The 64451-nt window shown below is 34.4% G+C and overlaps 2 protein-coding genes across 16 annotated transcripts in view; both read left to right on the plus strand.

Annotated features, from left to right (window-relative positions):
- Positions 1-13965, plus strand: part of LOC145266567 (RUN and FYVE domain-containing protein 2-like) — a 328450-nt gene extending 314485 nt beyond the window's left edge. For 8 of the 15 annotated variants that reach the window (XM_080122395.1, XM_080122403.1, XM_080122390.1 and 5 more), the window contains 3 exons: positions 9525-9619; positions 10579-10705; positions 13475-13965. In XM_080122395.1, coding sequence (XP_079978521.1) covers positions 9525-9619; positions 10579-10705; positions 13475-13612 — 360 coding nt within the window. In that variant the 3' untranslated portion in view covers positions 13613-13965. The remainder of the gene's footprint in view (positions 1-9524; positions 9620-10578; positions 10706-13474) is intronic. The other 7 variants (XM_080122393.1, XM_080122400.1, XM_080122389.1 and 4 more) reach the window with 1 other exon arrangement.
- A 13258-nt stretch (positions 13966-27223) lies between these two features.
- On the plus strand, positions 27224-53275 carry LOC145266569 (uncharacterized). Its single transcript, XM_080122407.1, has 10 exons — positions 27224-27356; positions 31487-32077; positions 36339-36485; positions 37266-37379; positions 40428-40562; positions 44226-44351; positions 46411-46484; positions 46660-46785; positions 48788-48999; positions 52579-53275. The coding sequence occupies exons 1-8, from the start codon at positions 27320-27322 to the stop codon at positions 46720-46722; spliced, it is 1287 nt and encodes a 428-aa protein (XP_079978533.1). The 5' UTR covers positions 27224-27319; the 3' UTR covers positions 46723-46785; positions 48788-48999; positions 52579-53275.
- The last annotated feature ends 11176 nt before the right edge of the window (positions 53276-64451 follow it).

A 64451-nucleotide genomic window follows, 5' to 3' on the forward strand; every position in this document is an offset into this window, starting at 1 on the left:
TGCAGGATTTGCACAATGTTTCGAATTGTGTTGTGACTTGCACTATCTCTTCCATGAAAATGTCATCGATAAGCTCTTTAAGTCAAAACAATTGACCCCTGATTTTGGTAAAATAATTTCACAACTTGTGTACATTGTTCAGTGCTATACTTATCCACAGTTAATTTTCTAAAATATTGTCTGCAAAATATCTGAAATAGAGAAAAAAAATAATCATTAATGGTAAAGTGACAGATTTTCAACACTTCAGAGACTTTTTGGACACCCTATATATATGATTACGTCAGCCCATTTAAGAACTCTGTTCTTATTGTTGAGCACTCTAAGTTGAAATTAAAAGTTGGTCACTTAAGCTCACATGCGCAGATCCTGAGGTTATAATGATAAAATCACTCTCGCTGTCTTGATTTCTCGCGGTTAATGTTGGTTGTGTAGTTTGTTCCTTGCTAATCGAGTTAGAAATCGCTTCGTGGCTGGTTTCGAATCTCCCGACCAGATATAATCATAATTCCTTTCACTGATGATTCTCGAATTGATGAAATATTAATGTCTGTAAATATTAAAATATATACATATATATATATATATATATATATATATATATATATAATTATAAAGAAGTGAACCATAGCGGAAATTCAATCGACTAAAATAAGATGGAAAACGGGGTGAGGAAAAGGAAAAAAATGGCGGAAGTTACATGTAACAAATGTACAATTCAATAAAATAAATAAGTCGATTAAAAACAAGATTGTTAAAATACACACGAAGCGCTTTTCGTTCAGACTAACTTTACATATAACTTCCTCCATTTTTTTTCCTTTTCCTCACCCCGTTTTCCATCTTATTTTAGTCGATTGAATTTCCGCTATGGTTCACTTCTTTATAAATATATATATATATATATATATATATATATATATATATATATATATATATATATATATATATATATATATATTTAAAGCCCCCCTCTTTGAGTAGACCACTGTCGTAAATAATCTCACCCGCTACTTAATTGGCTGAAAAATGCGAGGCTCACTGTTTGTTTATAAATAAGCGGTTTGAGCACTATAAAAGTGGTGGATGAATGCTTGTTTAAAATAGACATTTGGTGAGGTTATTTGCAGGCACCGCTCGCATGGGTCGATCAGTAGAACTGCTGACTATCAATGCGATGGTTCAAGGTTCAATCTTCGGCTTGGGAGTGGTGCTAGTCTAGTGGCACTGATGAGTTGTGATACAACGAAACAGGACTGTATGTCGATGACTACAAATATATATATATATATATATATATATATATATATATATATATATATAACTTTATTATATCATCAGTTCAATAAAGAAAGAATGAGAGAGAAAAACCTTTAGGCTGTGACATTTCGAAGCTAAATGCTTCTCATTAAAAGTATTACATATATATTAGTTAACATATCAGTAAAGTTAATATTCACAGAATAAAACTCCAGTGAATCCTTATCGTGTTTATTAAATAAAAGTGTTCACTACTAAGTCGAGCTGTTTATTTATTATCAAATTTTTTTTTTTTATATACAAACATAACATGGCTCTGTATTTGCAGACCTGTTTCAGTCAATTATTAAGTAAAAATATAGAATAATTACACAACGCCATCCCTGCCCCATGTTAAGAATGGATTTCTAAATAATAAAGTTATTTCAGCACGGTCTTCAAACTAAAAATTAAATAAATTTTTTTTTTTTTTTTTATAAAGTGAATTTGGAAAGTTGAAGCAGTACATAACCAAAAACTTTTAAATTGAGTTAAGAATTCATTCAAGATGTTGCAGATCTTACTTTTTTTTATTTTATTTTACTTTGTATAAAAATAACATCACTAATTAACTAAAAAGAAAAAAATTACTCTGAATTAATTAATTTCAAAATTGTTTAATTGTTTAAAATAAAATATTAAGTTGAAAGTAATCTTCTGCTATTTATCTAAAATAATCACACAGGGTATTTCAATTCTTATGGAATCAGTTTCAAGTATTGAAATAAACTTCTGAGTGTCCCAGTAATTGTGGAAACAGTTTACATCTGAAAACCATTTTTGTTCATTTTTCGTTTTTTTTTTTTTTTTTTTTTTTCTAACTTTAGGTACGTATGCAAAATGGTGCTCGGTAAAATGGCAAAAGTTTACAAGTGCTTCAGTTTTCTTTATAATAAACTACTGATAAACGTTTTCTTAAATAATGTTGGCTGCTGCAATTTTGGCACCTTTCAGTGTTTTACGTAAACTGTCTGGAAATTTGAATGATAGCGCAATCCTTATTCTGCATAACTACCTTTTGTTTTTTTTAACCAAGAATACCCTTTAATGAAAATATCTGTTTTTGTTTTTATTCATTATTAATGCTAGTGCATTTTGTGAACCAGATGTTTGTAAATGTTTATTCGGGTTTGCCCAGCACACGACACAAACCGCCGGAATATGCCGAGTGTCATTGAGCAAATCTTAAAAACGCTATGAAACAAAAAATAACAGCATTCATCGAATATGAATTACAATTAAAAAGAAAAAAATGGAAAAACAATAAAATAAAATATAACAGTTTTATGAATAAATGTTGTTTTAGGTTTTTGTTTTAAATAGATAGAAACATTTTTTTCTTGTGAGATTAAAAACTAAATTGGAAAGCGGGGGACGGGTTATGGTTTAGGTTTAAAAGTAGGGTTAGAGTTAGGCTTAGTTCCTCCAATCACTAATGGTATGTTCTGAGCTCACCTCACATTCTCTTCCTCAGATTTTTTTTTTTTTTTTTGTGACCATGTCCTGCACCTCATTTTAGATACTATCAGTTTGTTATAATAAAAATACTCTACAATTTTCTCCAACAACTGTACTAACTTGTCCAGCTTAGTTAGATTAATTGACATGTGCTACACTATGATTTAAAATTAATAACTATGGCTATGACAACAGCATATTTTTTCATTGTTTTTACTCTCGAGTATATATCCGACACAGTTATACACGGTTAATCAACCGAGAACCACATAATTCTATATAAAAAGCATATAAAATATCAATGGATACACATTGGAGAGTCAAAACAATGAAAAGAATATGCTGTCGTCCTAGCCCTATTAATAACTAAAAGTTTTTTTTATTTTTCCTTTTCTTCCAATTTATCAAAAACCGTTTGCTAATTTTGTGGCTTCTCATTGGGTAATCACATTTGCTGTCGCTTTCTGATTGGCTGATCAATTTGAACAATGCTCGGCATAATCTAGCGGTTTGCGTAAGTTTCTGGCCCAGCCCTACTGAGCATTTATGAGAATCCGGTCTGCAAATTGCACTAATACCTCATTAATGTATGGTTAACTAACAATGGTGCATGCATCAATTTTAACACAAATAGCAGCATAATGTTGAAGAACACAACAAAATTGCCACCAGAACAGTAGCAGAAGCTCGCCATGAAGCAAGCGGATGGTAGAAAATATTGTGTTTTGAAAGAAACAACTTACTACCTTGTACGCTTGTATATAATCATGTTTTTCAGTTGTTTTCACTTGTGAAGTATTCCATTTTCAACTTCCAATTAATGTTGGTTATCAGGAGAGAAAGCAGGCCGTTTCAGGGCTTTCTTCTTAGTTTATTTTCTCATAGACTTGTCTATAATCGTGTTTATAGTTTGTTTCTTTTTTTTTCCTGATAATGTTGGGTTGTCAGGATAGAATACACACCGTTTCGGGGCTTCCCTCTTGACGCCTTTTTCACGTATCGCCCCCCCCCCTCATGATGTGGTGCCTGATTATCTCAATTGCATTTGATTGAACTGTTTGATACAATAAAAATTGATGTTTAATAAATTAGCATTGCCTATTATGAGCAACGTCTTTGCGCATATCGTTTAAATGTTCAAAGGCTGCGTCTAACATATTCGTTAAGATGCGCTCATATCAAAAAGACAGAAAAGAAAACAGAAGAAAAAAAAATGTTTAGTGATAATGTCAAGTTTCATAATAAACAACATTCAAAAGTAAACATTTTAACGATTGTTTCCCGTAATCCCGTACACGACTGAGGCTTTGGGCTTTTTTTTTAACAAAATTTTAAGAGTTACGAGGGTCGTTCCAAAAGTAAAGCCTCCTATTATTTTTTAACTCAAAGGTCTATGAAGACCGAAATGGTATAATTAAAACAAACCTGAAAGAGTTTATGATGGTTGTAAAAAGAAGGGAGTATTTAGGTTTATCTTGAATATAAATTGTTTTCGACAGATAGCGAGAAATATAGAAGAAGCCTTTTCCTTGCTTAATTGTATTAGTAGTTTCTAGTGTTGGGACGATTAATCATGAATCAAAAAAATCGTACATCACGTACATCAAATCTGTTGCCAGAGGCGCTGGGAAAATGGTGGGATCCTTTTACCGCTCCAGAAGATATCTCACTACTGATGCAATTCTCTATCTGTATAAAAGCCAAGTACGTCCAAGGATGGAGTACTGCTGCCACATCTGGGCAGGAGCTGCTAAAAACAGCCTATCCTGCCTTGACAGAGTACAAAATAGACTTCGTGGTTTAGTGGGAGATGCCCTTTTCTCTTCCCTGCAACCTCTTTCCCACAGAAGAGACGTTGCAAGCCTGTCTTTGTTTTATCGTTATTTCCATGGCATTTTCCAATCCCTCATCCCCCCTCGCCAATCTTTCACGAGAAACATCCGTCTGGCTGAAACTACTGTCAATAATTTTCCCTACTCTTTATCTGTGCCTAAATCCAAGCGTAGATTCCATGAGCAAAGCTTCTTTCTTAGAACTGCACGCCTGTGGAACTCTGCCGCTTGCCAGTTTCCCACCTGACTACAACTTGGACGTCTTCAAATCCAACATAAACAAATTCTTGACAAACCGCCTTCTTAAGTAAGACACTCTATCTAAACACCCAATACTAATGATTACTACAATACTATCTCATTGATTACTGTACATGCAATAACCATTATCCCTGAGTGGCCTTCGGGCCTTGATAAGTGGTGAACCCCATGTAAAAAAAAATCGGAACTTTTGTGGGGTATCGGAATCGGAAAAATTTGTGCCTAATTTCCGATTCCAAAATCGATTCTTTTTATATCTTTTAAACTTAGTTTTCCATTGCTTGTACTGATAATAAATCTTTATTGTTTTTAAACTATTAGTAAGACTAAACTCTATAGATCATAATAACATCCAAATAAGATGTAATTTTTTTTTTTTGCATAAAATAAGCAAAACAAAACTTGAAACTTTGCGAAAATACACTAGGTAACCTCTACAAGAATGCAGTTTATTTACAAGGTATCAAAAAATTGTTAAAGATACAAGAAATATTGTGTCAAGAAAAATAATATCAAGCATTATTGCTAATTAAATGAACATAGAATATTTAATCCTTAATTTATTTATTTTATGGGTTTATGGTTTTGTCCAGTTTTTATGGCAGGTTTTTGTCTGCTTCCCTACTCAGCATGGACAAATATGACAAGAAATGGACAAAACGTTATGAAAAAAGCTTGCTTTGAATTGAATTTGAAATGAATTGTGAAGTTTCATGCTTTCGTGTGAAAAACTTTTAGCATCAAATTTTCTTCTTGAAATTGATTCTGCCTGTATCATTTATTTATGCTTAGACTTAGGATGGCGCTAGCTATCTGAAGCCTGATCAAATGTTCAAGTATTTTTTCGCATCTACTTGCCAAATATCTAGATGACAGTTCTCAAAGAGTCCACAGTTAAAATATTTCAAACGAAACCGGCAAGTTTTATTTTCACTGTGTCCTCTGAAATTGTTAATAGTTTATTGTATCTTTCTCGGTTTTTTTTTTTTTTTTACAAGGGTGTCACCACTTATCAAGGCCCAGAGGCCACTCGAGGATAAGGGTTAATAGGTATACATTAGTCATTGTGATTTTAGCATAGTAAACAGTGGGAATTTTGAAACTTGGATTACTTAGGGAGACGATTCAATTAGAACTTGTTCACATTGGACTTCTTTTTTTTTTTTCATAGGTATCAACTCATTATCAAGGCCAAGAGGCCACTCAAGGATAAGGGTTAAAGAGTGTACAGTAGAAATTGGACAATATAATAATCATTAGTAATGAAAATTTGTTTCGGTTTCGAAAAAGTTAAAAATATACTTGAATATCTCACAATACATATATTATTCCTTAATTGGAATTCATTTTTGAGATGAGCATTATATATATTAATTTATTTTTATTTCGGACTACTAGTCTCATCTTTATTAGTTGTTTTTTTTCATCTTTTATTGGATTGTTTATTCACAACGTTTCGGCCAACTAATTCCTCTGGCCTTCGTCAGGTGGTAACTGCTACGGATAGGAACTTCGAATCTCCTAACTGCATTCTCAGCCATCACTGCCATCTGTAGTTGTTGTTGTCTCACCACATTTTTTAGTTGGCCGAAACGTTGTGAATAAACAATCCAATAAAAGATGAAAAACAACAACTAACAAAGATGAGACTAGTAGTCCAAAATAAAAATGAATTAATATATCTCACAATACATTTATCAAAATCTTGGATAAAACACATAAAGGGAAAACATTTACAAGTTTGTCAAATTTAAAAAGAAATTATATCTACATTTAAAAGTACACCCCCACCCCCAATGATAATCTACTTTTTTGGGCAACATTTGGAAACCCACGAAAAACAAAATTATTTTAGAGTTTAGGATGGAGGGTTAGTAGCGCATATAAATTTAGCACAACTATTGAATAAATATCGATTGAAAATAGCTCGCTGTTCAATAGTCTTTTTAAAAAGCGGCTACGCTTTCCCCTAAATTATATTAAAAAAATATCTTAAAATGTTAAGGGTGCTTTAAAACCAAAGAAAATCGATTTTTATAAGTTAAGAACACGCTTCGTACTACTGCTCTCATAGAGGGTAAAGTTAGACACAAGGTCGTTTTTTAATGTGGGGAATATCCAGCTCCAAATGAAGTGTCACTCTGAGTCGGAACAAAAGTAAAAATTGCCTCAGTCTAGTCTGAATTTGATTATTTAAGGGAACAGCTCAACAAGAACTTGTTTACATTGGACTTGAAGATAACCATATTGTAGTTAGATAGAAAAGCAGATCTGTGGTACAGAGTCGTACAGACAGGCAGAAAGAAACTTTGATAAGCCAAGATTGTGTTCGAAATGAATGTTGACTTTTGCATTTTTAAACTTTAATTCAAGACATTATATGAAAATAAACTTATAAAATTAACAGTAGATTCTCTACAGTGCAATGTAGACTACAATGTATTGTGGACCACATCACTGCAGGAAGGCATGTGAAATTTCTTCTGTGCACCGCAGTGGATCCCCAACTAGAGCAGGCAATCAAGTGATTTAATTGAAAATAAAATGGGCAATTTCAATGATTTTGATAACAATAAAAGTACCTGGGAACATTTGTTTATCCCCATTCAATCCCAAGCAACTTCAGGTCTCCCTGCTAGTATATATATATATATATTACCAGGGAGTTATAACTTCACATCTCTCTATATAAAAGCATAGAAGATATCAACGGATACACACTCGAGAGTCAAAACAATGAAAAGAATATGCTGTTGTCCTAGCCCTAGTTATAACTTCATAAGGCCTGAAGACCACTTGAAGATGAAGATTAATCCGTGGAAGGTGGTCAGTGAGATAATAGCATAGTGACCAATAGTGGCGGAAAGTGCGTAAGCATTTGATTATTTAAAGGAACGGCTTAACAAGAACTTGTTTATATTGGACTTGAAGACGACTATGTTGTAGTCAGCTTGAATGTAAAAACTTTAAAAAAACAATAAGATTCCAGTTCTTTTAACTCGAAAAACTTTTCAGCACTGTACAAATAAGAGATATCAAATTTCCCTAAAAACATTTGTACTGAACTGGAAAATCGAAAACATTCTACAAGACAAAAAGGTTTCACAAACCAGAAACGCATTTACATTTTTCTTATCTTGTATTTATCTCAGAATAAATATTGCACCAGTGATCAGTCGCCCTGGCATAAAACCAAACTGTTTGGCCTTAAAATGACACTAGAGTTGGTGAAGAGGCTGTTAAACAACAAATAAACAAATAAGCAGTTCTTCCAGGTAAATAATCTAGAAAAACTTTTCAGCACTGTACAAATAAAAGATATATTAAATGTTCCTAAAAACAATTCTACTGGACTGGAAAATCTAAAAAATAGAATAATAACCGCCTCTATCCTACAAGACAAAAAGTTTTCACAAACCAGAAACACGGTCCTGGATATGACCTAAAACTATATCCGATGGCGAGGCCCCACCTTGCGGGCCTTGGGGAGTGTGGAGCCACCCTTTAATTGCCATTGCTCCCAGGTCTACTCTGACCCGGAGTGGTAGTACCTGTTAGGGTCCCAACTATGGGTTAAATAGAATCTGACGTAAAAAAAAAAATATACTCCATTAAAAATTGTTCCTCAAAATAACTAGATTCGGCATTAAATAACCTGAAAAAGGTTGATATGCCGTAAAACAAAAACAACCAACCAACAAACCAAAAAAAAAATATATATATATACTCCATTAAAAATTGTTCCTCAAAATTCAAGATTCGGCATTAAATAACCTGAAAAAGGTTGATATGCCGTAAAACAAAAACAACCAACCAACAAACCAGAAACGCATTTACAATTTTCTCATCTTGTACTTGTCTCAGAATAAATATAGCACCAGTGATTATCATCAAAAACTTATTTTTTATTAAACACATTGTTGGAGACGCACCCCTATTACTAGGAATAATGAACTATTCCATGACGTCACTTCCAGCAGTAGAGAGTCGGTGACAGACGCGCAAAGCAGATGGACAGTCACAACTAGTCCTGCTATGAGCAAAGATATTGTTCCAGTGCATTTTTATGTATTTTTGTGAATACATTTTTATTTAATTGTTACTGTGTCTTTCTCATTGTTTATCCAACCAATAGCACCAAAACACACATACTAATTGAATATAAAGACTTCGAAGCAGTAAGATCCCAGTTCTTTGAACTAAACAAGCCAGAAAAAACCTTTTAGCACTGTACAAATAAAAGATATATTAAATTTCCCTAAAAACATTTGTACTGAACTGGAAAATCTAAAAATAGAATAATAGCCACCTTTAGTCTACAAGACAAAAAAGGTTTCGCAAACCAGAAACGCATCTACAATTTTCTCATTTTGTATTTGTCTCAAAATAAATATTACACCAGTGATCTGTCGGCCTTGCATAAAATCAAACTGTATTTCATATATACTGATTTAAAAAAAAAAAAAAAATCTATTTGGTCTTAAAATGACCCCAGAGTAGTTGACGATGCCATTAAGCACCAAAGTTCCACAGGTGCGCAATTCTAGAAAAGAAACTTTTGTTCATGAAATTTGCGTTTAGATAGAGAGTGGGGGGGAAATATACACAAAATGTCTACTTTCTTCTTTTCTTTTTAAACTTTGGATTTTTTTTTTTTTTTTCTCTATTTATCAGGAATACCAATATTTAGAACAATCCCACATGAATTTGCAGCAAACGGTTGAAGAACAGGAAGCCACGCTTGCAGAACTTGGAACTCACTTAAGTCAGTAAGTATCAGTTCAACTTTATTCCTAACAGTCTTATAACATTATCATTCAATCACAAAAAAAACATTTTTCCAATTTTGTTGAAATTAAAATAAAAAAAATCTTTTTCTTTTTTTCATCGAATTAATTTTTTTTATATTTAAATCCAAACAAATTAATTTGCGATGAAAATAATTTGAAAACAAAATTTTTTCATTAAAAAAATCAAAACGAATGCAGGAATTAAATGAATTTAATAATGGATAAAAATTTGTTTCAATTTGAAAAACGTTTAATTTTTCACATTTTTTGAAAATAAATGGATTTGAAATTTTGAATCCAAAACAAAAATTTGTTCGTTTTTTTTTTCAAACAAAATTAACCATTTTTTAATGGCTGGTGACCTTGCTTCTGTCAGTTCTTTGGCTTTATGCTGTTTTTTTTTTTCTTTCTTAAACCACCAACTTTATTACAGAGTGTAACAATAAAATTGTCACCCTAGAAAAGACTGCATGATTCCATTTCCGTTTGACTTTCAAGCCAAGTTCGAAGATGTGAGGTGGCATGATGTGACCCTCACTTGAAATCATACCAAAGACCGTAATCATTCATGGCCAGAAACTTCATTGACCTGTCCTCAAGCATTGAACCGTCCGGATTTGTATTTTGAGGGTGCTGGCAATGGTCCTGTTGTCATAACTTGGATCTGTAGAGAGCATACAACAGCATACAGCGATCCATCTCCGATTTTGCTCGTTGAACATTGTGTCACTTTCAGACTTGATAGAATGCTCCTATCGCTCTTGGGATTTGTACAAAATTGGCCAACTAGTAGATGGTCTGCAGCAAAAAAAGAAAGCCAGTTTATATCAAATGGAAATGGAATCATGCTGTCTTTTCTAGGGCGGCAATTTTATCGTTTATCATTCCACCTTGTAATGTCTTCCATATATTGGTAATTTTGTCTGCTTTTGTTCTAGGTCCAAGCTAAAAGTTGAGGACATGAAAGAAGCCCAATCCGCAGTTCGTGAAACTCAGTGGGCGAGCGATCGTGAAAGCAAACAGTGTAAACAGTGCAATAAACAATTTTCAGTTTCAAGAAGAAAGGTGAGTCGGAAGGTCAGGGTTATGCCCCTTCTTGAATCTGATCCAAGGTCGGGTCGGCATCTTCCGGCAGTTTACAGTAAGCGTCCGGAAAAGAACTAACGCAAACACTGCCAGGCAATAAATTAAAAAAAAAAAAAAAATGAAAATAAAACTTTAACACAGAAGATAAGACTTGTCATAAGTCTTATTACGAGATTTCTATCAATTTAATGAATGTTTCGTTATTTAATGTTTTCTGTTGTTATATGAGGAGCTTTCAATAAGTTTCCAGACTGTTTTTGTACAAGCATTTAAAATCGTCATAGACTCTTGAAAATTCACTATGTTATTGCTATACATCTTATCAGATGACTGGCCAATTTTTATGATTTCAGTTTCAAATGAACAGCTACAGCAGGGATTGGAATACACCCTACTAAAGCCTGATTGTTGCAGCTGGTGAATTTAAAAAATGCAGTCTAGACGTGAGGACACTTTAGAAGAACGATATGCAATAAAATTCTGTTTTAAACTTGGAAAAAATGCCACAAAAACACATGAAATAAAATAAAATAAAAAACACGAGGTGCCTTCAATAAGTTTCCAGACTTTTTGTACAGGCATTTAAAATTGTCATAGACTCTTGAAAATTCAGTATGTTATTGCTATACATCCTATCAGATGACTGACCAATTTTTATGATTTCAGGTACAGCAGGGATTGGAATACACCCTACTAAAGCCCGATTGTCACAGTTATGAGACAATTGAGGAGATGAATGAGGCTAAGATGAAGAGGACTAGAGTTTTATGTGTGTACTTATTTAAGGCATCTCGGCACTTCTACACTATTGGAACGAAACTTCTGAAATCGTAAAACTGAATTTCACATGAAAAAAATGGTATCTACGTATTCCTCGTATTTTTAAGATGATTGTATCCAAAAGTTACGAAAATCGATAAGGTAGAAAATTATTTTTTAAAGAAAATAAAAAATAGAATTTGATGAAAACGATCGTAAGAAACAGGAGAGTTCAAAAGGGAGGTAATTTTTCACTTTGATTTAAACAGGATGGCGGCAATTTTTTTCACCTGCTAACATGATTAAAGTTTTTTTTTTTTTTAATAATTCAGTAATATTCGTGTAATTTCGACTTCATAATTTGAAAGCTACCATTGTAACTTATTAGAATTGACAAAAAAAAAATCAGTTGAAACCATTGTTTTTTTTTATCTGATTACAAAATCTCGTTCCAATTCTGTAGAAGTGCCGGCATCTCAAAGTAGCATATAAAAACAGTGCTTTTATTGAGACTTCATCTCAAGGCTAAGGAGTTCTTTAACTTGAACAAATGATTGTTAATATTTTGAGAGGATTGTATTGCCATAAGAAAAGAAAATATTGAATCAAATTTTATAAAGGTTTTTTTTTAAAGCCTTATGTATTTTTTATTATTTCCAAAAAATATTAAACTCTGTAAAAATACATTTAAAAGCAAATATACTCTTATGTTTGTGAATTTTTGAGATGAGGATTGATTATCAGTATTATTTGGATTATTCGGACTATTGTTCTCATCTTGAGTGTTATATTCACACAACGTTTCGTTCGATGTAACCTCCGATTTTCTTCAAGTGTATCTTGTCAAACTCAGGAATCTTCCTATCAAACTTTGGGATCTGCGCAGAGTTTCAAACAAAACCCTTTATTTAATCCGTAGGAGTTACATGCTCCTGTTTTGTCAATCATAATTGGGAAGAAGTCTGAAGTAATTTGTGATTGTATTTTGAGTGTTGCCCACACTGAGGATTGAACCTTCAACTTCTGTAGCAAAACGCGTATGAGCACATGGGAAAATATCAGCAGGAGTTGTAGGACAGCTGGCTTGCGAAGATATTAGCAGCCGTAGCCAAAAAAGCACATATGTAAATTAGGAAGTGTACAGGGGCTTGTGTGACAAGAAAAAGAAAAAAAAAAGGACTGCACATGGTCGAAGAGAAGCAAAGTCTGCGGCGGAAAAGATGAACATGTAAAGTCGAAGGCAAGAAATGGTTGGCTGATGCTAGCATGAGGCAAGATGGACGTGTGGTCCTGTGGTGGCGGCGAGAGACTTTTAAGCTGGTGTTGAGACGGCAGGATTTTGTTAATCTCATGGCAGACAAAATGAACAGTAAAGCTTTTTTCTTAGAACTGCAAACCTGTGAAACTCTTTTCCATTTGCCTGCTTTCGTCTTCCAGTCCACTGTAAACAAGTTCTTGATGAGCCGTTCCCCTTAAGTAATCCAATTTACCAAATTTCCACTATTAACAATTACTACGGCACTGTCCCATTGACCACTGTACACTTATTAACCCTTATCCTCGAATGGCTTCTGGGCCTTGATAAGTGGCGACTCCTTTGTAAAAAAAGAAAAAACAGCAAGAAGCATTGTTTGGAAAGTAACGGTAATAAATGCCTTTTGCTAAAACAGAAGAAAAAAAAGCCGAGTCAGATTAATTTATTTCAAACGGAATCTTTTATTTAATCCATCGGGTAGCATTAGTCTCGTTCCATCAACCATGACTGGGTAGAAATCCTAAGTAACTTGCAATTGTATTTTGAGTGCCGCCCGCACTGAGAATTGAACCTTCAACCTCCAAAATAGTGTAACTTACAACTGAATTTTACCAAATACTTATTCACTATGCCACAGGTACGAGTTTGGTAAGATACACCTGAAGAAGGTTAGAAGTTATATCACTCGAAACACAAGATTAAATTAACATGTTTTTCTCTTTTCTTTTTTCTAGCATCATTGTCGACATTGCGGCTACATCTTCTGTAACGAGTGTTCCGATAACAAAATGCCCTTGCCATCATCTTCGAAGCCTGGAAGAGTGTGCGATCCTTGCCACATGTATCTTCTACAGCGGTACTCGGCAACCTAGCTTATGTTTCGAGTATTGTCGGCCTTCAAAATCTATGGAGAAGAAAATAAAAAAAATAAAAAAAAATATAAACGAGACACCTCCCCACCCCCCAAAATTTGCCTCACAAAATTTTAAACTTGAGAAAAAAATGGCGATGGTGTGGTATAGTTAACAGCTGAGAAATCAAAAAAAAAAAAAAAAAAAAAACTATATATACAACGGATAACTTCCACCAAAAGCAAAAAAATTAAATTTTCTACTGACCTGCATAGTTTTGCAGCTCTGAAACTGTTTGTAAATTTTGTTGTTTCAGAATTGTTCTGTTGCTTGCTTTCACTTATTCAAATTCGTTAATAAAATGTGATGGTTGGTTATTTTTTGAAGTGGTCAACAATTTCAAACTTAAATATTAAACAAGTTACTCCTGATCCAACTGGAAACTAACCCCGGCTTAGACTTAGGGTTAGTAATATCATAAGCCTGTTTTTTCATCTTTTGAGCCTGAAATAAGTGACTGCACAAAAACAAAAATATCGACACCCATCTTTGATGAATTCAACCATGTGAAAGTAAAGGAGCCAATTTTTTCAAATAAGAAAATTTTCAAACAGTTTCAGAAGGTTTTTTTAAACTATGCATGTCTATAGAAAAGTACATTTTATTGCGTTTGGTAACAGTTATTCGTTTTATTTATTTTTTTCTCCCTGATTTCTACTCTGTTAACTATACAAAATGATTACCGTGTTTCTAAATCTACAACAACAAAAAATGGAAGAGAGAAATAAAAACTAATTTAAATCAATGAAAAAAAAATGATTGAATAAAAACGGTTCTTATTTGGAATTCAACTCAATTTAACAAAAAAAGAACAAGAATTACAGAAAAAATCTTTGACACACCTATCTGTCATGAAACGAAAATATCATATTCCAAAAATCATGTAAATTGATCAAGTAGTTTGTGTATATATATATATATATATATAAAATCATTTTTTTATGATTTTTAGCAATTAATAGTGTATTGTAGCCATTAGAAAACTGATTTTTCAATCTCGGCAATTCGAATTAAGTTGTCTCCCTTTATTAAAAATGGCAAATTAAACACAATTCTCGCTCTCATTAAAATTTGATTTTCTTAGTTGAAAAAAAAAAAAGAAATCTATTTGATCAATTTACATGATTTTTTAAATATGGCATTTTTATTCCGTGACGGGTTCGTATGTCAAAAGGATTTTTTTTTTTTTAATTAGGTTGAATATTGGATTTGCACCAAAAAAATTTGTAAAGTATGAATGATTAAAAAAAAAGAAAAAGAAAGAAAATGGCTATGACATGACTTCATATTTCTTGAACAAAAAAAAAAAAGAAAAAAACTTATGGATAAATCTATAGTCTATTTATTCTTTTTTTTTTTTTTTCCTTGATATGATTCTAAAAAGAACAAAAGTAGCATCCCCCTCCCTCATTTCCCCTCCTTCGAAGCAATTTAGAAAGAAAGATAAACATTCCTTCTTGGCTTATTTACTGTCATCTCTAAAAAAAAAGCCGAACAAGTTCACATGATTTCGGATCAGCGTCATGACTATGCTCGTATGATAGGCGGGATTTGAATTGTGAATGTTGTATACTGATTATTTTTTGTTCGTTTGTGCCCCTTTGCCCCAATTCTTCCTCTGTTTTTCTCTGCTTGTTTTGAATATTTGTTTTTGAACATTTCAAAAAAAAGATATACTGAAGAAGAAAAAAAACGACCAAGAAAAATTAAAATCTACTTATAAAACTTGAAAATTGTGTTCTTGTTTTTAATTAAATTTTGAATGGGACAAAATTTGAAAATAATTCATAAAATTTGAAGGATTTTATTAAATGCCATTAATTATTCTGAAAGGTCTCATTAGATGCCATTAATTATTATGAAAGATTTCATTAAATGCCATTAATTATTCTAAAAGATTTCATTAGATGCCATTAATTATTTTGAAAGATTTCATTAGATGCCATTAATAATTTTGAAAGATTTCGTTAGATGCCATTAATTATTTTGAAAGATTTCATTATTAGATGCCATTAATAATTTTGAAAGATTTCGTTAGATGCCATTAATTATTTTGAAAGATTTTATTAAATATCATTAATTATCTTGAAAGATTTTATTAAATATCATTCATTATTTTGAAAGATTTTATTAAATGTCATTAATTATTTTGAAAGATTTTATTAAATGCCATTAATAATTTTGAAAGATTTTATTAAATGCCATTAATAATTTTAAAAGATTTCATTATTAGATGCCATTAACTATTTTGAAAGATTTCATTATTAGATGCCATTAATTATTTTGAAAGATTTCATTAGATGTCATTAATTATTTTGAAAGATTTCATTAGATGTCATTAATTATTTTCATTAGATGTGACGTATTTTGAGTGTTTTTAACGTTTTCTGTCTCATCTCTCTCTTTCCCGGCATAAGTTTTGGCTCGCTAAGCATCCCAATCTCGGGATAGTGCTGTCCATTGCTCACATTCTACACAGAAATCCCTGAGATCTCGCTTTAGCACATCCTTGAATCTGAGACGTTGACGACTAACAGGCTGAGTACCCTCTTTCAAAACACCATTGTGAGGTAGTTCACATGACATTTGGTTTACATGGCCTGCCCACCGAAGTCTCATAAACTTGAGGAAAGTGCACCCGCACCTGTCCGTCTGAAGAGCTATTCGGTTGTCATTCTGTCCTCCCATGACATGCCAATAATTGATCGGAGACATCTTGTATGGAAGGCACTAACCTTGGACTCTTGAGGACGATATGCAGATAACGTCTCAGCCCCATAGAGAAGGACACTCAACACACACATTTCATACACATGGACTCTCGTCTTAATGGTCAGATGCTTGTTCTAAACATTTTGCGTGAGCCTCTAAAATGTGGTAGAGGCTAGGCCAAGTCACGTGCTAAGTTTGGAGTCAAGAGTAATTTTTTTGGCAAAGGTATTTGATTTGATTTGGGGTTGTATTATCTATTGTAAAATTAACACTCTCTGATGATTGGGAGAGGATGACGGTTTTCTTAAGACTTATTGTTAGTCCAAAATGTCTACATGAGTTTGAGAAAGAATCTAGAAGATGTTCAGTGGAAGATGTGCAAAGAGCATCAGCGTAGAGGAGTTTGCGGGCAACTAGTTCCTGAACTCTCAACTTGGCTTTGTATCGTGAGAGGATAAAGAAATTCCCATCGTCACAGATTTATCAACGTTCTGATATGCTAGTTAGAAAACAAAGAAGTACATCCCGAACAGGGCTGGGGCAAGCACGCAGCCCTGTTTGACTCCGGAAACTGGTCAGACAAGTCTCCCCCATACTGAATTTGTCCATGCATGTTCTTGTGAAAAGCTTTGATGAGTGACAGCCTGCTTTTTCAAGGACGAGGAATAGAGCTCCTCTGTCGACCAGGTCAAATGTTTTCTCAGGTCTGTGAGAGCTATATGTAGTGGTTGTTGCTGTTCTCGTGCCTTCTCCTTCTCGTAGTTGACTGACCTGCCCTAAAACCACATTGCGATTCAGGATGCACAGTTTCGGCAATTTTCTGTAGACATGAGAGGAGCAGGTTGGCCATCACTTTCCCAGTTACACTGAGAAGTGAGATGCCACACTAATTGTTGCAATCCCCTCCTGAACCTTTGTTTTTGAAAAGTGTTGTAATTTTTGTATCTTTGAAATCTTGTGGAACAGTTTTGTGGGCCCAGCAGTTGAGGATACACCGATGGATGTGTTCGATAAGAACCTCTGAGCCTGCTTTGAGGAACTCAACGGATATTACGTACTCACCTGCAGCTTTATTGTTGCGGAGAGTGAATATTACTTTGGCTATCTCTTGAATGGTTGGTTCTTCATATAGTTCATTTAGGGTTGGGAAAGGATTGATTGACTGAATGACTTGATGAGACACGTTGCTGTCACCATTATACAAGTCAGTGTAATACTCAATCCATCGATCTAATTTCTCAGAATTATCCATGATTGTCGTACCATCTTTACGCTGAAGAATACTGAGTGATTTCTTGGAGGGCCCTAACCCTAACCCTAATGCAGACTTTATTCCAGTGTACATTTCTCAAATCTCTCCTGCATCATGGACTGTTTCAATTGCAGAGCAAAGAGAATCCCAATTCTGCTTCACACATTTTCAACTGACCCTTTGAGCTTCAGAATGGCATTTCCTGTGGTATTCTTTATTTTTTCTAGTTAGTCTGATTTTATGAGAGAGGAAGGCATGTCTTTTTTTTTTTTTCGGGAACTGGATCGTCGGAAGTGAAGCAGAAAACCAATCTGGGTTTCTCCTGGCCTGTCTCCCAAAAACATCAACAGCACAGTCTTGGATTGATTTCTTCATTGTAGTCCAGGACTGTTCTGGATCGGTCACCCTGTCTCTGGCTGTTTTCAACTTTTCAGACATTTGGAGGGAATGTTGGTTTTGGAGAGGTCAATCTTAAGCGATTTAATAACTCTCTTATGGTAGAACTTTGGTTTAAGCACTATTCGAAACACCATAGTGCTATGATTTGTGTCACAGTCTGCACTACGGTATGTTTGTGTGTTGTGTACTTTGCTCTTGTTATTTATTTTGGTTATGACGAAGTCAAGTTGATACCAGCGGGATGATCTTGGATGACACCAGGACACCTTATGAAAAGGGTTACCTGGGAATAGCATGTTTGTGGTGATTAGGTTGTTTCTGCAGCAGAGCTCAATTAATTGCTCATAGAAAACATCTTTCACTGATGCTTCGGCATCAAGAGTTGGTGCGTAGGCAGATAAGACAAGAACACTACCCTGCTCTGTGTTGAGCCTCAGATGGGAGAGCCTGTCAAATGTTGCTGATGTGGTCTGAATGCTCAGAATGAGACTGTTCCTCACAGCAAACCCAGTGCCGTACATTCTTACTTCTCCTTCCGGTCTACCAAACCAGTAAAACGTATAATTTTCCTCTTTGATAGTGCCACTTCCAGAGAGCCTCACTTCTTGCAGTGCTGCAATATCAATAGTACGCTTGAGCAGTTCTTAATCAATCACGGCATCATGATCAGTATTCATTCCAGTGGTCATTGTCTGGACATTTCACGTAGCAAAGGTAAGCTTAGATTTCTTGGGTGAATAACTGAACGCTGTGACCTGCACACCCATGCAGTTAGTGTGTGGTGGAGTGATAGCAGAGGCTGCCTGACTTGGCAGCTTATCATGAGACTAAACAGTCTCTCCCACTGTTGATTGCAGTCCCTAGCGCCTGGCTATATCACCATTAGCCATAGCTTATAACCGGTAACTACTGTAACCCTGTTTACTTCAACAGTTATGACTGTGAGGCAATTGGCTCTGCTTGGTAGACGCGATGTTGTTGGTCATAGTTTAGATCTCTGCCAGAACTGTTAAGCTTGCTTGGATGGTCCTTGCATTGATCAAGCGCTTCTTTCGCTAGAACTCTCCCTGTATCAGAGGAAAGGCTATGCCAGTACATCTAAGAGAGAACAGGTGCAGGGGCTGCCACAAAAGAAATCCATGATTATCTCAAGTGCCTTAATGGGGCCCCCACTCCATTTAGTGGCTGGCTGTTGACTGCTTAGGTAGCTTATCCGCGCTTTAGTATTACACAAAAGGGACTACCCACCCTCGAAAGGTCCAGTGCAGCACTGGGTACCAGGCCAGTATTAATGAAGAGGACAACACTGCTGGTATGTCATGACACAAGTAATACCGGGTTACATGGTACCGGTAGCAGGAGTGAGACTCCTGACCTGACGTATATATATATATATATATATATATATATATATATATATATATGAGGGGCGTGCAATAAGTAATGCCCCAATTCACTTCTAGTTGTCTAATCTAGCTGAAATTTTGCATGTGCAATGATCTATATCTCTACGAGTTATGTGGCAAATTACAGCTCTGAACTAATTGTGGTTTCTGTTTTACAGGTGTTTGAACTGAGTCAGGTGTGAAATGGAGCCTATTGAATATCGAGCAGTGATCCGGTTTTTGTATTTGAAAGGACGCACACCACAGGAGACTTTTGATAAAATGAAAGAAACTTATGCTGATAATGCCCCATCATATGACCTTGTAAAACGCTGGCATCGTGAATTCAAACATGGCAGGAAGTCTGTGGAAACAGCTCCCAGACCTGGTCGCCCCCCCCCCAGATGGATTCCCAGGTTGCTCACACTATTCCAGAAGCGAGAACACGTTCAGTGCTCGAGGATGAATTTGGAGATGTGCCAAGAAGATGAGTCAAAGTTTTTCAAAAGACTGATTACATAGGATGAAACCTGGGTTCATCACTATGATCCAGAGACCAAAGCCCAGTCAATGCAGTGGAAGCACTTGGACTCACCCCCTCCAAAGAAGGCAAAGGTGCAGCCCTCTGCTGGCAAGGTCATGCTCACATTCTTCTGGGACCAGGCCGGAGTAGTGATGACAGATTTCCTGGCAAAGGGTACCACAATTACAGGAGCCTATTATGCTTCACTTTTGAGGAAATTAAGGGAAGCTATCAAAATCAAGAGGCAGGGCAAGAAAGAGGTGGTTCGTTAAATTTAATGCATCTAAAACCAAGCTTCTATCTTTACATCATCAACGTTCTGATCTCTGTCTGGCATCAATTGAAATGAATGGCTCTCGTCTTGAGGAGGCTCCAATGTTTTGACAAGCTCCTGGGCTTGACCTTTACTGCTGATCTAAAATGGAACATGTACATCAAATCCAAGCAAGGCTGTTGGAAAAATGATGGGATCCTTCTACCGCTCCAGTAGATATCTCACTGCTGATGCAATTCTTTACCTATATAAGAGTCAGGTACATCCAAGGATGGAGTATTGTTACCACATCTGGGAGGAGCTGCTAGAAGCAGCTTATCCTGCCTTGACAGAGTTCAAAATAGACTTTGAAGCCTAGTGGGGGATACTCTTTTCTCTTCCCTTCAACCTCTCCCCCACGGAAAAGACATTGCAAGCCTGTCTCTGCTTTATCGTTATTTTTATGGCAAGTGCTTGTCTGAGTTCCAATCTATGGTCCACCCTCGCCAAACTTTCACGAGAAACACTCGTCTAGCTGAAACCACTATGAATAATTTCCCCCAACCTTTATCTGTGCCTAAATCTAAACATAGATTCCATAAACAAAGCTTCTTTCTTAGAACTGCACACCTGTGTAACTCTCTTCTATTTGTCTGCTTTCCAGCTGACTACAATATGGTTGTCTTCAAGTTCAATGTAAACAAGTTCTTGATGAGCCGTTCGCCTTAAGTAATTCTATTTACCCAATTCCCATTACTAACGATTACTACAATATTGTCCAATTGACTACTATACACTCATTAACCCTTATACTCGAGTGATCCCTGGGCCTTAATAATTGGTGACTTTTATGCAAAAGAAAAAAATGTGTTCAGCATCTTGGCAATCTTCAATTATCTTCTCACAATGATTATCTTTCCTCAGCTGTGCTGCTTTGATGTTAGTTCTGACAGTAATTCTTTCAACACATTAAACGACTATGCCTGGTTGCTTTAGTGTTAGAATTTGGAAGAATGGTTCACAAACAAATGAATCAGCATCATTGTTCAGCCATCGCTTCTGTCTAAAACGACCATTCTGTTTCTGCTCCCTGGAATAATTGTGACAATGCCTACAATATCCAAGTTTAAAGTGTCCTTGGACAGACAATATAGATGTAAATTTTGTAGTTTGCTTGAGGCATAGTGTATTACATGAAAGGAACTGTCTTTGAAGGCTATAGCAATGCAGTTTGTGTGTGGAGGGGGGAACACTGTGGACACAAGTTTATGTAATAAAAGAATAATAATGAGATATATTCTCCAAATTTTGGGGAAATTCACAACAGCTACCATCTTGTATAGCACATTACGTTGGTAAATAAATATATTATGATTAAAAATTATTGAAATTCCTTTAATATTGTCATTATTCTTTTACTACATTTACTTGTCTCCACAGTGTTTCCCACAAACTGCATTGTCATAGCCCCCAAACACTGATCTTTTATCTTCTATATGTCTCTTTACATGGCTTCTTGCTCTTTTTGCAATAGATTGGATGTGATTTCATTGAAACATCCTTAATATAATAGATAAACGATGTCAAATTTTAAAAAAATCAGAGACGAACCAAGAGAAGATAACTGTTGGTTTACTTTGTGAAAAAAGGGAGACAACGATGATCATCGAATGAGATATTGCTCTTCCTTGTTGGCCTCTAAAGCATTTTCTCAGAGTTGATTGAAGTAAATTGCAATTGTACTTTTAATTAAAATCATGTGCGGAGATGCTGAAAGATTCAATTCTAGTTTCTGATTGGTTGCTAGCAGAACATAACTCCATCTGATTGGTTAGTTCCTATAGCCAGTGTGTATAAATAGAGCCTCCTAATTTTCTTTAATCATACTCTCTAATTATAATAAAAATATTGCAACAGTTTGCGATTTAAGTAAAAATTTCTTTTATCAGGTTTATAGCTATCTATACCAATAGTTAGCCAATCCGTCAAGTTGAATGCTATAGAGGACACATCATTTTTAAACATAGAGCTTAGGGGTGTATCTGATATGCATGTATAGAAACTGTCCCAGTCAGCCAAAGAGTGACAGAACCTCCCTTTATAATCTGTCTTATTTGAGTGGATTAGCCATTCAATGTTGTGGTCGTTGAAGTCTCCACAGATGTGAATGTTGGTTGAGGGATAGGCAGTAAGAATGTGGTCAATTTGTTCCACAATACTCTCAAAGATGGTAACATCATTATTGTGGGGACAGTATAGAGCAAATAGAAAAGCAGTGCTGTGTGTAAGTGCTACTCTGAAGCCGATGCAGAGTAGTTTTGAATCTTCTTTGAAGATGTTCTTTCTGCAGGGGAACCATATCTAATGTAGGCATATATTCCATGTCCGTGGCGGTCATGAAGATCAGGTTTGGAGGTCAAGTTAGAATAACCTTGGATCGCGAAGTCGTTGAAACAGTTGAGCCAATGCCAGTTTCACAAAGGAACAGCAAGTCAGGTTTGGTCTCCTGCAATTGAATTTCAACCTCTGGACAGTTTGCAATGTAGACTCCTGATGTTGAAGAAAGAGACCTGATAGTAGGGGTGTACGTCAGAGGTTGTGGTTCTGAGTTTAAACTTTTTAAAATTGTTTCTTCTGTTCATAGTGAGGTTGGGATATATTTTGGAAAGATGTATTTATTTAGGTAACCATCTTATTTAGGCAGCTATCTTGGAAAAAATATGTTTATTTAGGTAGTCATTTTGGAAAAACCAAGATGGCTCCCTAAATAAATACATGATGCTTAGTCTTCTATGAAACTTCTTTCTAACATTAGATTGCCATGCGTATTTAATTCTAAGCAAAAAAAATCCTACATTTCTGATGAGTATAAGCATGAAAAGATTTGATATTGACATAATATTGATTGTTTCTGTGTAACGAAACATCTGTACAAAATGTACTGGGGTTATATATGCTGAAAAGAACTGTTTGGTAAGAAAACTAAATATTTGGAATTTGAAATGTAGCTATACTGTGATTCTTTATATATATAGCATTATAAACAAGACAATACATAGTACACACATAAAACTTTAGTCCCTTTCGAAGTAATCTCCTCTGGCTGCAATGCACTTGGTATACCATTCCAACAACTTCTGGGAGGCCCCTTGGGAGTCCTCTTGTGTGAGCGTGTCAATGATCCTCGTCATAGCCTCTTTCATCTCCTCAGTTGTCTCATAACGACAGCCACTAAGGTTTTCCTTGAGCTTAGGGAATAGCCAAAAGTCACAGGGAGCAAGGTCTGGACTATAGGGAGAGTGAGGAACTGTCTTGATGTTCGTCTTGGTCAAATAGTCTGTGACAAGGATGGAACACCTTTGGGACAAACTAGAGATTTTTATATATGTTTTTTTTTCTTTGTTTTTTTTTTCTTTTTTAATATCTTTGCTAAACTGCATAAGTATGAAAAAAAGCAACAGATTTCTGATTAACTATTTTAAACTATATTAAAAGAATCGGGATCAGTAATTTAGAAGACTAATTACTAATTGTATTGGAATCGGGAAAAATTTTAGAATCGTCCCATCACTTTTTTGAATTTTTGAGATGAGGATTGGTTATTCGGATTATTTTGATTTATCAGACTACTGTTCTCATCTTCAGTGTCATTTTTCACAATGTTTCAATCGATGCAATCTCCAGCCTTCTTCAGGTGTATCTTGTTAAACTCTGGAATGTTTCTGTTGAACTCAAAAATTTGGATGGAATTTCAAACGGAACCCTTTATTTACTTCACGGTGGTAACATGCTCTTGTTCTGTCAGCCATGAATGGATAGAGGTCTTAAGTAATTCGCAACGCACTTGTAGCGCAGTGGTTAGAGTACTTGGAAAAATCAATCGTAAAAGTGATATTCTCCTGAAGATTGAAGGTTCAATTCTCAGGGTGGGCAACTGAAAAATACAATTGTGAATTACTTAGGACCTCTATCCAGTCATGGCTGATGGGACAAGAGCATGCTACCCCCGTGAAGTAAGTAAAGTATAATAAGTAAGAGGGGGGGGTCTTTTTATTCTTGAAAACTTTAAAAGATTTCCATTTACTTTTATCAACATTTTTCGTTCCTCACATTCTTTTTTATTCATATCTGTCTCTGATGAGTTGTTTGGTGAACTTCCGCTATTCAACGAAACACATGTAAGACATACTACATAGTATTTTAGGTAAAATACTATCATTGCGAAATAAATACATCTTCTGGTTTTAGAATGATAACTAGCAATACGCACACACACACGCACACACACACACACACACATATATAAATATGGAATTTTTTTTTAAAATTATATTTCACCTTTTATTTATATCAATCCTTTAATTTATGAAGTTCAATGTAATAAATGGTAAGATGGATAGCATCTTGAAATTTGGAATGTAGGCTTTTGTTATTTATTTGTTATATATTTATATACATAGATATACATCAAATGGGATTAAAGAATATGGATATATTCTTTATATAGAGACTTATCAAGATGTACGAAACTCAACTTGAGCATAAATATAGAAAGAGATGACTTTCACGAAAAACACTCATCTAGCTGAAACCACTATCAATAATTTTCTCCACTCTTTATCTGTGCCTAAACCTAAACGTAGATTCCATGAACAAAGCTTCTTTCTTAGAACTGCACGCCTGTGGAACTCTGTTCCGTTTTCCTGCTTTCCGACTAACTACAGTATGATTGTCTTCAAGTCCAATATAAACAAATTCTTGATGAGCTGTTCATAATCCAATTTACCCAATTCCCACCACTAACGATTACTACAACATTTTCCCATTGACAACTGTACACTCATTAACCCTTAACCTCGAGTGGCCTCTGGGCTTGGATAAGTAGTGACTCCTTTGTAAAAAAAAAAAAAAAAAAAATTATAGATAAGATAAAATAAATATAGGCATTTATTTGTCCGTTTAATAAGAAAAAAAAACATTAATGGGAAGAGAGATAATAAATTCAAGATAAAATAAATATACGTATGTATGAATTTATCCGGCAGTTCAATAAGGAAAAAAAAAACGTTGTATAAAAACTGGTTACAAAAACTCTTTATACTATGACATTTCAAAGCCTAATGCTTCTCATCAGAAGAGGAGAAAAGAGCTAGGTAGCAGTTATCCCCTGTTATATTATGTATATAATAAACGTAAAAAATTAATAATTAATTATTTAAGCTCGTTTTTCAAAGGAATATGCAAATTACTTAACCATCATGTAGTCGCTCGTATATCTATGACTGAGTATATTAAGAACCCCAACATCAATATATTACATATGAAAGAGTCAAGTGTGGAATTTCCACAGGTCCTGCTAGTATAATTTAATTTTGTATATATTTTTAATAACCACTATAATCTAACATATAAAAGGCGATATGTCTGTCTGTCAGTCTCCATATTTTCAAACTCCATCTCCTCCGAAACTAAAAGTCACAGAGCAGTGCTAGGGGCCTCAAATGATTGGATTCTTTACGGACTGTTTTTTTATGGGTCTTTAGCTGGTTAAAATAATTTTTAAGGGGTCAAAAATGGGTCAAACTTTAAAAAATCGTTATACATTTTGTACATTCATCTTGGTTTATTTTAAATTTTTTAATTTTTAATCAACTCATATGTATGTCAAGTTGGTAACGTCACCAGCTTTGAATGCTACAGTTTTGGTTTTGGTTTCGATTCTTGCTGATGGCACCTAAATACTTTTTTTTTTTTTTTTTTTTTTTTTTACTTTTGAAATCACGACTCTATATATACGAAATCTGGACAAATTAAAATATCATATTTCAGCGTATTTTATGCCCCCCCCGTTTGTAAATATAAAAAATATTTGAATTGATAGAAAATTGACTCTTATAATAATATATACAGAATTTGCCTACATTAAAACATCATATTTAAGCATAAACAAATAGCTACAGGCCTTTTGGCTAATATCAAAGTGTAGTATCTGTTCTTCAGATGCGGCACTTCCATTTCTCGTTCTCTTTCAGTGGAGGAGAAATCCTTCACGACTGAGACAATTTTTATTTTTGTACCTTTTCTCCACATTAAAAAACGACCCTGGTGTCTAACTCTGTCCCGTGGGGAGGCATTGTAAATAGGTACAATAATGTCAGGGTATCTCCATTTGCGCTGAACATTCACAGAATGCCAACATCAATATATTACATATGAAAGGTCCTGCTAGTATAATTTAATGTTGCATATATTTTTAATAGAAACTATAATAAATATAAAAATATTATGAAGAAATAATAATGTAAATACATAAAAATGTAAATAACTTAAAACAGGAGGTGATAAGTAGTATAATCATGGATTCGTCTGAAGTCTATAAAAATAAAATTAATTTGGTGCAGAACGGTTTTATTTATTTCTAGGGTAGGTGGTGTTTGATCAATACTGCTGAGGTGCCATGATATAAAATAAAATACTGTTTTGTCTTCAAATTCCCGAAACAGCTTTTCATGGTAATCAACTGATGATCCCTAAAGCAAAATTTGAGTAAATTCTTGAGTGGCCTCCAGGCCTTGATTAGTGTCGACCTTTCAAGTAAACAAAAAGAAAATATTCTTGCGAAAACAATAGTGCAGACTGGACTGGGCAGTGGGCAGCGAGGGCAGCGTCGCAGCGATTGGAAGGGTTTAATTAGCTTACAAACAAAAGAATTTTCCCAACGAAGGACTTTTGAATTAACACGAACGTGTTTTTTTGTGTTATTTTATTTATTTATTTTTTTTTTTTCATGGTATTTAATGAAAGTGATACCGGCGCCCTAGGAAAACTCGAACCTAGTACGGCGAAGCCTAAAATCACTATTACACCACGCCCAACAAATGAAAACAATAAGCCAAAACATCAAAAAAAGATAATAAATATATATTTAAAAAAAAAAAAAAATAAAATAAATAAATAATTTTTTTTTTCATTAGCGTATCTTAAACTGTATTAAATCAACAGAAATTGCTATTTTATTAATATAAAATAAAAATAATTAAGTAAATAAATAAAAAATAAACATAAATAAAGACGATGTTTCCGTCCAGCTGGGATTCCATCCTCAACGACACGCGGCCATGACACTTGCCTGCAGACGACAAAAATGGCGACGCCGAACGGACCTACAAACAAGAAGAAAGGCTAGTATTTAAATTTACTATATTTTCGTGAACTGTTTTGACAATTAAATGATTGCAAATGTGATGGCAATTTATATGCTTGCATTTTTTCCATAGCAACAATTCGAAATATTATTTCGAAGGGAGGTTATATTTTTTTTCCAGAATGTCAGAAAAAGACAACGTAAAGATTTTGTTGTATATATTTTTATTATTTAAATATAATTTATTTTTCCATTAAGAAATTGGGTACTAGTGCAGAGAGTGATCCGGACGTAAATAATAACGTTATTATTTAAAAAGCCATTCTTAACATGGGGAGGGTGTTTTTGTACCTATTCTATACTTCAACCTTACAATTGAATAAAAAAGAAACATATCATGAAACTTTAAACTTGGAAATACGATTTAAAAAAAATAGCGCGGATCACTCTCTGCACTTGCACCAAAAATTTTAATATTGAAATTTAAAGAATAATTTATAATTAAAAAAAAAAAAAAATGATTTTGAAAGGAATTCGTGTTTTATAAACAGTTATTTCTCGATAATTTTTATTATTGCATATAGAGATTAAATAATGTCCGCTATTTTCAATGTCGGATAATTTTTTTTTTTTTTCATCTTTATCTTTTCAAATTTAATTAATTGTAATTTTCAATATTTAATGTTTTTAGCGATTCTCAATTTTGCAAATATTAACAAAAATGCAAACATCTCCGAAGCAAATCTTATCTCTATTAAAAATAAATTCCTACAAAATGTGGCCATAAAATGAGGGCTCAATCTTATATATTGGAATAATTGTATAGTGATTCCTGACTTTGTGGTCACGTTTTTTTTTTCTCTTAAAAATAATTGTTTTTATGCGTACAAAATAATAGATAAAAAGAATTTTTAAAAAATTTTATTTTTTAATTTCTTTTTATTCACCAAAAATTTTATGGCTTTTTTTTTTATATATAATTAAAAAATGTTTATATTTTTAATTGGTTTAAAATACGTTCTTAAATTTTATTTTTAAATGCATATAATTAAATTCTAATTAAAATAACCTATAAAATGAGTTTTTATGTAATTTAAAAAATATTAAAAAGATCGGTAGTTCTATAGAACACGGACCGTGCTGAAATAATGTTATTAATTAGAAACCTATTCTTAACATAAGGAGGAGACTTTTAATTCTGAACTTTCACCTAACAATTTTAATAAACAAAAAGATACCGTAAAATATTTAATTTGAAAATCCTATCTTAATAATAATAATAAAAATAATAAAAATAGCGCAGTCCGTAAACTGGAAAGAAGGTTCATTAATTTTTAAATATCGTCTTAAATTTAATTTTAAAAAATTATTTTTTTTATATATTTGTGTAGCTTATCGACGGCGTTGTTTTTATTTTCTTTTTCTTTTTATAGGATTTTCAAGTTAAATTCAATTATATTCTTTTAAATTGTTAGGTGAAAGTACAGATAGTTAACAAAGCGCACGCCCAATGCTAAGAATGGCTTCCTAAACGTTATTTCTTCACGATACATATTCTGCAAGTACCCAATTTTCATGTAATTGCTTTTTCTTAGAAATAAAACATTTTAAAGAATAAACAATAAAACAAATATGGTACCCGTGCGTGCGGAATACGGACCATGCTGAAATAAGAACGTTACTATTTAGAAATCTATTATTAGCATAAAAGGGTATTTTGTAACTTCTTTACTTTCACCTAACAATTTAAGGTTCTCCTGAGCTACTTTCGCTTTTTCTCGCTCATATGCCCCTATTCTGGATTCGTAGCAGCGGGTCAATATCAATGGATTTTTTTTTTCCGGTAAATTTTCAGATTAGATTCACCTTCACAATTTTCTTTTAAATGACGACTTTTAAAGGTTTTCGGCCATGCTGAATACGAAAATCGCCTTGAAATTTTGCAGAAATAAGTAGTTATCGAGATATAAAAAGTTGTATTATTTGGCGGCCATCTTTGTTACGCGCGTAGATTTGTTTATGGAGCGCGCGCACGCGCGTAAAAACGATGGCCGCCAAAGAATACAATGCATAATACAACTTTTTATATTTCGATAACTACTTATTTCTGCAAAATTTCAATGCGATTTCCGTATTCAGCATAGAAAACTTAGAAAAGTCGTCATTTAAAAGAAAATTGCGGAGATAGGTGGACTGGACCTAATCTAAAAAAAATACCTTTTTTTTTTTTTTTCTAATGTTTAATATATTTCAAACTGATATAAACTATAGCACACATTTAAATAATTAAATTCAAACAAGAATAATTTATCTTATTTCGGCCCGCTGGTACGAATTCGGAATTGGAGCAGGAGCATGTGAGCGAGAAAAAGCGAAAGTAGTTCAAGGAGACGCCTCCTACAGGAGAACCCAATTTAATAAACAAAAGATATTATAAAAACGAAAATAATAATAATAATAATAATAATAATGATAATAATAGCACAGCCCGTAAACTGCACAAGTGTGATTTTTTTTTTTTTTTTTTCTTTCATTGTTTTGAGAAAAAGAGCAAATTCTTTAAAATGTTTTTATTTTAACAAAAAATAACTAAAAATGTTATTTCCAAATGTTTTGCAAGATTTGATCGTTGATTGGTTCGCATTACGGAACCGAAAACCTTTCTTTTGTTTGCTATGATAATTTAAACAATGTTTACTTTGTGGTTATCCTTTTTGCAATAACAAACAAAGGGTTTTTTTTTTTTTTTTTTTACACTATAGACAACAAAACGAAAAAAAAATGTTGAAAAACAAGTAACAAATGTTACCAAAGGCAAGATAAGTTACTCTTCTACCTACCTTAATTCCTTTTTAAATTTATTTTAAAGCGTTTATTAAATTTGAAACGCAAGTAGTGCCATGCCAAGGCTTAAGTTACAAAAAAAAAAAAAAAAAATGGCCGACATTAGACAGTCATCTGGGGAGTATCGGTAATCGCTCAAAAATCGAAAATTAAACAAAATTTGGTAGAACATTAGATTTTCGCACGATCGGTGACATTTGTTGGAGTTTCTATTAGTATTTTGTTGTGAGGAAATAAATTGTCTTTTTTGGTGGAGAGGGATATCTACTTTTTTCCTTTTTTTTTAAAGCGACTCGGTGTGGGTTTAGTGGTGAAAAGTGTTGGTTATTTCATCTAAAGTTAGAATAGTCCGGAAACGAAAAATCATTTTAGTTAAATTTATCTACAAATTTTAAAATAAGATTTTTCAGGGGGTCCGCATGGTGCTTGTTAAGAGTCGACAGATCGATTTTTAAAATATGCGGTTTTAAGCAAAAACTACTTAAATGTCATGTCGTAAATAGTAATATATATTCAAAAATTACGAAAATTCATCGGGTAGAACAACTATTGTTTTTTAGTAAAAAAAGAAAAGGGGGGGTCAGCTAAAAAAGTCAGCAATTACAGTTGCGAAAAGGGAGACAAGTAATGAGCATGTCCCCTGTATTCGCTATCTTCAAGATGTTCACATCTAGGGAAATGCAATTTCCCCAAATTTTCCGTAAAAAAATACTTTTAACTATAAAAAAATTTTGGTCAATTTTTACGACGTGCCTCAGCGTATTATAAACACCCCAACCTCCCCATGTTAAGAACGGCTTTCAGCATATCCCCCCCCAACCTCCCCATGTTAAGAACGGCTTTCGAGGTTGGGTGTTTATTCCGAAAGCCGTTCTTAACATGGGGAGGTTGGGGTGCTTCTGGGGCACGTAAAAATTGACCAAAATTTTCTACTCAATGAATTTTCGTAATTTTTGGATATATTACTATTTTCGACATGACAATTTAACAAGTACTGTTTATTTATTTTATTTTTATTTTTATTTTTTTTAATTTTTTTTTTTTGCTTGAAACCAAATCTCTGAATATTCTTCGTAATAACAAATATATTTTTCATTGAAAAAATTGGCCAGTGTTTGCGCAAAAAATAAAAAAAATTCCTAAACTTTTGTTTGGCACCTTCTAACATTCTTCATAAGTCACCTGGACAATTTCAACAATAGCATGGTCTTTATTTTGCATAAGTATCAAAACAGATATAAAAGGTATTCTGAGAGACTTTTTATTCAACTGAAATTCATTATTTTTGAACAGCCTAATAGATTGTATTTTTTCTGTTTTTAGATTATCGGTTAAGACGACAAAAGCGCCAACAGATTCGTCAGTTGATTGATGCCATCGACAAAAATGACCAGAATGACGTATTTCATATTTCTAAATCCGTCCTTGACATAAATTTTCCGTATCGACGAAAGACTCCCCTTGAGGTGGCTGTGGAACTTGGTCATCTTCAGATATGTCGCTTGCTCCTCGAAAAAGGAGCCGACGTGAACCGATGCAACCAGGGACTGAACAACTTGCTCAACATTGCTTGCCAGAAAGGTTACATCAAAGTGGCGGAGGTGCTTATCATGAACGCCGCGGATATCGATAGCCGTAACGAGCATGGTGCTACTCCATTGCATTCCGCTATCATGAACGGCTTTGTAAAGATCGCCACCATGTTGTTAAAAAATGGATGCGACGTCAACATGCCAGACGACCAAATTGAAACACCGTTGCTGACTGCAGTTCGTGTCAATGATCTTACCATGGTCAACCTTTTGCTCAACCATAATTGCATTGTGGATGGTCAAAATTTTCAGATGATCACCCCGCTCATGGTGGCATCTGGCTGTGGCTACGTTGACATTGTGGATCGGCTTTTAAAGGGAGGTAAGTAATAAAAAAAAATTTTTTTTTTCTTTTTGTTCATTCAAGTTTTTTGGGGTGGCGGAGAGAAATCTATATGCTCCTTAAAAAAAAAATTCTTTTATACTTTAGGCACCACTTATCAATGCTTGGCGGGCACTCAAGGATAAGGGTTAATGAGTATCAGATAAAACAACACTGGTCTGGTTGATCATGGTGAAAATTGGGTAGAAGTTAATTATTTAAGAGAGTGGCTAAATAGAACTTGTTTACGTTGAACTTGAAAGCGACAATGTTATAGTCAACTGGGAGGTAGCCCATGGTATCATTTTTTATGGGGGGTACCATAGATTAAAGTGTAGTCTAGCATCTACCATGAAAATAATGACAGTGGTGATATACTTTTAATGTTTCTTCTGTGAAAAAGAGATAATAGGGAGGAGAAGAGGACATTGTTCACTAGATTACAAAGTCAGTTTTGCACTCTGTCCAGGCAGAAAGGAGTGTTCTGAGCAAATTCACATAACAGCAAAAAACTTTACATTAATATAAAAAATTGTAAACTTTTTTAATCTGAAAAATAAAGACAGGATATTGAACATTTAGTTCAAAACATATAATTTTTGCTTAAAAACAAAATTTCTAAATTTTTTTTTTTATTTGCTAATACAAACAATATGTAAACGTATTCATCATAGTTACTTGCTTTCTCATACATATTCTAAGTAGTGTAGTATTTCCGATATTTTTAATAAGATACTTGATGAAACAAGTTATGCTTTTATTGATTGGAGTTGGAATAACTATAGGAGCTTTAAACAAAGTTCAAAGAAACATGATTTAAAAAAGTTTCCCCAAACTGTCAAGTTAATGTTCCAGATTGATGTTACAATGATTATTTTCCTGGTCACAGCACCAAATGTTTCTTGGTTCGCTTCTTTATCCTTGTGAGTTCCAAAAGAGGGCAGATCTGATTCAATCACTGTTCAATCACGATTCAAAAACCAGCCATGAGATAAATGTAAAAGTTTTCAGATTAGTAACATAGTTGGCCTTACACTTTTCAAAATAAAAAAAGTCTGGAGGGTCTCAGACTTGTCCACAAATTTCAAGATAATGATTATCGCTGCGATGGTGAAGCAACAAAGAAAAAGAAGCAGATAAAGAAAAAATTTGGTGCTATGACCAGGAGTCAGATATGAAGAGGACCTGGCTATATGGCAGTTATAGAGGCTTACAGATGGTTGGAGTATCTGGTTTCATAGCCTGTGCCTAAAGTTGGGTGACAGTGGGGGGATGATCAACCATGGCTCTATAACTAGTAGAACTACAGCCTACTCATAAATATGTCTCCTTAGCAAAGATATATAATATGGAGTTACAACAATGCAATGTAGTGGCAGATCAAGAAAAATGTTGTCCTGTGACTAGGAGGCAGATATGAAGAGGACTGGCCATACATGTGGACAGTTGTAGAAGCTTGATCAAGGTGCTTGGAGTATCTGGTTTCACAGCCTATACTTAAAGTTAAGTGACAGGGTAAGGGTGATGAACCATGGTTCTAGAACTAGTAGAATTGTTTGAAATTTGTAATTATCTGAAGCGTTTTATTGTCAATGGGTGTTACTACTGTTGGTTTTTATGATCTAAGTTTTTAAATAGGTTAATAGCTTCAGAACTATAAGTTTTTTTTTTTTTTTTTTTTTTTTCTAGACTTCTAATTGTCTTCGCAAATTTTTACGGCTCTTTTCATAATCGAAAATTGATAGCAATGTCTCTCACAAATCAGATCTGCCCTCTTTTGGAACTCACAAGGATAAAGAAGCGAACCAAGAAACATTTGGTGCTGTGACCAGGAGGCAGATGTGAAGACTGACTATACACGGAGATAGTTGAAGAAGCTAGCACAGGACCTTGGAGAACATTAGTTTGTAGTCTGTCTAAAGTTACAGCAATAGAGCAAGGGTGATAGATCATGTTTTACCAAGCATTATCCTCTCTTGCACATAGTGCCTTGTCATCCAAAATGGTCACCCATTTAGTATTGACTAGGCTCAAACATTACTTGACTTCGATGATCTAATGAGTACTGCAGTGTCAGCATAATTTGTCATATTCTGATTCTATTTCAAAAGAAATTATTAAATTTGGTCAAAATTTAACTGAGAATCACCCCACCTGCCTAGAAGAATTGTAAATAATGCACAAGTATGTTTTTATCAAAATAACTGTTATTATTACTACAAGCAGATGAGCATAGCATATTTTTTTGTTTCCAAATTTTCTTTACAAAAAGAAAAACAAAATATGAAAAAAAAAAGTATTTTAAAACTTTATACAATTTAATGGTTTATTTTTAATGCTGTCTTCAGAATTGAAGATCAATAACAATGTTTCCCACAAACAAGATCTGCTCTCTTTTGGAACCCTCAAGGAAAAGGAGTATCAAACCAAACAATATTTGGTGCTGTGACCAGGAGGCAGATGCAAAGAGGACTAGCCATACAGAGATGGTTGGAGAAGCTTGCACAGGACAGGGATACTTATAGAATGTATGTAATGCACAGTGATCCAAGTAAATGTATGAAAAATAATGTATTACTAATTGTTATAACAGAATCAATAGACCCTTTCTGAATTTTGACAATGACAAATGCAAATAATTGGTAATCAGTAAGTTTCAAAGTTTTGTTTCTAAATTTTTTAGATGAGGATTAAAATTCACATTACTATTCATTAGTATTCATATTACTAGAATTATTCGGGCTGTTTTTATCTTGAATATTATTCGCTCAATGTTTCAGTTGGTATAACCTTCTTTAGGTTGATGTTGTAAAACTAGGGAATCTTTATATCAAACTTCAGAATCTGCATGGATTTGGAATAGAACTCTTTATTTAATGAAACAAGAGCATGCTACTCTTGTTTCATTAGCCATGACCCTTTTCCCACATTTCTATTGATAGTGTGCAATCTGCTGAGCCCTGATAACTCAAATCAACGTCACTGGAAAGCAGAGGTCATTTCAAGGCAAACAAACAAAAGAATGACAAGTTGATAACTGATAATTGGGCTTATTGTATAAAAAAAAAAAAAAACGAAGCAGGATAATTATTCAGTGAACGTTACAAAATTCTGATCATTCAAAAGTTTATGACTCCCGATGCCAATACTAAAGGACTGGTGGCTTCTATTAGTAAAGTTGAGGCAGTCTACCCTAAGTCTGGGGGTGCTTGTCTCTTCACAATGTGGATTCAGTGGCGGTCAGGCAGTATGTCCTCGAGGCTATTTTTACCTTTCATTATATTAAGAATCGAGTGGGCTTGACTCCGTCTCCCAATTCATAGAATTTCATTTTACAATTCTCAGTAAGCCAATATGGACAGTTTTTGAAATTCTGAAGTCCTGAAAAAGATTTTCCTTTTTTTTTTTTTTTTATTTCACAAATTTGTATCCCTGATCGCCCCTCCTAACAGGAGGGCCCCATTGCCTTCACCCATTAGGTCTCTATCTTTCACCTCCTCTTGCTTCATTTTCATAATCCGTATAAGCAAAAAATAAATTTATCTTTTAAGGATAACCGAATTCCCGAACAACAATCAATGGTCACTTGAATTCATATCGGCCATCTTGTTTTTCTTATCCAAAGAAACTCATAATATTTGGCTGATATTTCAGGTGACACAAACAAATTCGATCACCTCAAGGAATAAGGTTACCTTCTTTCCTGAACAAGGGTGGCATCAAATTGCCAAAAGACACCATTTTTTTTAGATATCTTTATAATCCAAGATGTCAACTTCCCAGCTAGTGTGTTTATAATGGTTGTTGATTACCAGGGAAGGAAAACAGATTTCTTCTTTATCAATTCCTTATATCCACAAATAATTGTGTGTGCATCAAATCAATGCCATAATAACCTTTCTTAACAATGTTCTTTCTTACAACCATCATCGTCACATCCAACGACGCTGTCACATTATCGTGAATAAAAGGTTTCATTAAGAGTTCTATGCAGAATTTCACATGTGACAAGACCCCCTGAAGAAGGTCAGAGGTTATATCAACCAAAACCTTGTGCAAATAACACTCAACATGAGAACAGTAGTCTGAATAATCCAAGTAAGTGCCAAAGTTCTTAGAAAAATGAAGGGAATTTTTGAAGATGAAAAATTCTTTTTATAATGAAAATTAATCCATCTATGTATTTTTGCAAGTTTTATGATCATTTATGCAAATTACCCAATTTTATATCCTAAAATACTTTTTTTTTAAATATTTTTAGGAGCTGATATTACTAAAAAGGACCGTTACGGCTGCACGGCATTGTTTTATGCTGTGTCTGAAGGTTATCGAGACGTTGTTGAAATTTTATTAGAAGCTGGTTCAGACCCTGATATAAGAACATTAAAAAAGCTAACGTGTCTCACTGGTAAGTTAATTAGTTATAACTCCCCAAGGAGAAACTTTTGTGCTTATGTAGTTGAGTCATCTTTTTAAACCGACACATTTCAGGTGAAAACATTATTATGTACTTGCATGTTATGTCAAAATTAATATCAATTCTAAAATTTACAAAAATGATCTGGTAGAAAATGTGCTAGGTGTATTTATAACAAAAATCATCCACAATAATGTCCTGACACTATCTGTTTAAAAAAGGCAGACCTTTAATTCAAGTCAAGAGATATTTCAGTTTGTCATACAGAATTAATCGCACAACTCTTCCATATTAAAACATAAAATTTGATAACATGGAGCCTATTTTTTAGTTGTAATTATTTTTCTACTAGATCGTTTTTGTAAATTTTTGGATTTTATACTAATTTCAATGTGGACTGTGCTACTTATTTATTTTATTTATTTATTTTTTATTTTTTAGAATTTTTAAGTTAAATTCAATGTTTATATTATCTTTTCTCCCCTAAGCTCTCGATTGAGCTTGAGCACTGTCAATTGAGCACTGTCAATCAAGTCAATTTAAAATTAAATTAAATCTGTTGTGAAAACATTTGGCTGATTAATATCTAGTGGTATTTTCTTTTCTAATCCTTAATTTCTTTTATCTATGAAAATAGTCTGTAATATATTTCTCTTAGTCTGTCTGTCCATTCCACTTTTTCTCAGAAATTACTAAGCAAAATAAATCCTACCATCCAAACTTATTTAATATATGTATTAATGACTTGTTCTCTCCGATTTGTTTTTTTAGAAGCCATCAGGAAGAACCATATAGACGTGGCCTTCTGCTTGTTAGATTTCGGATGCAATGTGAATTTATGTGACAGGCAGGGAGTCAGCCCTATGCTTACTACAATAAGCCAGTGTAAGACTTTTCTGTTCGCTCATTCTTTTCAATTGTGGTCAGGGTTCATACAGACTTGCAAAGTCCTTGAATTTTGACTTTTGCCTTGGAAAGACCTTGTTTCTATTATTACCTTGAAAATTTCTTGAAAAGGCCTTTAAAATTGTATTCTCTAAGTCCATAAAAAAATTTGTGTCAAAATATTTAGAATAATATCAAAATAAATACTATTAAATTATTTTTTAAGTATTAATAAAAATACCATTTTAAATATTGGAAATAAAATGGAAATCCATTGTTCTGAAATTGCATAGTATTGTGGATACAAGAATGACGTCTTTTTATAACAAAATTGGGTAGTTTTGTGATAAAGGGACGTAACTCTTGTTACGTGATAAAGATTAAAATCTCCATCTGTTTTTGTTCTCATTTGTAAATTTAATTTGGAGGTTGGGCACAAGGTGTGTGTGTGGGGGGGGGGGCGAAAGTAGTTGCGACCAACATAAAGAAAATTACCTTCCCCCTTAAAAAAAAATATATGCTTTCCTTACACAGACGGGACTCCAATGGTGACCCCTCCCCCTCAAAAAAATATATTGTGATAATTTAACGTTAGGCCAGCTGAGCAAAAAAAACAAAAAAAAAACGGAGTTACCACTTATCAAGGTCCTGGATGTGACCTTAAACTATATCTAGTGGTGAGGCCTCTGCTTGCGGGCTTTGGGGAGTGTGGAGCCACCCTTTAATTGCCATTGCTCTCAGGTCCACTGACCCGGAGTGGTAGTACCTGTTAGGGTCCCAACTATGGGTTAAATAGAAACCAACTTGAAAACAACAAACATATTCTATTAAAAATTTTTCTTCAAAATCTTTGGATTCGGCATTAAATAACCCAGAAAGGGTTGATATGCCGTAAAACAACCAACCAACCAACCACTTATCAAGGCCCGAATGCTACTGAAGGATAAGGATTAATGAATCTAAGGTGGTAGTGTAGAATTTGGATTATTTCAGGAGACGGCTCAACAAGAACCTTTTTTTTACATTGGACTTGAAGGTTACCATATTGTAAGCGTCTGAAAAGCAGGCCAGTTGAACAGTGTTCCATACTACGCGGGCAGTTCAACAAATTCCCCTTATATTAAAAAAAAAAAAATCTGTATGAAGTACAATCCCATGACAAAACGAAGAAATCATATTCAAAAAATTATAAATAAGAAAAGAAAATTTTATGAGTATCCGAGGAGTAACTGTCTCATCTGCCATTTTGAAAAAATCTAAAAAGAAAAAAATAAGGGAAGTGGAGATAACTCCATTCATGCTTGTTAAATTTGTTGTAAGGCTAACGAATTCATATTAATTGATTAAATATGATTTTCTTTTCTAAAAATAAAACTACTTGATCAATTTATATGATTTTTGGAATATGAGATTTTCGTTTCATCAAGAGTGCTTACATCAGATTTTGCTTTATTTTTTGTTTTTTAAATATGGTGGAATTTCTGGGCAGGAACAACTAGTTATGGTTAAGAACTACAAGGATGAGTGTGCTGGTGGCAGATGTGTCAAAATAGGAAATGTACAGCAAGAGAGGTAGACTGGTGTTTGTAGAGAGAAAGAGGCGACAGATTGAGGTTTTTAAATATTTCGTTTTAAGCAAAAACAATATTACTTGTCATGTTGAAAACAGTAATACATTTAAAAAAAAATTGTTTTTAGTAAAAAATTTTAAAAAGTATAGTTATGGATTGAAAAGTGTGGTGGCCATTATGATGGTGAAACTTGTGACACAAGGGAGATAAATTAGTTTAGCTAAAAAATATTTTAAAAATGTAATAGTTCCCAAATATTAATTTATTTAAACAGCAAAAACAATAAGTTTATTAAAATAAATAAAATTTGAATATTTTCAAAAAGATTAATCTTTTTAAACAACAAGCAGCAGAAACTGTAATTTCAATTCTGGTTTCGTAAATTTATATAAAAACTAGCTGGACACCCGGCGTTGCCTGGTCGAGCAATACGCTTACACATGATATATGAATTAATGCAGATTGCATATTCATTATTATAGAATCAATCCTCTATTGAATTTTATATATTACGAGGAATAATTTGCCCGATGGACTAATTTGCAAAAAAAAATTTTTTAAAATGATTGCCGTTCATCAAATTCTGTTTGTTTGTTTACAATATCATCTCAGTTGATATTTAGGCTTGACAATGAATACCCTGGAAAATTAAGGTAAATGTTTAGCATTAAAATATACATGGTACCTCTTTATCGTAAACCGAATTCATTAATAGGAAAAAATTAAAATAAAATGGTGAGGTACACCCAGGCTTGAACAGGGGATCATTCTATCTGTAGTCGAATGCTCTACTACGGAGCAATACCTCCCAAATGTCAATAATTTTGTTTTTTAAAAAAATTGATGCCTTTGATTTTTATAAAACTTTCTGAAAAGTTGTAACTAACTGATTTCTATATAATTTTGTTTATCTATACTTCGCGATAACTCTTGGGTGTACCTCAGGGGCTCTTTTCGGGCTAATAAAAACACTCCATTTTTGGAACTATTTTACCATATTTGTCCAAAATTTTCTGTGTATGTCTATTTATCAGTTTTGCATGGTGCTGAACTGAATTTAAGGCCTTGATGACTTTTGGGGCTAAATGGGGGGGGGGCAATGCTGAACTTAATCATTTTTTTTTTTTTTTTTTTATGCCTCTTTCACTGTGCACTGTCAGGACCATGCAAGCTTCACTTGTTTTTGCTTAAAATGACATTTAAAAAAAAAAAAAATATCCATCTTGTTGCCTATCTCAACAAGCACCGGTAAACTTATAGTGTGTTGACACAACTGTAACAATACGAAAAGACAGGAAACAAGTTGATACAACCACATACTTTAAGAAAACTATGTCAATTAACCGTCTTTCCAGTTATGTTGCCATGTTTCATAACAATTCCTCTAAAAGTAACTGTATTATAAGCATCTAAGACTTATTTATTTCTTATTTTGTTTATTTTTATCTATTTTTTTCAATTTTTCATCAAATTTTAGTGACAGTGTATTTTAGTCAGCAGGAAAATCCCAGGTTATTGGTGAACAGATTGCTGGAGCTGAAGTGTGATGTCAATCGAGCAGACAACTCGGGAATAAGCCCCCTCCATCAAAGCGCCATGGGTGGAGATTATGGTGAGTAACTAAACTATGCCAAACTCCCAGAATTATCTTAATCTCTAAAAATTTCCTGCTGCTTATTTAGACATCTTTTGTACTTGGGAGCCACCACTTATCAAGACTCTTAACCCACTCGAGGATAAGGGTTAATGAGTATAAGGTGATAGTGTAATTATCACTAATGGTGTAAATTGGGTAGATTTTGATAAGTTAATGGGACGGCTCAACAAGAACTTGTTTACATTGGATTTGAAGGCTACCATGTTGTATTCAACCAGAAAGCAGGCCAGTGGAACAATGTTCCACAAGCGAGCAGTTCTGGGAAAGAAGCTTTATTTATGGAATCTGCATGTAGGTTTAGGCACAGTTAGTGAGGGAAATCCTATATAGTAGTTGTAGCTAGTTGAGTGGTTGTAACTTCTAAAGTGAAATTTTAATTAAAGCAAATGCAAGAAAGTCCTAATGATGTACATATCTGTCCCGGAATGAATATGGCATATTCTAAAAATCACATAATTTGATAAAGTAGTTTAAAAAAAAATGTTTTGTTGCATGCTTTGAGAGAAACCTCTATTCACCATGTTTGATTGAATTCAAGGAAGGACAAGTCAGAAGTGGGGGGACAACTCAATTTGACTATTTCTTTTCGATGATTGCTAAAAATACTTTATCGCCAAAATTCGTAAAATTTTATTTTCTGTAAAAAAAATAAAACTACTTGACTAATTTTTGATTTTTGGAATATGCTTCATACCATGACAAGTAGGTACACTATTAAGGTTTTTCTTTTGATTTTTTTTTTTTTTGTCTTTCTAAATAAGCACCAAATTCCCTTACCCTCTTTAGTGATAAGGCGATTCCAATATTTTTTTCAGATTCTGATATAATTACCGATTCCAATTCTTTTTAAATTTCTAAATATTTAACTGTATAGTTGTCATTTTTTTTTTTTTTTTTTTTTTTCTTGTAGAATTACCATAAAAACCTGTAATATGCGCATATATTTTCGCAAATGTAAATAGTACGTTTATGGTCGTATATTTTAATTTCACTTTTACTGGCATTTTAAAAAAATCAAAATTAACATTAGTACCAACAAAGGAAAATTAAATTAAAAAAAAAAATTCTTTTGGAATCTGAAATAAGGCACAAATTTTTTGATTCTAACATTCTCCAAAATTCCGATTTTTACGATTCCCGATTCTGATTGTTCCAATTCTATCTGTGCCTAAAACTAAATGCAAATTCCATGAGCAAAGTTTCTTCCCTAGAAATGCCTGCCTGTGGAACACAATACTGCAAGGCTACTTTATGGTTGACTCTAACATGATCATTTTCAAGACTCAATGTAAACAAGTTCTTATTGAGTCGTCCTCTTTAATAATCAATTTCTACCGATCGTTACAGTATTGCCTCACCGACCACCTGGCACTAATTAACTCCTCAAGTGGCCTTCAGGCCTTAATAAGTGGTGACTTTCTTGTAAAACAAAAAGCTTAAGATTGTTATGATTGAGTGGATGTGCATTTGCAAATTAGAAGGAAGGATTTGTATTAACTTGAAGATGACTAATATGCAGGGAAGCAGTTCCATGGCAATGTGTTTCACAGATGAGAAATTCTTGGAAAGAGTTACAGTATTGTTTGTATTATTCAAACTACTGTCCTCATCTTCAGTGTTATTCTCACAACATCTTGGCCAATGTAACCTCCGACCTTCATGTGTCCTGTCGAATTTGAATCTTTTTTTTTTTTTTTTTTCAGTATAGATGATACTAGAATACAATTGTGAATTACTTAAAAGTTCTATCCGGTCATGGCTGATGGAATAAGATTATGCTGACCTCGTAGATTAAATAAAGGGTTCCGTTGAAATTTCTGTACAGATTTCCAAGTTGGACCGAAAGATTCAGGAGTTTGACAAGATACACCTGAAGAAGGTTGAGGGTTACATTAGCCGAAACATGAGAATAGCATTCAAAATGAGAACTCTAGTTCAAATGATATGAATTATCAATCTTCATCTAAAGATTCAGAAGCAAAGAAACTATCCCATCAGCTTCATCAGTTGTGCTTGATATTGGTGAGAGCACTTTAGGATTTTAATATTGAATATTTTGTGACGGACTACGGTAATAAATTAGTGGTTACATTTAATGCTACTAAGACAAAACTCCTTTCCTTTAACAACTATAAGAAATCTTTTCAACCACTGATTGCCATGGTTAATAGCATGCATTTTGAGAGTCTATCATTTAAACTACTCGGCCTTATACTCACAACTAACATAAATTGCAACACTACATAGAAGATATTAATTACCAAGGATGCTGCAAGGAAGATGGGATCTATCCACTTAGCTTCTTTTCTTTTTTTTTTTTTTTTTATTTTTTTTATTTAAGAAAACTTTTCACATTTGCTAGTATCCTACATCTTTACAAAGCCACCATTCGCTTGTTTCTTTCTTGGGCAGGTTCCCCCAAAAAGTTTCTAATCTAATAGGTCCCACACTATCATATCAACCAAACCTAATGAATTTCATGATTTTTTAATGGCTAAGCAATGTCGGCCTCTTGCAACCATTGAAAAATGCAGACAAAAAGGTTGATTTTAAGTATAGGTTACAAACTGTACAAGCACTATAGGATGTATAAGAATGTTTATCGGCTATAGAGTTCCAAGCAGTAACAGTTGGATTTGAACCCAACTTGGTATGCAGGCACTATATAATTTCTTGAACCATTTTGCAAAAACGGACATGCATGTTCAAGGCAATGTCTGCTATGTTAGAAAATGACCTCCAGTCTGTAATTGAATGAGGACATAAATGGATGGTAATATTTAATGCTACTATGGCAAAATCCCTTTTCCTTAACAATTATGAGAAGTCTTTCCAATCACTGAATGCCTTCCCGAGAGTCCAACATTCAAACTCCTCAGCATAGCATTCATAAATAATATGAAGATACTCCCAAGTCTGCTGTCAAGAAAGTAGGCTCCCGCTACAGGGTTAGAAAATTTCTCGCCTGCCAATATCCTATATCTCTACAAAGCTATCATTTATGTAGGTATGTCACTCTTTTCTTTGAAATAGATGCACATAATGAATTTAATTTGAAAATTTAGAAAATCAAATATTATATAATTTGTAAATGATTAAGATTTTTGTTGTAAATCAAAATTTATTCATAGAAAATTAAGTGGGTTTTATTTTTCTCTTCATTCAGTTATTGGAATTACCTGAGAGGTTGACCACTTGTGAAGAGAGAAATGTGTACTCGTATAATCTTTTCAAATATGTAACCATGTTTCTCTACCATATCTATCAAACTTCATACCAACCGTCGGCAATAACCAGATGTACATATTTCTCTTTCCACGTGGGGCCGACTCCTAGAGTTAATACTACCAACCAAAATGGAGGAAAAAAGTTTTCCATGAACATGTTTTTACAATGAAAATCTCCAGAAACAAAATGATTTTAATCATTTTGTTAAAGTTATTAGATTTTCAAATTAAAATGACATAATGTTTGCAAAGATGTGACCATGTTTTTCTATGCATATCATGTTTTGTTTTCAGTATGCTATTAAGAATATAAAAAACTTCCAATTTATTCATTTCAATCTTTCTTTTTTCTAATGTTTTATTCTGTTTGTCTTAAATGTTCTTTTTGTAGAACTGTCTAAACTCTTATTGGAGCACGGTGCTGACATTAACGCAGTGGATGGTAATGGGGACACCGTTCTGCATGCTGCTGCATATGGCAACAGTTTTGAATTGATTAAACTTTTCATAGAATTAGGTAAGTTTTTTTTGTTTGTTTTTTTTTTTCTTCAGCTTTTTATTTTTTTTTCTTCAGCTTTTTATTTTTTTTTCTTCAGCTTTTTATTTTTTTTTCTTCAGCTTTTTATTTTTTTTCTTCAGCTTTTTATTTTTTTTTCTTCAGCTTTTTATTTTTTTTCTTCAGCTTTTTATTTTATTTTTCTTCAGCTTTTTATTTTATTTTCTTCAGCTTTTTATTTTATTTTCTTCAGCTTTTTATTTTTTTTTCTTCAGCTTTTTATTTTTTTTTCTTCAGCTTTTTATTTTTTTTTCTTCAGCTTTTTATTTTTTTTTCTTCAGCTTTTTATTTTTTTTTCTTCAGCTTTTTATTTTTTTTTCTTCAGCTTTTTATTTTTTTTTCTTCAGCTTTTTATTTTTTTTCTTCAGCTTTTTATTTTTTTTCTTCAGCTTTTTCTTTTTTTTTCTTCAGCTTTTTATTTTTTTTTCTTCAGCTTTTTATTTTTTTTTCTTCAGCTTTTTATTTTTTTTCTTCAGCTTTTTATTTTTTTTTCTTCAGCTTTTTATTTTTTTTTCTTCAGCTTTTTATTTTTTTTTCTTCAGCTTTTTATTTTTTTTTCTTCAGCTTTTTATTTTTTTTTCTTCAGCTTTTTATTTTTTTTCTTCAGCTTTTATTTTTTATTTTATTTTTCCTTATTTTCATTTCTCATTTTTTCTCTCTCTCTTTTTCTCTTTCTTTTTTCTCTTTTTTCTCTCTCTCTTTTTCTCTTTTTTTTCTCTTTTTTTTCTCTTTTTTCTCTCTTTTCTCTTTTTTTTCTCTCTTTTTTCTCTTTTTTTCTCTTTTTTTCTTTCTCTTTTTTCTCTTTTTTCTCTTTCTCTTTTTTCTCTCTCTTTTTTCTCTCTTTTCTCTCTCTCTTTTCTCTCTCTCTTTTCTCTCTCTCTTTTCTCTCTCTCTTTTTTCTCTCTTTTTTCTCTCTCTTTTTTCTCTCTCTTTTTTCTCTCTCTTTTTTCTCTCTCTTTTTTCTCTCTCTTTTTTCTCTCTCTTTTTTCTCTCTCTTTTTTCTCTCTCTTTTTTCTCTCTCTTTTTCTCTCTTTTCTCTCTTTTTTCTCTCTTTTTTCTCTTTTTTCTCTCTTTTTTCTCTTTTCTCTCTTTTTTCTCTCTTTTTTCTCTCTCTTTTTTCTCTCTCTTTTTTCTCTCTCTTTTTTCTCTCTCTTTTTTTCTCTCTCTTTTTCTCTCTCTTTTTTCTCTCTTTTTTTCTCTCTCTTTTTTCTCTTCTTTTTCTCTCTTTTTTCTCTTTTTCTCTCTCTTTTTTCTCTCTTTTTTCTCTTTTTTCTCTTTTTTCTCTCTTTTTCTCTCTTTTTTCTTTTTTTCTCTCTTTTTTCTTTTTTTCTCTCTTTTTTCTTTTTTTTTTCTTTTCTCTTTTTTTTCTCTCTTTTTTTCTCTTCTCTTTTTTTTTTCTTTTTTTCTCTCTCTTTCTCTTTTTTCTCTTTTTTTCTCTCTTTTTCTCTTTTTTCTCTTTCTCTCTTTTTTCTCTTTTTCTCTCTTATTTTTATTCTCTCTCTCTCTCTTTCTCTCTCTCTTTTTCTCTTTCTCTCTCTCTCTTTTTCTCTCTTTCTCTCTCTCTCTTTTTCTCTCTCTCTCTTTTTCTCTCTCTTTTTCTCTCTCTTCTCTTTTTTTCTCTTTTTTCTCTTTTTTTCTCTCTTTGTTTCTCTCTTTTTCTCTTTGTTTCTCTTTGTTTCTCTTTTTTTCTCTTTTTTTCTCTCTCTCTTTTTTTCTCTCTCTCTTTTTTTCTCTCTCTCTTTTTCTCTCTCTCTTTTTTTCTCTCTCTCTTTTTTCTCTCTCTCTCTTTTTTTTTCTCTCTCTCTTTTTTTTTCTCTCTCTCTTTTTTTCTCTCTCTCTCTTTTTTTCTCTCTCTCTCTTTTTTTCTCTCTCTCTCTTTTTTTCTCTCTCTCTTTTTTCTCTCTCTCTTTTTTTCTCTCTTTTCTTTTTTTTATTGAAATATCTGAAGTATTTCTTTGATCCTAGTGTTATCATGAAGTAAATTTTTTTTTTTTTTTCTATTGTCTTTTTTATTCTGCAGGTTGTGATATAAATAAGCAAAATGATAAAGGAGAAACTTTACTCTGGCCAACCATTTCATCTTCCAATTTCACAGTAAGTAACATTACAACAAATAATTTATTAGATTCAGCATTAAATAACTCGAATTGACGCCATTAAAAAAAAACAAAAAAACAAAAAACAAACTTGTTGACTTGTTAATCATTTTGCTTATTTCTCGTTTGCAATTTCTAAACTAGCCTTAATGTTTCTCTTCTGTTCCTTGCAGATCACAGAGTATCTTGTGAAACAGGGGGCTGACATCAATCTCCAAGAAAAACTGAAAAAATGACTCCACTTCATGTCGCCATAGCAGCCCACAACATTAAAGCTGTTCGACTTTTTATTGCATCTGGTAAGTTTTAATCTCTTGAATCTTTTCACTCAACAATTACACGATAAGTAAAGCAGCCATTGGAAATCTATCGCATTTACATTGCATGAGCAATGTTTTCTGACAAAGGGGAAAGAATTGTTATTTTCTGCGTCTGAATTTATCTGTATAACACGTATCATTTGCTAGTTTTTGACTTTGGATTTTTTTTTTTTTTTTTTTTTTTTTCATCTTTAGCTTCTTGCTTCAATTGGTTTCATGCTTTGTCTCGAGCGGTTATCATAAAAAAAAATGAATCCGATCAATTATATTTCCATAGAGTAATTTTCATTTAATGATTATTTTCCAAAAAATATTTAATTACTGTGTGATGTGAGTTTTGAACCTGAATTAAATTTGAAGTCAAGAGTTGGAAAAAAAAAAAAAAAAAAAAAAAAAACTTGGAAAGAAATGGCAAAGCATAAGCATTCCTTATCCATGATGTCAGTAGGTAAAAAAAAAAAGAAAAAAAGCATGATCAATAAAAGAATGGTATTGTTTAAAAAAAGTTATAATTATAATCTGGTCACGGCAATTTGTGACGGCTGACATTGGATGACGTAAACAATTATTTGACACTAACTCGTAGAGAAGTGTTAGTGGTGACATAAATGGCGCATGTTGATTTGTAAATATGTGAGGGGTATTCCAAAAGTAATGCCTCCTATATTTTATTCTACCCGAATGGATCAGAGGGGACTGCAAATTGCATTGTTATGATGACTGAACTTATGCATTCATGAACTGAAATTTTCATCTTTCTGTTGCTCGATGTGAAACTCCAAGAAAGCAACCCCTATCATGGAGGTGCATCAGAAGCAGAGATGTCATTGAATTTCTGGCAAAAGTGCATTGAGAATAGTGATGATGATGATGATGATGCAGAAAAATAAATTCTGGTGCACAAAAGGTCACTTGTTTTAATAGTACTGCTTTCGTCTTCATAACTCTTCAACTTCTTGAGTTAATAAAAATAGGTTTTACTTTTGGAACGACTTGTATTTAACTAAGAAATAAAAAAACGTTCTTTTTATAAGGAAAAAAAAAAATGTCTCATTTTATATGAAAAGAAGCAACTCTTACGCTGATGAGGACAAACAGCCAAGTTGAATTGTCTCCCTTACATGCGGGTTGATGTGCCACTAAACAAAAACTTACCTTACCCTTACATCCAATACTTGTGTCAAACAGTAATTCTTATTTACTTCAACACGAGGGCAAAATTAGAGACCAGTTCGATTTTATTTAATGTTGGGGGACAAACCTAGTTTCCAAAAAGAAAGGCACTCTGGATTGGAATAAAAATTGCCTCTGTCTAGAAAGACTTCTTTACTGACCAAGGATAGAATAGACTAAGCGTAGCCATTACTACACTTTATTTCAAACCAAAAAATGGTAAATAGGTTTAAGTGATAATACTGCAACTGGATGCATGCCACCCCAGGTGGGTTGAACTGGCTTACCCTGGAGGAGGAAGTGTCAAGGGGATATCTGATTTACAAGTGGTCACTAGTCACATATATATCTCGGTCAGGAGAAATGACAGCGTTAGGTTTTTGCAGTTCTTGCAGGGAGGTGTCAACATCCTCCTGCATAGAGCGCCTTGTATTGCCAAATGGTCACCCATCTGAAACTGATCAAGCTCAATGTTGCTTAACTTTAGTAATCTAATGATAAGCAGTGTGTCACTTCAAATGAAAGTTCATAACTGGATTATTTCCCCCCTTCTTAAACTTCCTATAATGTATACTTGTGAAGAAACCTCCTCATCTCTACAACTTATAAATTTGAGAAGCAAACTCAACACTAAACACACCAGAACTATAATATAGAACCAAACCAACCAAACCTAGAATAATGACTATATGTTCAATAGGAAATTGGCTCTGTAATAATTAATATGAAATCTGCATTAATTAAAATATATATTTAAACATATTTTACGACCAGGAATTTTTGATTTTAAAAAAATTTTTTACTCCAGGTTGTGAACTGAACAAACCTAACACATTGGGCCAGACACCATTACAACTGGCCTGTGAGAAAGGTGATGACGAAATGGTGGAGTTGCTCTTGGCCCAGCCTCGTTGTGAAAAACGCTGCCGATCTTCCGTTGACCCCCTTCACACTGCTGTAGAGTATGGTCACTTGGCAGTGGCCCAAAAGCTCATTGAGGGTGGCTGGAACTGTAATCAGGTTAGTGTACAAAGGCTTATTTTTAAAAATTTCTAAACTTGTACAGTTTAGTCAAGACATTAAGAAATGAAAATATCAAAAAAAAAAAAAAAAAAAAATTCACTTAATTTCATCAAGTAGTTTTTGTTTCTCAGCGAAAAAACAATTTATGATACCGAGCAAAAGGTTTTATTTTTTATTTTTATTTTTATTTTTTTTTTATTTATTTATTTTTATTTATTTATTTTTATTTATTTATTTTTTTTTAGGAAGGAAAGCTAGTTATTAAAGATGGGGAGGGAGTGTCTGCACTTTACATGGAGTTATCTCTCGTGGTGTTTCTAAGCTCCAAACAAAAATTGTCACTTGTACAGTTTAGTCAAGACATTAAAAAATGAAAATATCGACAAAAAACGTTATATTGTACGCATCTGTTTTGGACTGAAGATCTCCGAAAAAAAAAAAAATTGCATTTAGTTCGATCGAGTAGATTTTATTTTACAGTGAAAACATGTTTTTATGAGAGCACGTTGAAGGCAGACTTTTTTTTTAAACGTAACTGGGAGATAACTCCAGTTAAAGCGCCGATACTCCCTCTCCCACTACTTCCATTGTCTTCATCTGATAAATTTTGTATGAGAATACAATTTCAGATATTATATAGATTCTCTAACCTTTCTATAAGGAATATGCATACAAACCCTCAACATTGAGTTTTATATATAGATATGCATTAGACAAAGTGTGACCCGTTGGGTCATAATCATTACTTGTTTCAGTTTGATTTCATTCGAAAATTCTTAAACTGATATATCTATTTATGAATTTCTTCTTGTTAAATATTTGTTTATTATAGTTATGGATAACATAGAAGTGAAATGATTTTTATTTTTATTTTTTTTTTTTTTTTTACATACCATATTATAAGGCATAATCACAGATCACCAAATTTAAGCAATTTTGAGCCTGGTTAGTCCCAGATGGGTGACCATTTGGAAATTCTAGGCACTGTATGTGCTCTCCGCTTATCTCCACATTGTTTCTAGTAGTCTTGAACCTCTACTTGCCACTGATATTTAACAATGCTTAGGAGAGGTGTGGTTAGAGATTGTGCAACTCTTGCCACAAAAACTCCACATGCAGGTACCCTTACAGTATTTAATAGCTTCCTTCAATGTGTCTTATAATGTATGTCTCACGGACATGCCTTTTAGTCGTGTTTTTATTTTTTTCATTGCCACCACTTCTTGCCATCCATTCTTCCTCATTTTGTAGACTCTGGAATAAAGGACCTTCCAATATCTGATGTCATGCAAATCAACACAAAAACAATTTCGTTTGTTTCAGCTTTATTTCAATCTTCAGTATCTCGTGGTGACTGGGACACCATGCCGGTCTCTTCCTGCTAGAGCATCTTGGCATCTCCTCTTTGGAAATTATCCTGAGTTGTGAAAGATTAATGGTTTGGGCATGTGAATAGAATAGTTAACAAACTTTTGGCAACACAAGATGCTGTCTTGATGTCTGAGGCAAATACTGTGGCCAATTGCAGCATTGATCGTTTCCACTCCCAACTCTTTTTAACCTCTCTCCTCGATTCTCCTATACAATCCTGATGGTTTTGTTCTGTTAAAACTTTGACCGCTTTTGATACTGGACAATTGTGTCCATCTTTGACGTCCAAATTCAAGCCATTCAAGCCATGTTTGCTGTTGTTTATTTGTTCCAGACATTCTTTGTTTCAAATATTTCATTTGTACTTATTTAAATTCCTAATTGTTAGCTGTGTAAATTGCATATATATTAGCTTGTGTGCTATGTCGCATCTAATTTACATATGTTTTTATGGCATGTACAAACACAATGTATATTAACAGAATAAGATTCCCTCTTTCTCTAAATGTTTACAGAAACACTAAGCGTGATTGAATCAACAGAAATGGGTGAGAGAAATACATTGATAATTAAATGAGATGACTCTAGTTAATTACAAATTACAACTAGTTAGAAGAACTGAAATGGAATTTCTTAAAAAACAAAACAAAAAGGAATATTTTAACATGTATATTGTGTCATTAAGAAAAACTTAAAAGGAAAATAATGTTGATTTACTATAATAGGTGTGGTTAAACATTTTTATTTTATTTTATTTTTTTTAGTGAGACATATGCACAGTTTATTTATACATGCAACTGGGGACCACTTGCAAATTTAATATTCCCTAGACACCTCCTTCTTCAGAAGAAGCTGGTTCAACCCACTGGTGAATGCATCCGGCACAATAAAATAATAAAATTGTTTATTGATATGTGCTTTAGGAAATGCTGTAAATGTGAAATGTGAAAGATTTAAAAAATATTTGATTATATTTTTCATATTGAAATTGTAGATGCAGAGAAAAATGGAGATATATTATATAAAGTGCAGTTGTCTGTATGTTCGTATGTCCAGCTAAAAATCAAAAACTACAAAAAGAAAACATCCATAAAGTTGGTATATTTTTGATCAGCATTGCACTAGATGAATAATATCTAAAATTTAGAAAAAAAAAAAAATAATTCAGTCTCTAGGGGTTAATTGGGTTGGGTTTTGTCGAGGGGAGGGTGCAGGTTTACATGCTTTAGGAAGTGCTATAAGTTATAAGTATTAAAGATTATAGGAAGCATTCGCTTATTTTCCTATTGAAACTGTAGATGCAGGGGAAAATCCACTTTTTTATATAGGCAATCATATATCTTTCTTAGTAACTTGCATGGAGATTGATATTTGAAAAAAAAAATCACTTGTTTGTGTTTTAATTGAACATTTGAATTAAAAACCTGTTTTTATCTGCAAAGTATTTAAACAAAAAAAAAAAGAAGAAAAAAGAAAAAAAGAAGCCAATTATGAAATGGCAAAACTGCATATCTAGAAACTTGTAAATCTTGATAACACTAAGCGAACGTTACCTGGAGTCCTGCACAATGAAATAGAATAGTGAAAGCATAGTATCTTTTGATCTCTCTCTCGATCTAATATACAATGCTTAGACCCAAAATTGGCTGAATAGTTTGCTAGATGTGAGAACATTGTTAACGTCTTAGTCTGATGGATAGTGTGTTTGCTTACGGTCTTGGCTTGTGCTTTGCAAGTTCAAACCCAACAACATAATTTTTTTTTCTTCTTTTTTCTTACAAAAGTTTGGTTTTGCTTCTGGCTGATGGCACCCAAGTCCGTACTTAAAAAGAAAAAATTTTCTTTATGACAGCCCATCCCCGCTAGTTTAAAAATAAAACTACTTGATCAATTTACAATAGAACCCTGGGATACGGCATTAAAAATTAACAAAATACAGTACAGCATATAATACATGTATATAATCAAATATTATAAATAACACTATAGGGTGGCGCAAATACCGTAACCAGGAGCCGGAAAAACATTGTATTCCACATTGTAAGATGAAAAAAACATATCCTAGGGCCATCGTATCCGGGGGTTCTACTGTATATGATTTTTGGAATATGAGTATTTAATTTTCAGGTATGTGCAGCATACAGATTTTTTTTTTTTTTATCAAATTGAGTTCTCTTTCAAAAATTTAATTATCTATTTTTCCAGTTTAACAATGTTGGGATCACTCCAATTCAACTGGCCTGTTCACTGGACACTTTCAACATGGTCAAACTGTTGCTGCTCTCCGGATGCGACCTCAATGCTCATTCGAATATTTCCCACCCGCTGCGTTGCTGTTACCATAGCGATGACGATCATCCTCATTTCACTCAGGAGCCTCTCTTCCTTGCCGCTACCAACAAGAACGTCGATCTCCTGAAATTGCTTCTCAAGTGCTACCTTCGTATCCCCACTCGACTCGTACAAAACATCGAACATCTTCTTCAGACTTCCACCGAAATGCAGTCCATGCTGCAAGACGATATCAAGACGCAAATGCTGGAGGTTTTGCAAAATGCTCGCAAAAACCCCCGCTCGTTAATGGAAATGTGCCGCGTCGTCATCCGACATCATGTCGGTGTTAATCCTCGTGCCAAGCTCGACACCATTTATCACCTGGCCCCGAGTCAGAAAGACTACATATGCATGGTAGACGAACTGAAAGTAGACAGTCCACATATTTACCATGTAAATTGGTAATAGATGCTAGTGGTAAAAAGAAAGCATTTTTTTTTCTTTTTTTTTTTTAAATCTCGCGTATCCTCTCCCCCTAGTCACTTACATATTTTTTTTTTTTTTTACTTACATATTTTTTTTTTTTTTTTTTTTTTACTTTTTCTAAAATTAAATTCACTTATTCATCTACTTTTTGCTTGTATTTCTTTTTTTTTAATATCTGACAAATTTTTGTATTTGGATTCTTTGAACTACTGTTATCATCTGGAGTGTCATTTTAACGTTTCAATCGATGTAACCTCTGACCTGTGGACTTCTGACCTTCAAGATGAGAACAGTAGTCTGAAGAAGTCAAACGATACAATAATCAATCCTCATCTAAAAAAATTCGGACACTTATCAATTTTTTTTTTTATTTAATATATCATTAATCGTGCGTGCATGGATTTTATGCCACTATTGTAGCAATGTACTTGTGTCGAATCCTAGTATATCCCTTTTTCCTTCGAGTTATGTCCCAGACTTTGGTTGGTTTTTGGGTTCCAGGTGGCCACTTGGTCACAAAAAACTCACCCGCTCTAAAGATCGCAGATGTTAAAAGGTTCCGTTTTGTCAGATTACCTGTCGACCCATGCCGTCAAAATCATGAGGGCAATCATACAACATTAGTCATCGGTTGTAACAACTGTAGAGCAGAGGTCATTTTTATGCACAAAAAAATGACAATTCGACAGTTTTTTTTTTTTTTTCTGTATAAAAAAATAATTCTCATCACAACATTACAATGTTGTGTTTGTGTGGAAAAAGAAGGGAAAGATAGTTTCTAATTACATTTTTTTTTTGTTCCCCCTCCCCCCCATTGTTTTTAGATTGGTTTGGTCCTCAAATTTCTAGCCTTTTTTTTTTTTTTTTTTTTTTTTTTTTTTCTTTTAAACGTTTTGAATTTTTAAAATGACGTGAAGACAGATCAAACAAACTGGATTCTCTTGGCTATAATATAAAATGCAGCTGATTATATACGGAGAATTCAGCAAGCCAATCCAGCTCTGTCCATTCCTTTGTAAACTCACTGTAACTGTATAGATTATTATATAATCTCTCTGGCACAATTGTAATGATATAATTCTCATCTGGAGCCACATGTGTCGCAATTGTTACAACTAGTTTCTTTGCCCGAAGCTTTGTGGTCATGCTTTACCTTCAGATGTCCATAATTCAAAGGAAACAGGCATACAGATGGACCAAACAACTAGGAAATTACTGTCTCTAGACAGTGCATCTAACTCTAGAAAGATATTGATACCAATAGGTCATCCGATGTTGCCTGGTCATAAAATATGCATAAACAGACATGTACATGCAAGTATGTTTTTTTTTTCTTCTAAACAGTTCACTTCTTGTGAGTAAAAAAAAAAAAAAAAAAAAAAATATATATATATATATACTCGAGCTAAGATAGAAACCAAAACCTGAAGACAAACAGCCAATGAGTCAAATACGATAACCATTAGACCAGCTTGACAGAATCTTTAAAAAATGTTTTCAAACCTACTTCTTAACATAAGGAATCTGTCATGTGAACCATTTATGCATGCGCATTTGTGAAACGGTTGACAAATAGATAAAAATCGGATACCCCTCCCCCCCCCATCAAAATTGAAAATGATTAAAAAGTTTCCGACATGCTTGAATACCCTATATACCAAATTTCAAATCTGTAGATCAAAAATTTGTTGAATATATAGTTGAGAAGTGACTTCACACAAGCACATTCTCACTTTTATAAATAAACTAGTCTGGATGCCCGGGTGTTTGGAGGTGTGTTAAGCAAAAAAAAAAAAATAAGTGGTAGTAGGCAGGCAGTAAGTATCCTGTACTTCTATAAGGCCACCATTCGCCCATGTAGGGAGTACTGTTGTCACATTTGGGCTGGTGCATCTGCTACTTGTCTCTCATTCCGTGACAGGGTTCAAAAGAGAGTCGCCAACCTGATAGGTCTTGAACTGTTATCTAGGCTTCAGTCTCTGACCCATCGAAATGTTGCATCCCTCTGTCTGTTCTACAAGTATTTTAATGGTGAATGCTCTGACGAAATACAAGCACTTGTACCCCCTCGATGTGAATACCCCCCCCCCCCGACAACCAGTTAAATCCCATCCCTTCATAGTAGAGATCCCTAGGTGTAAGAAAGCCTTCTACTTCAATAGTTTCTTCCCCAGAACTGCTAGACTTTGGAACTCCCTTCCGGGATTCTGCTTTCCCAACTGTACTGACATGCAGAAGTTCAAGTGTAATGTGAACAGACATCTTGCCACTCATCTTCCTTCATAATAGCCCTGCAACTTATGTTTCCGATAGTAGCCTCTGTCTTGATAGTGGCACTGTCTTGTTTGGGGTGAAAATTGAATATTTAAAAAAAAAAAAAAAATACATTTGATCGCTCATCGGTGAAAACATTACACTTGCAACCAAGCCAGTTTCAGACCCCCGAGATAATGCATCTGTTGCATTCGGTAGTAACTGTAAAGCTGAATTCCTCCCTCTTTGGGTGTATTTTGTGAAAGGGTTAAAAAAAAAAAAAAAAAAATTCAAAAGAAAAACTCCCCCCCCCCTCATATAATTGCCCGAACAATACATTCATCTCTCATCTTAAAAATTCCGAACTGTATTAAGGAATCTGAATGATGATTAATATTATGATCATTTTTTTGTTGTCAAGTAAATATGTATCATGTATTGACATATGATGGAGATTTGCTGATGATTGGGGTGATTATATCTACCAGGAATCGGCTCGGTGGTTGGCATGTCGAACTTTGGGCGCTGACAATGGGTCTTAGTGGAATATCATCTTTATGCGTTTTAGGAATGCTGTACAGGTATGATAGCTTGCTGTAATACTGAACTAGCCGTCTGGACAAGAATCAAAAGCAGTATATGGATCAACTTGAAGATTCAGCTGAGAAAGTACGGTCTTTCAATCGACACTTCCTTTGGCGGCAACTCTGCCAGTAAGGGATGCCAAAATCGCTAACCCACCTAAACAGATGTATGAAGAAACATAATGTCAGAACTGGATCTACAATCTGTCCATGCTCTCATCTGTTCTAGTAATGCCAGACATTGTGAACTGGACTGCATAGCCATATGAAAACTGCTTCGAATTAAAGAAGTGAGTGAACAGGACTGGAAGTGACAAAACTTATTAGTTGAACAAGATTTTTTTTTTTTTTTTTTTTTTTTTTTTTTTAAGTCAGAAAAGAGATTTTAAAATCGTGAAATTATTTATTTAAAAATTATTTTTTTTTAAATAGAAATTGCTTGAGACAAGATATGAAACCACTTGATGTTAGGGGCTAACGAAAGATAACTGTCACAAAGATAGGAGATGCCTATTGATCTTAGTCCTAAAAAGACCAAGGTTGTAGAAAACAGTGAGCAGGAAAAGAGTTCCACAACCTTTTAATCCTTGGAAACAAGCTTCTGGAATAAGCTGTATTACAATGAGGTCTTAAAACAACGAATCGATAAAGACCACTAGACCAACGCGTCAAATAAGCTGAAACAAAGGAAGCAGGGAATAGATCAGATAATTTTAGTTAACTAGTGACATCTATCTATAAATATAAAAGCGAAAATGTGTGTATGTATGTTCGCTTTTTGTGTATGTCCGCAAAAAGCTTTTTTTCGCCAGGCTTCTTGGTCGGCTCGCTTCTTCTTAAAACTTTTTATATCATGTCTAAATGATAATGTCTACAAGTTACAAATCGCTGTCGCGTGTGTATTAAATTTGCCCGACTTTCACGCGCTATTTTCTCCAGATTTTTAGATCGCCGCGTGTATCTTTCGCTTTTCAGTATAAAAAAAAGAGAAACTGGATTTGAATCGGCAGTTCCCTGGCCCACAGCCGGGTGGTCTTCGGAAAGCGATGTAAACATTTGGTCAATGTTGGCTTTTCACCGTCATATCAGACAATTGCTTTCATCTGGACACTTCCCTAATAAACAGTGGAGCTGGTTTTCCCCAAAGTTGGGTATAAACAAACAAACCGAATTTTGACCTCATTAAAACCTGTCCCGCAGAAAATATTAACTGCGACCTCATTATTTGACCTTCCTACTTAAATAAATTCAAACGTCTTTCAGTAACTCTTTCTTGCTGGCTGAGCGGTTGCTTTTTTCAGATTTTATTTTCTAACTTCGCCTCGGGGCTGTGGGTGTGTATATGTGTGTGTATGTATATATGTGTGTGTGTGTGTGTGTATATATGTGTGTGTGTGTATATATATGTGTGTATGTATATGTGTGTGTGTATATATGTGTGTGTGTGTATATATATGTATGTATATATGTGTGTGTATATATATGTATGTATATATGTGTGTGTGTGTATATATATATGTGTGTATATGTATATATGTGTGTCCTGGCCAGGACGATAGAGTGAGGCTGATGCAGCGCAAGTCCCCCTCACTATAATCCAAATCCAGCGCAAGTCAGGGTGTCAAACATTGCGTCAACACCAAGCCCTGTGGTGATGGGCGAGCGGCAAAGCAGCAGGTGTGGAAAGCACTGGGAGCTGTAGCTGCAAACCTGCACACAGGCGGCCCAGAAACTGGTCGTACTCCACTCGACTGAAGCAGCGAGGGGGTGCAGGCAACTGGCTGGCCGACCGAGCAGTCCTTTTCGGGATCACTCTGCTCGCCTTCATGGCATGAGGACGGGGCGATAAAAGGAGCCCTAAACATAGCTGCTTCACCATCACCCCTGGCCAGCATACCGCGGCTGGCGGGGTTTCCCTCACAGCGGTCGAGACATGAGAAAAAAGGGTTGGTGCTTACCTTAGCATCATGGAATGTTCGTACTTTGCTCGACAACACCAGAGCTGACCGACCCGAGAGAAGAACTGTTCTCGTAGCAAGGGAGCTTGCCCGTTATAAGGTAGACATCGCAGCCCTCCGTGAGACTCGCCTCTCAGACAAGGGTCAACTGACAGTCAGGTGGCGGCTACACCTTTTTTTGGAGTGGACGCAGCAGAGAGGCTGGCGTGGGCTTCGCCATCAAGACTGAGCACGTGAGGAAGCTGGTCAGCATCCCGGACGGCATCAATGACCGGCTGATGAAGATGCAACTCCCGCTCAACAAGGCAAGAACCGCCACACTGATCAGCGCCTACGCACCAACCATGACTAACACCAAAGATACCAAGGACCAGTTCTATGAAGATCTGGAAAGCCGCTGCTCCGCAGAGAGAGAAGCTCATCATCCTCGGCGACTTCGATGCCCGCGTTGGCATGGACCATTCCACTTGGGACCGGGTCGTTGGCCACCATGGAGTGGGCAAGTGCAATAGCAATGGCCTACAGCTGCTCAGCCTTTGCGCTGCACACGACCTTTAAATCACCAACACCATGTTCCGCCTACCCACCCGTAGCAAGACGTCGTGGATGCACCCACGCTCCCACCACTGGTATCTGATTGACTACGTCATCATCAGGGCAAGGGACAGGAGAGACGTAAGATTGACCAAGGCTGTGTGTGGTGCTGACTGTTGGACAGACCACCGCCTGATCATATTCAAAATGTGCCTCTACATCCAACCCAAGAGGTGGCCTCAGGGCCAGAAAGTCACAAAGCGCCTTGACCTGGTAAAACTTAAAAGTCCAGATGTCATCCATGAGCTACAGGAAGCAATAAACGACAAGCTATCTGTCCCCCTCACCATCTCAGACACTATCGAAGATCAGTGGGCACACCTCAGAGACTCCACCTACTCCATCGCTCTCGAAATCATTGGACCCAAGCAAAAGAAACACCAGGACTGGTTTGATGAAAATGACTCTGAGATTCAGCCCCTCCTGGAGGAGAAACGCCAACTTCTCCGTGCACATCAGAGTGACCCCAAGTGTTTCGCAAAGAAAGCTGCCTTCATCAACATCCGCAGCAAGGTGCAGGCCAGGATGCCTGGCTCAACGCCAAAGCAGATGAGATCTAGGAGCATGCCGATAGCCAGGATATGAGGAAGTTTTACGATGCGCTGAGGGCTGTCTACGGTCCCCAGTCCTCTAGCTCCTCCCCCCTGCTTAGCTCCGATGGAACAACTGTCTTGAATGACAAAAAGCAGATCCTTGATAGATGGGCGGAGCACTTTAACAGTGTGCTAAACCGACCATCTTCCATCAACGATGAAGCCATCGACCGACTACGCCAGGAGCCTATCAACGAGGAGCTCGACATCCCACCCTCATCAGAGGAAGTAAGCAAAGCCATCAAGCAACTTTCCTCTGGGAAGGCCCCCAGCCCCGACTCAATTCCAGCAGAAGTATACAAAGCTGGTGGACCTACACTGATTTTAAGACTAACAGAACTCTTCCAATCCATGTGGGAGAGTGAAGAATTACCCCAAGATTTTCGTGATGCTACTATCGTTAACATTTACAAACGCAAGGGAAATCGTCAGTCATGTGACAACCACCGCGGGATATCCCTTCTTTCCATCGCCGGGAAAATCCTGGCCCGCGTCCTTCTCAACCGCCTGCTGGTGCACCTTGAAGATGGTCGTCTTCTTGAGAACCAGTGTGGCTTTCGAGCGGGCCGCGGGACGACTGATATGATCTTTGCTGCACGCCAACTGCACGAGAAGTGTGTCGAGCAGCGTCGGGGCCTCTACACCACGTTCGTCGACCTGACCAAGGCCTTCGACACTGTTTGCCGAAATGGCCTCTGGCGGATCATGAAAAAATTTGGTTGTCCAGACAGGTTCATCGCCATTGTCAGGCAGTTCCATGAGGACATGACCGCTCGTGTCCTGGATGACGGCGACCCCTCAGAGCCCTTCCCTGTGACCAACGGGGTCAAGCAGGGCTGTGTCTTAGCCCTGACACTCTTCAGCATGGTTTTCTCTGCCATGCTCCAGGATGCTTTCAAAGAAAGTCACTCTGGCATTGCAATCAAGTACAGATGTGACTGGGAATTGTTTAACATCAGGCGAATGCAGGCAGTCACTAAAGTGAGGGAAACCATCATCAGAGACCTTCTCTTTGCCGATGACTGTGCCCTTAATGCCCCAAATGAGATAGAGATGCAACGTCAAATGGACGGATTCTCCACCAGTTGTGACAACTTTGGTCTCACCATCAGTACAAAGAAGACAGAAGTTATGTACAAACCCGCCCCAGGAGATGCATACCATGAAACCGGCATCACTGTCAAAGGGCAGAAGATCCATGCTGTGGAGCAATTCACCTACTTTGGCAGCACCCTCTCCCGCACCGCCAACATTGACATTGAGGTTAACCATAGGATCTCCACAGCGAGCAGTGCATTTGGAAGACTTAGAGACAATGTGTGGAAGAGGAGAGGCATTACACTCGCAACCAAACTGAAAGTATACCGCGCGGTCATCCTGACAACCCTACTCTACGCATGTGAAACTTGGACGCCATATAAAAGACATGAAAAACAGTTGAATGGCTTCCACCTCAGATGCCTCTGTAATCTTCTCAACATCTGTTGGCAAGACAGAATTCCTGACACAGAAGTCTTGAACCGCGCGGGGCTCCATACCATCACCACCATAATCCGCAAAACCCAGCTCCGGTGGGCAGGCCATGTCTATCGCATGCACGACAGCCGAATCCCCAAACAACTTTTCTATGGAGAACTCAGCCAGGGAAAGCGGAATGCAGGGGGCCAAAAGAAACGATATAAAGACTGTCTGAGAACGTCCCTAAAAGACTTTGACATTAGCCCCCAGTCTTGGGAGAGTTGCGCTGCTAAACGTTCGGCCTGGCGTTGCGCCATCAGCCTAGGAGCCGACAGGGCAGAGAATCAACGCATGAAACACGACCAGCAGAAGCGCAAGAGGAGGAAGGAGAGAGCTGCCGGTTCACAGCCTGCCGATACCGCCTTCACGTGTCCAGAGTGTGGAAGAGTCTGCCGAGCACGGATTGGCCTCATCAGCCATCTCAGGACCCACAAACCCCTGACGCCGAATTGATTGATACCTTGGTCATCGTCGACTTCGACGGACGACTAAGAATATGTGTGTGTGTATATGTATATATATGTGTGTGTGTGTATATATGTATATATGTGTGTGTATGTATATATATGTGTGTGTATGTATATATATGTGTGTGTATATATATGTATGTGTGTGTATATATATGTATGTGTGTGTGTATATATATGTATGTTTGTGTATGTGTGTGTATATATGTATATATATGTGTGTATGTGTGTGTATATATGTATATATATGTGTGTGTATGTGTGTGTATATATGTGTGTGTATGTGTGTGTATATATGTATATATATGTGTGTGTATGTGTGTATATATGTGTATATATATGTATGTGTGTATATATGTATATATGTATGTGTGTATATATGTATATATGTATGTGTGTATATATGTGTATATATATGTATGTGTGTATATATGTGTATATATATGTATATATATGTATGTGTGTATATATGTGTATATATATGTATGTGTGTATATATGTGTATATATATGTATGTGTGTATATATGTGTATATATATGTATGTGTGTATATATGTGTATATATATGTATGTGTGTATGTGTGTGTATATATGTGTATGTGTGTATATATGTGTGTATGTATATGTGTGTGTATATATGTGTATGTGTATATATGTATGTGTGTATATATGTGTATATAAAAATGTTAATTTGGTTCGTTAAAAGTGAATAAAACCATATTTCTACATTACCAATTTATTTGAAATTTTCAGACAACCCATCTTTAGAGTCGAGGGATGTTTTTATGTCATTAAAATAAATTTACCTTGTGAATTATTAAAATATTTAATAAAATATAAATATTTTTCGTTTCTGCGAGACTTGTCCGGTTTTAGTTTTGGTAACTTCCGTTTCAACTACTACAAGGTAAGTAAAAAAAACAAATAACTTACTCATGCAGAGAGTGATCTGTGCTGAAATAATGTTATTATTTAAAAAGCCATTCTTAACATGAGGAAGAGAGGGTGTTTTGTACCTATTCTGTACTTTTACCTTACAATTGAATAAAAACATATCATAAAACTTTAATTAAACATGGAAATCCGATTTTAAAAAAAAATAGCGCGGATCACTCTCTGCATTAGCACACACACACACACACACACACACACAAAAAAAAAATAATCCCATATCTTAAAAATTTAAATTCATTTATGTACTTACCAATTTTTTAATTTTAAATTCCTTTATTTATGTTAAGGCTTTTCAATCATGAAACATTACGTTTTAATTGTTTAGTTTCTTTTCACGGCATTGTTTACATAAAAAAGTTTGTTTTAACTTTTTCTAAACTGTTTCATTTTTACGACATTCCTCAACGTATTATAAAAACCCTAACCTCCCCATGTTAAAAAAAAAAAAAGCCCTTCCATAAACCTCAAAAGCCGTTCTTAATATGGGGAGGTTGGGGGGTGTTCATTCCGAAAGCCGGTTTAACATGGGGAAGTTAGGGTGTTTATAATATGCTGGGGCGAGTCGTAAAATTAACGAAGTTGCTATCTATTATTTATTGCAAAGATTGCTTGAAATTTATTTATTTGACAAAAAAAAAATTACATTTTGGTACTCCTTGGGCGTTGAGTTCCATGGAGACCAACAGAAAAAAATAATAGTCGCTGCCTTAGTCCCCCACCCCACCCCGCATGTAACATTTTATTTACTGACGTTGCCGTAACTAAACGATTATTTGTCACATTTACAAACATTTATTTATTTATTATGAAAAAAGTTTTTCTTTTTATGAATATTAAAAGAAACATGGGTACTTATGCAGAGAGTAATCCATGCTGACTGAAATAATAACGTTATTATTTAAAAAGCCATTCTTAACATAGGGAGGGGAGGGTGTTCTGTACCTATTCTGTACTTTAACCTTGCAATTGAATAAAAAAAAACACGATTTAAAAAATAGCGCGGATCACTCTCTGCATTAGCACCGAAAAATGTTACTAAACATTTATTAATAATTTCTCACTTTTACAAACATTTGATTTTAAATTTTTTTTTAAATGACGACTTTTATCGACTTTTTTTGTTTAAATATCCCCCCCCCCCCATGGTGTTTATTCCGAAATCCGTTGTTAACATGGAGAGGTTGAGGGTGTTTATTCTGAAAGCCGTTCTTAACATTTGTGGAGGTGGACCTAATGTAAAAAAATAAATAAATAAATTAAACAAAAAAAACTAAATCCTTTTACTGATAACTTCTCACTTTTACAAATATTTTCTAATTTACATGCGCGGATAAAAAAATTGTTGAATAGTGCGAAAACAAAACGTTTTTGTAATAAACTTTGGGATAATTTTTTGGGTAAATATTTACATTTAGGTCCACCTCCACAATTTTCTTTTTTAAATAACGACTTTTATTGATAAATAAATTTACTTCTCTGCAACTTTTATTGATAAATAAATCTACTTCTCTGCCACGGGCACTGAACCCCTCCTTTTTTTTTTTTTTTTTTTTTTTTTTTTTTTTAATAGTATTTTCGGGTGGGTATGCTGACAACAAATATCAGTAAAATTTTGCAAATAGCCCCCCCCCTCCAAAAGTAGTGTTTATTCCTGAAGCTGTTCTTAAGATGAGGATGTTGGGGGGGGGGGGGTTATTATAAGGTGGACCTAATCTAAAAAAAAAAAAAGAAGTTTTTTATGCGCACATAAGCAACTACTTTTTTATTAACTTTTTTTTTATTACTTTTTTATTTAAAAATTAGTAAATTTCAATGAAGAGAATAATAAATCATTTATCATTAATATTTGTTTTTGCTTTTGTGTTGAATGAAACTTTTTTTTTTTTTTTTTTTTCATTACAACAATAATGAACCACCAATTTAAATCTTCCGGCATGCGTTTAAGGGTTACGAAATTATCAATAAATCGTTTAGTTACTAAGCCAACGTCAGTAAATAAATAAAAAAAAATGTTACGTGCGCATGCATTAGCCTTGACTAGGGGGGGGGGCTAAGGGAGCGACCATTAAATAATTATGCTGGTCGCCATGGAACTCAACGCCCAAGGAGTACCTAAAGTGGCATTTATGCACTTATGTTATCGTGCTATTTTTTAAAATAGTATTTTCATGTTAAATTCAAATTTTACAATGTTTTTCTTTTATTAATTTGTTAAGTGAAAGTACAGATAACCCGGTCGGTTTCTAATGTGAGGAAAATCTACCCCCCCCCCAAAAAAAAAGGGGTACTCTGGATAATAACCAAACCTTAAAATTGCCTCAGTCTCGAAAGATTTCTTCTCTACTGAACGAGGAAAAAAACGATGAAGTGTAGTTCACCTTCTGTTTCTCTCCCCCT

Source organism: Euprymna scolopes, chromosome 41, assembly GCF_053919585.1.
Source record: "Euprymna scolopes isolate OS-2025 chromosome 41, ASM5391958v1, whole genome shotgun sequence".
Lineage (NCBI taxonomy): Eukaryota > Metazoa > Mollusca > Cephalopoda > Sepiida > Sepiolidae > Euprymna > Euprymna scolopes.

Coding starts and splice junctions, on each gene's coding strand:
- LOC145266569 (XM_080122407.1), top strand. CDS start 27,320: ATGGCGACGCCGAACGGACCTACAAACAAGAAGAAAG. Junction 27,357..31,486: donor ACCTACAAACAAGAAGAAAG/GCTAGTATTTAA, acceptor TTCTGTTTTTAG/ATTATCGGTTAAGACGACAA. Junction 37,380..40,427: donor GCTTACTACAATAAGCCAGT/GTAAGACTTTTC, acceptor ATCAAATTTTAG/TGACAGTGTATTTTAGTCAG.